This window comes from Maniola jurtina, chromosome W (assembly GCF_905333055.1).
Source record: "Maniola jurtina chromosome W, ilManJurt1.1, whole genome shotgun sequence".
Classification (NCBI taxonomy): domain Eukaryota; kingdom Metazoa; phylum Arthropoda; class Insecta; order Lepidoptera; family Nymphalidae; genus Maniola; species Maniola jurtina.
The window spans coordinates 2,001,061-2,073,149 of NC_060057.1; the positions used below are offsets into that span (position 1 = coordinate 2,001,061).

At 39.4% G+C, this 72,089-nt stretch overlaps 2 protein-coding genes and 1 long non-coding RNA gene across 3 annotated transcripts; all 3 read left to right on the forward strand.

Moving 5' to 3' along the window:
- Positions 1 to 5,686: 5,686 nt before the first annotated feature.
- On the forward strand, positions 5,687 to 22,222 carry LOC123879864. Its single transcript, XR_006799076.1, has 3 exons — positions 5,687 to 5,785; positions 8,808 to 8,811; positions 22,212 to 22,222. It is a non-coding gene; the product is annotated as an uncharacterized LOC123879864 (long non-coding RNA).
- A 3,787-nt stretch (positions 22,223 to 26,009) lies between these two features.
- Positions 26,010 to 26,915, forward strand: LOC123879801. Its single transcript, XM_045927695.1, has one exon. It carries the CDS (start codon positions 26,010 to 26,012, stop codon positions 26,913 to 26,915), a length of 906 nt encoding a protein of 301 aa, XP_045783651.1.
- A 4,516-nt stretch (positions 26,916 to 31,431) lies between these two features.
- On the forward strand, positions 31,432 to 35,995 carry LOC123879802. The gene is made up of 4 exons (XM_045927696.1): positions 31,432 to 31,885; positions 32,569 to 34,802; positions 35,532 to 35,710; positions 35,992 to 35,995. The coding sequence occupies exons 2-4, from the start codon at positions 33,171 to 33,173 to the stop codon at positions 35,993 to 35,995; spliced, it is 1,815 nt and encodes a 604-aa protein (XP_045783652.1). The 5' UTR covers positions 31,432 to 31,885; positions 32,569 to 33,170.
- The last annotated feature ends 36,094 nt before the right edge of the window (positions 35,996 to 72,089 follow it).

Here is a 72,089-nt window from a genome sequence, read left to right on the forward strand (position 1 = left end):
ACGAAGTCGCGGGTATCAGCTAGTTATTAATATGGGGACGAAGAAATGTCTAGGTAATAATATGTGAAAATTATATGTCTTGGCTGTCTTCCCAATGTAATAGGGTGCAAATACTGGGAGTATAATTAAGCTTGCTTTCACTTCTAACACTTTCGCTCTCAGAGAGGAAGCGTTTCGCATGTTAGTGCTATTTTGCTATTCGGTCTAAAATTGCTGGTTAGAAATAATTGGTAAGCGCGAAATAGCATTTTGTCCAATTAAGGAAGATTTTTATAAATTTTGTTAGTATTTTTTTTTTTCATTTATTTACTATACGTTAATACGTTTGAGAACAAAAATGAAATAACAGAAACAACAAAAAAAAAGAATAATAGAAACAATTAAAAAAAAACAGAAACACTGACTAAATACAACCAAATGAGCGTCAAGAGCAGCGGGGTAGGACCTGCCGGTGCCTTTGATCCAACAGAATGATGATGAGGGACATTTCATGAGACGAGAGTCATTTCTTGAGATGAGGAGCATTTCTTGAGATGAGGGTAATTTCATGAGATAAGGGAAATTTCTTGAGATGTGGGGCATTTCTTAAGATGAGGGACATTTCTTGAGATGAGGAGCATTTCTTGAGATGAGGGTAATTTCATGAGACAAGGGAAATTTCTTGAGATGAGGGGCATTTCTTGAGATGAGGATAATTTCATGAGATAAGAGAAATTTCTTGAGATGAGGGCATTTCTTGAGATGCCGGGCATTTCTTGAGATTACGTGCATTTCTTGAGATGAGGGACATTTCTTGAGATGAGGGATATTTCTTGAGATGAGCGACATTTCTTGAGATAAGGGACATTTCTTGAGATGAGGGACATTTCTTGAGATGGAAGACATTTCTTGAGATGAGGGACATTTCTTGAGATATGGGACATTTCTTGAGATGAGGGATATTTCTTGAGATGAGTGACATTTCTTGAGATAAGGGTCATTTCTTGAGATGAGGGACATTTCTTGAGATGAGGGACATTTCTTGAGATGAGGGACATTTCTTGAGATATGGGACATTTCTTGAGATGAGGGACATTTCTTGAGATGAGGGACATTTCTTGAGATGAGCGACATTTCTTGAGATGAGCGACATTTCTTGAGATTAGGGACATTTCTTGGGATGTGAGACATTTCTTGAAATAATGAAAATTTCATGAAATAATAAATGAAGGTCTGGCATGCTCTGGCTCTTAGTCTATTGAGTTCGATGGTTAGTACTCCAGTGAGTGCCAAACTCTATAAATCGCGCAACGAAAAATCCCCTCTTAAAAAACTAAAATTTGGAATGAATAGATAGGTACCTATTCAGTTCAGATGCTCGTATCAGTTAATATCCTTTAGTCCAAGCTCGCATGTTCTGTGAATTGAATACCTTGGCTCCAATCCCAGTAGCGCAAACACTGGCTGTAGTTAAGCCTGCCAGTTTACTTCTAACACTCAATTGCTGGCTTGAGGATGATGTGTTTTACTTTTTCTATCCGATTCCTGCAATATTTCCCCGTTTTAAAAGAAGAAAACTTAACATTAATCTCAATTTTTTAAATAATGAGATAAAGCTTGGGAATGAGTGGCTTTAACTGATTTAATAGTTCTAATAAGTGATACTGATAAGGCATTAAGTGATAATGTGAAATGGTGAAATAGCGATAGTAACAATGTAAATTAAAAATTTATAACACCCCCGACAAGTGAAGGTAACTAGAAAAGAGCTGATAACTTTCAAACGGCTCAACCGATTTTCTTGGAATATAGCTAAGAACACTCTCGATCAAGCCACCTTCAAACAAAAAAAAAACTAAATTAAAAACGGTTCATTAGTTTCGGAGCTACGATGCCACAGACAGATACACAGATACACACGTCAAACTTATAACACCCCTCTTTTTGGGTCGGGGGTTAAAAAGAATATCCGTCTGAGTTTGCCGTGGACTTCTCAGACCTGGGCGCGTTTGGAACCCTCATAACTTTAGTTTTAAGATTAGGTAAGTAATTATTTTGGAGTTTCTTTACGTGATCAAAGTAGTGATGAGGAGATCCGTAGGAGAACCAAAGTAACGACCGAGTACAGAACGTAATGTGTGGAAGTGTCTACAAGAGACATGTCCAGCAGTGGGTCTATCAGTTGATGGTGATGAAGAATTGATTATCACCATTATCTTACAAATTCAACAATAATTGACAGTCAGAAAGCGTACACTGTTATCTATTTCGGATAAATGCTTTCACTTTGACTATGAAGTTATGCCTCTACAGTCTAAAGCTCAATGTCGATATAGGCATGGTACCTGTACGTGTAACAATAAATTGAAATGCTTACCTGCCCAATTTCCTGTAGTAGTGTAGTTACATTGCGCAGTGAATTGAATGCCTTGGCTGCAATCCCAATGGTGCACAAGTACATAGCTGTTTATTGTCGCCATACTCAAATACCTATATGTGCGTTTCAAATATAAGAAGCAACGATATATTTGATGAATACTTTCTTTTGTTATGACTAGATGATACCTGCGACTTCGCCCGCATGTAGGTATATAGGTATTATAAAATCCCGCGGGAGCTCTTAACAAAGAACCTATATTATGTTCATTCAAGGTACCATTCCAAACAGCCAAATCGGTTCAGTTGTTGTTGTGTGTATAAGAATTAACTGAGACATGTGAAGATGGGCATTCTGTCGTCACACTTCGACAGTCTCTTATTAGATAGATTAGGTTAGCTTTAGGCCACCATATTGTAAAACTCTGCATCTAACATTGAAGCTTACGTAACGAACTTATTGCCGAAACTTGTTGTTGAAATTCGTTGACGAAACTTGTTGCAAAAACTTGTTGCGAAAACTTATTGACGAAACTTGTTGCCAAAAACTAGTTGCGAAAACTTATTGACGAAACTTGTTGCGAAAACTTATTGACGAAACTTGTTGCCAAAACTTGTTGCGAAAACTTATTGACGAAACTTGTTGTTGAAATTCGTTGACGAAACTTGTTGCCAAAAACTAGTTGCGAAAACTTATTGACGAAACTTGTTGCGAAAACTTATTGACGAAACTTGTTGCCAAAACTTGTTGCGAAAACTTATTGACGAAACTTGTTGTTGAAATTCGTTGACGAAACTTGTTGCAAAAACTTGTTGCGAAAACTTATTGACGAAACTTGTTGCGAAAACTAATTGACGAAACTTGTTGCCAAAAACTAGTTGCGAAAACTTATTGACGAAACTTGTTGCGAAAACTTATTGACGAAACTTGTTGCCAAAACTTGTTGCGAAAACTTATTGACGAAACTTGTTGTTGAAATTCGTTGACGAAACTTGTTGCCAAAACTTGTTGCGAAAACTTATCGACGAAACTTGTTGCCAAAACTTGTTGCCGCTACCTTTATAAACATGTTGCAAGCACTCTAGAAGTCGCAGTAGGAACACTTGTATGGTCAAACCGGCCGGCTAAGGGCTAATAGGAATAAAACTTTTTAACAACTGTGTTTCATATTTTGAACGGTCATAAGTCGTAATGCATGCGAGTAAAACTCAACCTAACGACTACTTGTTTAAAGCTAAAAAATTACAAATTCTACGACTGCATTTGCAACAGGATTGCATTGCCACTATCGAAAGAATAACTGCACATAAGGTAATGAATGGTGAGGTAATAATAATGAAACAAATAACAATATAAATAAAACAATAAAGCAATGAATTAATAACATATTTTAGTAACTATTAGTTTAATCTGAGGATTTAAATGAAGCCGACCACAATTCAAACTGATTTCATTATTTGTTCCTCCCACGGGCGAAACATAATAATTTTTAGTTTAAGTTTAGGGGTGTAAAAGAAGGACTGTTCGGGATTTCCGGACTTCTGAGTTCCGGTCGGTTGTTGCAACCCTGTTTGAAAAATGTTTACTAAATCTAATGTAATTATTAAAGACGGCATTTGACTTTGAACCTTAACGTAAACAGTTAAGTTAGCGTATTGAATATGTACGTTCCTACTTATGATCTTTTGGAATATTTTACTTAATTAGTTAACTTTTATGGCTACTAGCCCTGAGTTGACCAGTTTGACTGTACTTCTCGTATCCATGCTTCGATGTGTAAACACTTATTGACGAAACTTGTTGTACAAACTTATTGACGAAAATTGATAAACAAATTTGTTGACGGAACTTGTTGTTGAAATTTGCGAACGAAACTTGTTGCCAAAACTTGTTGACGAAATTTCTTTCTGAAATTTCATTATGACTACCTGTATCACTTTACCTGTACCATTGTAAAAAAAAATTCTGCAAATGAAATCTTGAATCTTGAACCTTGAATCAGAGCAATTAGAGCGACTACTTGGATAAATGTTTCTACGTATGTGCGTTAATTTTAAAGACTTTGAGACCACCCAACCAATGTGCCTCAAACTGGTATGATGTAGAAAAGCTTATAGAGCGATATTTTTATTTATTAGGTGTCCCGCAACCGAGAACTTACAGCCACCAGCTAAATTAGAAAAGCGTTGGTGCGCGGAATGGAGGAGAGCGCTCTTTCAATTTAGTGACCGAAACGATGGCACAGACTTTAATAATAGGTTTTAGGGTGCGTTTCTACTGACGCAGAGCTGGGCGGAGTGGAGAGGAGCGGACCGTGAATTGAGAAAGCACAGTGCTCGAAATCCCCACTCCGCATCAATGGAAACTGTGATTTGCCATTTCATGGTCCGCTTCGCTCCACTCTGCCTAGCTCCGCGTCAGTGGAAAAGCACTGAAGAGTTATGTAACGTAATTCCACGCGCAAGAGGGTTGAATTGGGGTTGGAATGGAAGTGTGAAAGTAAATTTTAGGTTATATGAAACAAAATATTTAGATAAAAACCGGTCAAGTGCGAGTCAGACTCACTCACCGAGGGTTCCATACACGGGTATTTTTTCCGACATTGTGCGCAATAAATCAAAAACTATTATGCATAAAAATAAATAAAAATCTGTTTAAGAATCTACAGGTAAAGCCCTTTCATGTAATACCCCACTTGGTATAGTTATTTTACTTTGAAAATTGAAACACATTTTAATTTTTTTTAATGATGTAACCACAAATTCACGTTTTTCTGATTTATTCCTTAACTTGTACTATAAGAACTACCTACTTGCCTAATTTCATGATTCTAGGTCAACGGAAAGTGCCCTGTAGGTTTTCTTGACAGACACGACGGTCGGACGGACAAACAGACAGACAGACAGACAACAAAGTGATCCTACAACGGTTCAGTTTTTCCTTTTGAGGTACGGTACATATAAAGGTAGGCTAAGTATTTTAAAGCTCAGTTTGAGTCAACGAGACATCGATTTTCCTACGTGCCCCGGATATCGATCGCTGACCGGCTAATTAAGCTATAAAAAACCGGCCAAGTGCGTGCCAAACACGCCTACTGAGGGTTCTGTAGTTTGGAAAGAAACATATAAGTAGTTCATCGTCATCATGATCAACTCATCACCGGCTCACTACAGAGAACGGGTTTCAGAGTGAGAAAGGTTTTGGCCAAGTGCAGACTTCACATACCTTTGAGAACATTATGAAGAACTCTCAGGCATGCAGGTTTCCTCGCTATGTTTTCCTTCACTGTTACAGCATAGTGATATATTTTAAATAGGTACTCACAACGCACATCACTCCGAAAAGTTAGAGGTGCGTGCCCGGGATCGAACCCCCGACCCCCAATTAGGAGGCAGACGTTCTAAATAGGATATCACAGCTTATATTATAGTTGTTTCAGTTTTAAATGTACTAGCTGACGCCCGCGACTTCGTCCCGCGGTTTTCCGGGATAAAAAGTAGCTTATGTGCTAATCCAGGATATTGTCTATCTCCATTTCAAATTTCAGCCAAATCCGTCCAGTGGTTTTTGTGTGAAGGGGTAACAAACATACACACACACATACTTTCGCCTTAATAATATTAGTGTGATATCAAAAATAACTTTCTTTTAGTTGGGTTGCAAAACTTCAAATTTCTAATTGCTGATTTCTAAATCTGTGGCACTAAGGACTTTGTTTTACTTTGTCTGTAAAATTACGCCTATGAACTTGTAAATGTTTAAGATTTGTCTTTTTGTAAATTTCAGAGATGAAAGGGGAAACGAGGATTTTTTCACATTTTTCATCGTAAGTGTAAAAATAAAGGGCTATTTTAAGGTGTGCAAAATGAAGCCCTTTCTTATGATATCCCACTTGATCCAGTAAGCCAACGTTAATAATTCGTTCTCTCTGTGGCCTGGGGGTCACACTGCCAACTTCCAAGCTGCTGCCCATATCCAATCCAATAATTTTTTTGACCTGATCTGGGATTTGAACGCAGGACAGCTGCATAAGCCGGCCAGTAGCACACAGTTCACGAGAGCTATCCAGCTTGGAATAAAATATATTCAAAAGTACACGCGAGTATCCACCTGTACCTACTGGCAGACGTCAAAGAGACTACAAAAACCTAAGACCATGGAATTTGAAAGTACTAATTCTTAGATATACCTACTATAGGTACTAGTAATTATTCTATGCCTAAGACAAAAACGACAAATTGATGGAAGCTGTGCAGCTTAGCAAAGAGTTTTAAATTATTATAATAATAATTGTTAAATAAAATTATAATAATATTAAAAAAGTTTTAATAAAAAGGGAAACAGCGACAAATAAGGTACAGTTATCAAATTGTATAATAATATATCCCTTAAGGGGATTAACTTATACCAACAAAGTCATATAAGTATTCGTTCGTTCGTTAGTATGAATTGCCCGCAATTTTCCTCTTGGCAATAAAATTTTTCCTTTTAGAATCAACATAATAAAAGATCATGCACTTGTTTTACTAACCGTACGTGCGTAAAACTTGAGTTGCTAGATTTTCTTACATTGTTACAAATTTTCAAAAAAACATCTAACTTTTAATCTTATAATAACTAAAATAAATTGAATATTCTCTAATTGCGAGTTTTCTAACCTTAACCCTTACGTCGTTTTACCATGAAACAAGACTTAAGGTCATAGCTCATTAGTCCCATGCAGCACCTGACCAGCACCGCCTCGCCTCGAGTGGTTATAGTATTATTTTTATGGAGTACAATGGGCATACTCTCACTACAACAACTACGGAGCGCCTCGCCCGCTAGCTAACCAGGCGTGCACGGCGAGTGGATCACACGATGACCACCCGTTGATCGCACGCTTGCCTTGCGTTGCCCACGCACGGGTTTTGAATAAATCGCGTGCTGTCTGCGAGTGGTTTACGCGCGAGGACGATACATCGATGGTGCACCGCTCCCTCTCCCTACATTCCTAGCCTTTTTTTAAAACGTTTTGGTTGTATCATTTTGTTTTTAAAATGAATAAAGAAAAGCTTAAAGAAGATAACTTATAGAATTATCGAAAGTTTGTAGACTACGCGATGTCCACTCGTTGACCACGCGACGTTCACTCTTTGACCACGCGAGCTTCATTAGTAACATCGCGGCGTCCATCCGTGGATCAGTCGTCTACAACGAGTGGACGTCGAACGACAAGGTGGTGCTGCTCGGGTGCCGGGTGGTTCTAATGAGCTATGACCTTGAAATATCTAAAATCATTATTCTTTTGAGAGGCTTCGCTTCAAAACGCTGGCAGGTCCTAAGCTAGTTGAAGTTTCAATTCGCTCATGCCTCATGTCCTTAAAGTTCCTAGACACTAGATAAGGTCTCTACGTAGTTTTATAAGCGAAAAGGGAAATTATGATCTTTGTGCTACCGTTCAGGGACCCTAAAGGGGTTTGAAACTTTAAATCTATAAAACTCCGTTGGGGTTACTCAGTGAGAAGTTTCTCTTTAAAACAGACTTAAAACTGTCTTACTATCAACTATCAACTTGAGGCGTACATGCAGAGCAGACACCCGAGGATTTGAGTACTGCCATATAGCGAATCTCACTAAACCCAAATCTGTCCAATATCGAGTAAAGGTAATCAAGGCAACATCTTTTTCGCGGTTTCCTAGTTCTAGGACCAGGCCTAGCAAAATTAGAGACTAAAAACCAGCAAATTTCGAAATGCAAGAGTCGACGAAACGTAGGCAAACTATGAACTAAGTACGAGTAGAGTGAGGGATCTTTCGGGTTGATCCTGAATCGACATCTGTCAAAATTTTTAGATATTTGATATTTATAAGCTTTTCCTTTTTTCCTTTTGAGGTGTGGAACCCTAAAATTATTGTTTGAGAAAATTCGCGAACCAGTAGTAGGATCACGCTGCGTCTCTTCTTTGTCTCAGGACAGCAGCACATTGATGTCCTACTCTGTGCCAGCAGTGGCTGTCGCGTGGCAATCGGGACTAGGTACGTTACTAAGGTTTCTCATAGATTCGAGTTTATGTCGAGATATTGTTTTTATTAAAAAAAAGTGCCTAGTTTTTTGAAACAAGTGTAGTCGATCGTATTGCTTAAGGCGATTTCCTCTGCCACGACTCTACAACCTCTTATAAATTTCACCGTGTGCAAGTGTTTTGTGGCCCGGTGTTCTGCAGTAGAAAACCGCAATCATTCTTTAGATAGAATAGCGTCTGATTGTACGAATACAGAGACACTCAATAATATTAGGAAGTAAGCGAGCAATTTAACTTAACATGGAAAGCGCTTTATCCGTCCCACTCTAACAAAAGTTAAGTTTCTTATGCCTGTCCTTTTTCCCCATTGGCGTAGAAATGCATTTTAAGCGGTAGCAGATTTCGACCACTAGCACCCACAATTCAGTTTAAAATTACGAGAACAGTCAGGTTCGAAATTATTATGCCCGTTTTGGCCCGATGCAGACGTATTTTGTACCAATTCTAGATAGGTTTGAGTACCTACATAGGTACACTATGTAAAATCATTTTAGGCTACGCTTTTCATTATTTACAAAAAAAAAACGTTATGCTGTGATGTTATATCCCTTTCATGTAATTATTCCTCTTTTACGTTTAATATAGGTTAATTTTAAGTGATCTTAAAAAAACATAGTAAATCATTATGCAAATCGGGTGCCATTGTACACTTTTTAACCCCCGACCAAAAAAGAGGGGTGTTATAAGTTTGAGGTGTGTATCTGTGTATCTGGGGTATTATAAGTGTGTATTATAAGTGTATATTAAGTGTGTCGGGTGTATTATAAATTTTTAATTTACACTTGTTGATTGTACTTATTAGAACTATCAAAGCTGTTAAGGCAACTCCATTCCCAAGCTATTTTACCATTTATAAATAAATACTAACATTCTAATAGGATTTGTGAATAAGTTTACGTTTTATGAAAACTTTTGAACTTGTTGAGAGACACCTCCAATGTCTTCTGGTTGCTTATTAGTTATTATAAAAACGTACAAAAAGGCCAATAAATGAATAACTTAGCTTAGAATTAGGTATTACAAGTTTTTCTTGTTTCTAGTTCTATCTCAATTCATCGCTAGCTAAATTTTTTGGAAATCTAGGCAAATGTGGAGCTGAATGGTTCCAGAACCAGTTTATACCAACGGCGACGTATTTTGTTCTGCCCTTAATCGACACTAACAGGCGAGTCGCGTGCTCAAACGGCAGGAAGTAAAAAAGTGACGATTAGGTTTTCTAAGCCACTTTCCGCCAATAATGGTGACGACAAGCGTTAAATGAACGGCACTCTAATTAGTAGCTGTTAAACATAAAGTTTTTGCGTTAAGTTCTATCTTTGTTCCAAGAAAAAAAATATCAAGATATACCTAGTTTATGTGTAATTATAATATTATGTAAAAAAAACCTTTTTAACCCCCGGCCCAAAAAGAGGGGTGTTATAAGTTCAGATTCCAGATTTCTGTTAATATATTCGGTTTCAAAGTTACGCGGTCTTAAAAATTTACATACAAATCTTTGAGCCCCTGTAATTTTAAAACTACATATTTTTAGAAAAATCTAAAACACCACAGACACAGATATTATTAGTTTCTAGAATATGTCTGCAAAATTTCATGGACTTTGGTTGCTTGATATTCAAATGAAATTGGAACTACGATTGTATGAAGCGAGTGACGGAGAGAGCCCTGTTAAAATATCACACAGATGAAGTCGCGGGCATCATCTAGTATGAAAGTATGAATTTAAATTATAATCTAACCTATATTATATGATTTTATCGAGATCGTAACTCAATATAATTGAAAAATAGCACCGGGCTAGTACTTACTGAAAAACTTTCTGTATCAGATTCGAAGAAATTCTCTTCGAAGAAAAAATATTTTAAAAGCATAACTTTCGTAAGATCTGTAGAAAAATTAGGGTAGACTTAAGAGGGCTCTCTCCGTCACTCGTTTCATACCATTTCATACAATTGTAGTTCCAATTTCATTTGAATACTAAGCAACCAAAGTCCGTGAAATTTTGCAGACATATTCTAGAAACTAATATCTATGTCTGTGGTTTTCCAGATTTCTGTTAAAATATTCGGTTTCAAAGTTACGCGGTCTTAAAATTTTCATACAAATCTTTGAGCCCCTGTAATTTTAAAACTACATATTTTTAGAAAAATCTAAAACACCACAGACAGTTTCTAGAATATGTCTGCAAAATTTCATGGACTTTAGTTGCTTAATATTCAAATGAAATTGGAACTACGATTGTATGAAGCGAGTGACGGAGAGAGCCCTGTTAAAATATCACACAGATGAAGTCGCGGGCATCATCTAGTATGAAAGTATGAATTTAAATTATAATCTAACCTATATTATATGATTTTATCGAGATCGTAACTCAATATAATTGAAAAATAGCACCGGGCTAGTACTTACTGAAAAACTTTCTGTATCAGATTCGAAGAAATTCTCTTCGAAGAAAAAATATTTTAAAAGCATAACTTTCGTAAGATCTGTAGAAAAATTAGGGTAGACTTAAGAGGGCTCTCTCCGTCACTCGTTTCATACCATTTCATACAATTGTAGTTCCAATTTCATTTGAATACTAAGCAACCAAAGTCCGTGAAATTTTGCAGACATATTCTAGAAACTAATATCTATGTCTGTGGTTTTCCAGATTTCTGTTAAAATATTCGGTTTCAAAGTTACGCGGTCTTAAAATTTTCATACAAATCTTTGAGCCCCTGTAATTTTAAAACTACATATTTTTAGAAAAATCTAAAACACCACAGACAGTTTCTAGAATATGTCTGCAAAATTTCATGGACTTTGGTTGCTTGATATTCAAATGAAATTGGAACTACGATTGTATGAAGCGAGTGACGGAGAGAGCCCTGTTAAAATATCACACAGATGAAGTCGCGGGCATCATCTAGTATGAAAGTATGAATTTAAATTATAATCTAACCTATATTATATGATTTTATCGAGATCGTAACTCAATATAATTGAAAAATAGCACCGGGCTAGTACTTACTGAAAAACTTTCTGTATCAGATTCGAAGAAATTCTCTTCGAAGAAAAAATATTTTAAAAGCATAACTTTCGTAAGATCTGTAGAAAAATTAGGGTAGACTTAAGAGGGCTCTCTCCGTCACTCGTTTCATACCATTTCATACAATTGTAGTTCCAATTTCATTTGAATACTAAGCAACCAAAGTCCGTGAAATTTTGCAGACATATTCTAGAAACTAATATCTATGTCTGTGGTTTTCCAGATTTCTGTTAAAATATTCGGTTTCAAAGTTACGCGGTCTTAAAATTTTCATACAAATCTTTGAGCCCCTGTAATTTTAAAACTACATATTTTTAGAAAAATCTAAAACACCACAGACAGTTTCTAGAATATGTCTGCAAAATTTCATGGACTTTAGTTGCTTAATATTCAAATGAAATTGGAACTACGATTCTATGGAGTAAGTGACGGCGAGAGCCCTGTTAATGGGGTTCCTTTTTAGGAACCCCATTAAGTTAGTTACAATTCACAGAAGTCGGCAGAAATGGTTTGAATTATTTTGTATATAGTACAAGTACAAGTATTACAAGGTGAATTCAAAGAGAGAAGTTAAAAAAAAAATCTTTGAAAGTTGTGCTTTAGGTACTACAACCATAGAGCCGGCTCGTCCGCAAACATTAAGGGCATCATTTCAGTATGCATTTACGCTGTTATGGCTATCGATATTATTTTCGATGAAATTCATTAAAACCGGAAACTGTTTATAACATCTGCGACAGTAAGTACTTACTTCATATTTAATATTATTTATGTTCCCAGTGGTAAATATTTTTCATATACACCGCGAGTGGAACGCAACTGGAAATTAAGTAATAAACGCTCTTACAGACGAACTGCAACATTGCTGTACTCTATCCGCAGAAACAGTATAGGGCTCTCTCTGTTACGTAATACCATACAAATGACAGAGACAAAAATCTCAGTGGGCGTTAACAATTTTGGGTCACCAACCAATCACAAATATGTTTTCAAAAAACATTTGAAATTCATTCCGACACCATAGTTTCGTTTTCGAAGACAGTCGCGCGTACAAAACGCGGCGCATAGGCAACAACCAATAGCGGACAACGCACGCCATGATTGGCTGAGATATTTTACGCCATTCAAAAATAAGATTTCTGCGCAGGTACATCGGTGTAGCTCATATAAAAGCGGTATTCGTCTATAAAGCGCTTAATGTAAACACGTGTGATTTCAGGCAATTTTTGTCTGATTGTTCTGCTTTTATGCACAATCGAATAAACCTTCACAGATTTTATGTGACCATTTACGTAATTTACCAACGGAATTTACGCTGCCATGCAGCGTACGGCTGGTGTAATTAATTTCGATATTTTATGGCGGTATGTTGTGTATTTCGGACATCGGGATGTACCTACTGAAAATATTTTTTTATAGCATATAGACCGACAGACAGCCGGACGAACGGACGGACTGACGGCCGGACAGAAGGACGGACGGACGGACGGACGGACAGGCGGACAGACTTATAGTCAACTCATGGAGTAGAGTACGAATAATTTTTTTATTTATTTTTTATCTTAAAAAATAAGAAATGGAACGCCGTCAAAGTTGTCAGTTTTAGACCATTTTTGTGATTATCTCAAAAACCAAATTAGTTAGGAATATGATTCTGGTACGAAGGATGTAGCAAGTTAATAACGGACACCGCCATCTATAGTGTGATTTAGTAAACATATTATTGATTTTGTTCACAAAACTCAACAAACAACTACTACTCACAAAATAAAATCATTTTAATTTCATTTCTTAAAAACATTTTCATTTATAATGTACGCGTACAAAGTCGCAGTTTTCGGATTTTTTCTTTACTTATTTATGCTTTAAGACATTGCTACCTACTAAATACCATGATTCTAGGTTAGTGGGAAGTATCCTATAGGTGTTTATTCCGTTGTCTTGAGAGACACGACAGACAGACAGACGACAAACAAATAACGAAGTGATACTATCAGGGTTTCCTTTTGCGATACTGTATAAAGAAAATTTTATTGTGTTAGTAAAGTATAATATTATGTCGTGGACCGTGGTGTCTTCTCGACAAACTAAAGTCTATCGGGGTGCGGGCCTCGAGGCCGAGCCTCCTTGCCCGGGTGTTTCCTCACAGGTTCTTGCTACCTGGATTATTAATTTCAGCCCTTTCTAATGGGCTGAGGCCGCGCCTGAATTCGACGTCGGCCTTGAGGCATCTGGATTCTCTCTTGGTAGGTTTGGCGATTGAAGTGCCATATCCGGTGGGTGGGTTATCGTATCCAGTGGCTGGGGTTTCATGTCCGATGCGTCTTCGTCTTCGTCGCCACCGACGCCTACGTTGGGAGCTTTGGGAGATACAAAGCGTACCGTACCATCGTATAACACTACGTACTTTTGATTTCCTTTATTTTGATGGCCACCTTGGCAAAGTGGTAAGCCTGTGGGCTTATTAGTGGGAGGTTCCAGGTTCCCGACAGAGTCTGGAATTTTATAATGTCTAAATTTCTGGTTTCGGTCTGATGGGAGGCTTCGGCCATGGCTAATTACCACTCTACCGGCAAAGCTGTGCCGCCAAGCGTATAGCGTTCCGGAACGATGCCGTGTAGAAACCAAAGGGTTTAATAAAAATTGCCATACCCCTTCCAGGTTAGCTCGATTGCATCTTAGATTGCATCATCACTTACCACTAGGTGAGATTGCAGTCAAGGGCTAACTTGTATCTGAGTAAAAAAAATATTTGGGTTTATGTTTCACGGTTTATTGCAATGTTCTAGCTCGGAAAAGAAATATTTTATACACCAAAAATATGTGAGAAACCATAAAAGAGCGAGGCCACAGTTTTTGGATTACTGCCTTCACTTATGCTATGCCCTAGTGCAAATTGACAGAGTTAACTTGAGATAACTCTCAAGAATGCAGGTTCCCTCACGATTTATCCTTCTTTATAGCAAGTGATACCTAGTTGCTTAAAACGCACATAACTCCGAAAAGTTAGAAGTGCGTTCCCGGGATCGAACCCGAAGGCTGACATCTCGACTACTAAACTATCACCGCTGTACGTGATAAAAACCTCATTAAAATCAGCCCAGTGGTTTGATAAAAAAAAACTCAGTTACACATCCACTAAAGGTCATAGCACACATTGAAACTCGGAACGAGGTCGTCACCGTATCAACTCGAGGCGTTCAGTATTCTTTGTATGAAACTTTTTACAGCAACGCACATTAGCCGGAATCGTACCGAAGTCGCCTCGTCTCGGGACAAGCTCACGAACCTCGGTGAGCTGAGTGGTCAAATTGCAGTTCCTGCACTTATGGGTCGTCATCACCGGGCTTGCGTCTCTCCATACCCGAGCACGTCTCTTAGTAGTCCACGCTTGCACCTCTTAGGCTGAAATCTATAAAGCGCACTTTGACTTTGCTCTGACTTAAGATTGAGTTAAAACGAGACAGATTTATGTGAGAGATATAGCTCTGTCTCCTTTTAAAGAGCGCGCTCTATAGATCTCACCCTTACACTCCCGTGGCCTGCCTGCTGTAAGCGCGGCGTCGCCTAGCCATAGCCAAGTCGACGTACCAGAGTTGCTAATGCGCATTTACATTAGGTTGACAACTGGTTGACGGCGAGGCGGAAGGCGATACGCTTGCTCCTTTCCGACTTGATATGTGTGCTGTGACTTTAAAACACAGATGTATTATATGCCGTCTCCGTTCCGTCATGGATAATAATGACGTACTTCAGGTTTTCTGAAAAAGTATTCATGAATAATTACTGAATTTTGTTATAAAATGAGACACCACGCTTAACCGAATAAAACCTAATTGCTACTTGATGGCACAAAGGTATGGCGTCTAATGAGAAAATAATTTTAAATTAAATGAGCTTTTAAGGTCCCGTAGGAAACAAGAAACCCTTAGGGTGCCTGTCCTCTGAAACATCGTTGTGAGATGTGTATAATTGACCAATCAGATTTCCGTCAAAGGAATATAACATTATCACGGCATCTACCAATAATCTGATTGGTCCGCCCAACACATCCAATTACATCATCCGACAGGCAGACAGACAGACAACGAAGTGATCCTATAAGGGTTTCTTTTTTCCTTTTGAGGCACGGATCCCTAAATAACGGAATGAAGCTGAGACCTTCTATTAATATTGGTTCAACAATATCGTCCCTCTGCTTCAACGTGACGAGAGACAAAATAATGACGTCAGATTTGATATATTCGCAGACATATCTGAGCCGGTCGACGTCACATTCATCAAAGCTTATCGGGGAACTGCCGTGGAACCACTTGACTAATAGCGCAGGCTGATTAATTGCTGCTCACGGACCATATGTTGACAATCTATTATATCAATATTGCACACTCGGTCTTATATGTGCAATGCAGAGCATAAATTAGACCTTCACTATCGTTATCAACCAATAGCTGGCTCAGGTCTCCTCTTAGAATGAGTAGAGTCTACCAGTGAGGATTGACAGACTTCCATCCAAATCTGTTAAGGCATTTAAAAGTTATAGTGTATATAATTAACTAACAGGGCTCTCTCCATACAACCGTAGTCCCAATTTCATTTGAAAATTAAGCAACCCAAGTCCATGAAATTTTGCAGACATATTCTAGAAACTAATATCTGTGCCTGTGGTGCTTTAGATTTTTCTAAAAATTTTCATTTCGCTCTTACCTGTTGTTGCAAAGATACTTGAAAAACTTGTTAGCAAACGTCTAAAATCGTTCTTAGAAAAGAACCAAATATTATCTAATAACCAATTCGGATTTCGCGCCAAGAAATCTACGGAAGACGCTGTATTAAAATTAACTTCACTGATCACTCAACACTTAGATCGAAATAAAAAGGCTGTAGGAGTATTTCTGGATTTGCAAAAAGCTTTTGACACAGTTTCCATCCCAATATTATTGGCTCGTCTAGAAAACTGTGGAATAAGAGGATTGGCACAGAAATGGTTTTCCGACTATCTCTCTAATAGAACCCAGCAATTAAGAGTTGAAGGATGCTTAAGTGATACGTATACCAGCTCATACGGAGTCCCTCAAGGTAGCACCTTAGGCCCTACACTTTTCTTAGCTTATATAAACGAACTATGCAAAATACGAATCAATAATGCTGATGTCATAATGTTTGCTGATGACACAGTTCTCTTATTCCACGGTTCCACATGGGATGAGGTTAAAGTAAATGCAGAAATAGGCCTAAGTAAAATAATTTCGTGGTTAGAACATAGTCTTCTTTCTCTTAATACCAACAAAACCAAGTATCTTTGCTTCAGCAAAACCAAAAGTGGACGACCGCCAAATGATTTTAGAATAAGAGCGCATTGTTACCCGTGCAATCAAGATGATGGATTTATGTGTAACTGTGATTCCTTAACGCCAGCGAATACAGTTAAATACCTTGGCGTTACAATAGATGATAATATGACTTGGGTTCCACACATAGCTAACACTAGTATTAGTAGTAGTTAGAAGACTTATTTACATTTTTAAAACCCTACGCGCAGTATGTAGTACGGATATGTTAATCAAGCTTTATAAATCCCTTGGCGAATGTGTCCTCAGCTACTGCATCTGTGCCTGGGGTGGAGCTGCTAAAACGCATAATCTTGAGGTTGAGCGGGCTCAACGCGCCTTGCTTAAAGTCATTAAGTTTTATCCGTTTATCTTTCCAACTACAAGATTATATGAAGATTGCGACGTACTCTCGGTAAGAAAACTCTTTATCTACCAGACTCTGCGCAGATATCACAGTGAAGCGGTTCCACTCCTACCTGCGAGTACAAGGAGAATCGACAGATGCCCTGTACCTGCAGTCAAGAGTAGTTTAGCGCGTAGACAGTACGACTTTCTTGCACCCTTCTTATATAACCTACTAAAAAAAAGAACATTGAAAGATATGACGAATAGAGACTTAAAATGTCAAAACATGGCTGAAGAAATACGACTATGAGAATGTCGAGAAATTATTCTGCAAAAAGGATTAACAAATTAAATAAATATAATTATTATATTTTATATTTCTTTTCACGCGCAAACGCACTCAAACTCGCACACACACACACACACACACACACACATTACACATTCAAACAAACACACACACACACTACACAAATCTCTTAGAATTGTAACTATCTATCTTTAAATATTAAGTATACCTTTAATTACGTGTTTTCAATTTAAACTTAATTTAATTATTATAAGTGGTTATATTATATTGTGCTGTACACTATATTATGGGAAGACACTGCCTCCTGAAACACAGTTTTCACTTCATCAGGAGGCAGGGCCTCACACCAAAGTCTGTAAATAATGTTCTGTTCAGATAATAAAGATTTATTTATTTATTATTTATTTATTTATTTAAAATATGCAGTTTTAAAATTACAGGGACTCCAAGATTTGTATGTGAATTTTTAAGACCGCATAACTTTGAAACCGAATAATTTACCGGAAATCTGGAAAACCACAGGCATAGATATTAGTTCCCGGAACGTTTCTACAAAATTACATTGAGTATGGTTGGTTAGTTTTCCAATGAGAGACGAACTACGTTTGTATGGAGCGATATGGACCTTGAAAACATTACATCCCCGTTTTTATAAAAATCTAGTTCCGTAATAAATTGTGAACTTTTTCAATTGTTGGCAACAACTCGTTCTCACGTTCGGTGTTGCTTGGTGTTGGTGGTTATGCTGTGGTCGTGACGTCAGAGCCCCCTCCATCGAGACGAAAAAAGATGGCGCTAGGGCGAGGACGTGGCGTGGAACGACAAGCTTCAGTTGCTGTTTGCGCTCCAACCGATTCACATTGCATTATACGGGTTGATTTTACTATCTGAGACTTTAATTGTTTACATCAGAAGTGTGTAGTAACTTACGCTTTGAGGAAAAATCGGTCGAAACGCAAGCGTACTTTTCCACCTAGAGGTCTTCAAGTGCCAGGACACCGTCGGCCGCGATGGAAACGTAATAAGGTATCTCGTAAAGATACTGAAACTGTGAGTACTTTGAATAATTATTAAAGATTAAGTGAATATGGTTTAAATTACTAAATCGTATTCTCAAACTTTTGTATAGTCAGGTGAGATAATTCGTTACTAAACTAAGTTGAAGGTATCAGCTAAAAGTCTGGCACGATTTAATATTGCGTACAGTCTATAAGTGGTCCTCGTGGGAATAGTGATAGGTAAACGAAATTGTCTTTTAGTTCCAAATTCAAAGGAATATGTTTTAAAATGGTTAATTTTTAGTTTGTTCGAATTTTATTTTGGAACTAAATGTTAAATTCACGTTTGTCTCAACTTTTTTTCGAACAAAATATTATTTAAATTATAGTGGGTCAATTATTATAGTAGAATCAGTAATATACGTCCTTAGAAGATAATAATTTAAAAACGTGTGACTATTGAGCTTGTTATTTACATAGAAGTTTTTATAATAAAAATATTAAACATGTGGGTAGTATACGTGACGAACAAGTTAAAATGTTATAGTGGTAGTGGTAAAAGTAATCGAAGAATGTCTTAGGTTAGTCAAACTTCACAAGTGAAATGTTAGCTCAGATATAAATCATGATAACCAATCCCGAACTCGTATACTGAAATGAAATGAAATTTATTTATTTGCTGAATATCAGTTGTTGAGTTCAAAATTATAACTAAGCAGCGACCTTCATATTCTACTTCATAAGCATGCAAATATTTAATACTCATCAGGAAGAATCCGTACAAATAATCCTGATGAGACCAAAAAGTGAATTAATTTCTATGGTAACATGTCTCTTAATTAAATGTCAATATTAATATTATAATAATAAGTTATTATATTAATTGTAAGTAAATGTTACATAATATATGGGGTTAAAAAGTGTATATTTTTGATACATGTCACGAGGCGTTTAGAGATACCGGAAGTAGTTGTCCGCGCATATCAAAATCGTCAGTAAAGGGATTTCAGTTTAAAAACATTTATTTATCAATAAAGAGCATAACAGTCCTTTTAAATAGCAGGAATTACAGCTATTTACATTTACAATGGTAGGTACTTACGCACATGATATCAAGTATCCATTTTAGTACTTCATATTATCTACATTGAATAATTGTGTGGGTAAGTAATAACATCCATACGTTTACAAAACTAGTTTTTAGGGAAGTTTTCGTAATTGTTCTTCTTTTAAAGCATAATTGGGAGTGTATATATCCTGTTATTATTTTCCTGATAGGAATACAAGTTTGAAGCGCGTACGAGTGACTTATATTTAGAATTTCGTATCTTTATAGAGGTAATTCTTTATTCTTTCTTTATTTGCATTCATGCCTTACATCATAAATAAAAAAATATCATAATATTACAACATGAAACCCCGTTGGGGCGTTGCAAAGTAAAACATATGTAAATAATCAAAGGTAATATTACAATTCTTATGAAATATGAAATATGAATAGCAAAAATTATGAATTAATTATATGGTCATTAAATAAAAATAAAATAAAAAGGTCACATATAAATAAAGACTATGGGAGTTTTCAAATTATGTCCTATTATAATTAATCAGACTTTTAAAAAAAAAGTACTTACAAATAAAAAGTGGTTAACAAAGTTATTACAATCTTTTTATATCGTATTATCGTATAATTGAGGTATATTCATTCAATAGTTCATGCACACTGTAGTAACATTTTTGGATTAGCCATTTTTTTTAGTTTTGTTTAAATATTGTTTCTTTTGTTTCATCTATTATTATTGCTATACAGGTTATTTAAATCAGTAAATATTTAAAAAAGAGCCTTTGTTGCAGTTTTAAATAAGTACTGTACAGGTTTACCTTAGTGCTACCTAAGTAAATAATTAATTAGATAGATAATAACTTTAAATTATTACAGTAAAGATTATTTACATATGAAGTTTTAGTTTTATTTTTTTATATTCTGCGTGATCATCGACATAAGCATCCCCTTTTCGATATAATATTCAATATACAATAGAATAGAATAGAATAGACTAGACTAGAATAGAATATGATATAATATAAAAGAATAGAATATAATATAATAATTCAAGTAAACTTTTACAAATGCTTTTGAATCGTCAAAATAATTTACCATGCATTACAATATGATGTTTGACTAGAGCGTTATAATATTAGGGCGTACTTTTGGCATACAAGATGAATAATTTTACGTAAGGTTTCTATTTAAAGATAAAGCTGAATTTTTTTGTTGATACAAGGGTTTTTAGCAAAATTACAAAAAGGTAATTAAAAAAAAAATGTGTTAACATTCCTTTTGATTCAATTGCGTTAAGCGAATTTATTTTTAGGTTATAGGTATGTACCTATTGGGTACTAGGGAGTAATAACTTGCTTGGACGGAATGTAACAGAGTGATCCGATTTGGTTTATCCCCGAGAAAAGTAATGTAATAGTAGTAGACTCGTATACACATTGACCTCTGAAAGCATTTTAGCTATTTTTTTGTACATCCAAACAGAGAACCGTTTTGTATACATGTACAAGTCAATTAGATTGAACTAGAACGAAGGTAAAAGGATTGTACATTATATTTTAATAAAATAGACACAGACAGACTAGTAACGATGAAAGTAATATTTCTCTTCAGAGTTAGAACTAGTGCCTGTAGTTAGTCTGTTCAATTCAAAAGTTTTGTTGCATTTGTTGGGTACCTGCTTCAAAAACAAATAATAATTACGGATTGTGGTGTGTATAATATGATAATGAAGCTTTATTTAGTTTGTAAAGTTATAGTATATCATTAATAATGCAAATTAGAATAATATTTAAAAAAATAACTATGATTTATGTTGGTAGTTAATACCTAATATTACAAATTTGGGTAAAAGCTTCACATTTGCGTTGAACAAAGAAATATTCTTGTCCGGATAGCTAAGTGGGTATTATTAACTTGAGAAATTTTCATTAAAAAGATTACAATAAGAGGGTAGACAAATGCAACATTTTTATGCTCTCAGCTGCAATTCTGTGCTATAATCAGGACGGGCCGAAAATAATAAAGAGTGACAGTAAGAGTATATTGTGCGAATAGAAATATTAAATAGCATACAGTGGCAGTAGATGAATTCCCTGCGCGAATGGACAGATGAATGAGTTAAAAAGAAAGTCTTGGTTTTGGCAGTGGCATGCATCGGTGTCGCTCATAATCCATGACTCTCTGTTTATCATTTTTAATTAGCCTAATAATTATTTGAGATAGCGTAATTTAATATTTGCATATATGGAATATGAAATACCAATTATTATTATTGTTTGATACTAGAGTAATTCATGAATTAAAATAGTTTGTGGGTTATAAGATTATATTTGGTGACCAACCCTTGTAATTAATAATGCAGTGAACTAGTGAAATCATTAATATAAGTGCAGTTAAGATATTGATTAGTTTAAAAAGTGATAGTTTTAGTATGATAATAATTATTTAAAGTTAACTTTGATAGCACCAGCTTTACAATCAAATGATCCGTTTATAATAATAAAGCATTGATAGTTAAAATAAAATGGATGAGATCAAATATGATTCTTATGAGATCAAATCACTTGTATTATGGTGAACTAGGCACCGGTGATCCATTGCGTGGATGCGCGGTAGATAAAGATAGTGTGGTGATTGCATACGTGGATGAATAGTGTCGGAGCACTGTGTGGGTGCACGATGCTATGGCATTGAGTATGTGTTCAGAATTTAGTAAAGAATTTTGATCTGATTTTAATCGTGAGTGCTAATGCATTGCTTCTTTAAAGAATATTCATGGAGTATTAAAAACCGTGTTGGCAAGGCTACCCTGTGTATTATGTTGAGTAATCTATTTAAAATTAAGTATGTATAGCAACATAATTGATACAGCGAGCCGTGATAAAATTTTGGAAGATTAATTAGTTGGAATATTGCACCATGGATATAAGATATCACACTGGGATACGAAGCTTGAACTTTGATAAAATATTCGAAAGATAATTGGGAATATTGTACCATGAATATAAAATATCACATTGGAATACGATGCTTAAACTTGAAGGCGAACTTGGTACGCTTAAGTGAGTGAAATGCTCTTTAAGTGCAAGTGGTCTTCAAGCGATCTTCTACGATGCTTGACCTTGATGGCGAACTTGGTACGCTTAAGTGAGTGAAATGCTCTTTAAGTGCAAGTGGTCTTCAAGTGGTCTTTTATAATGCTTGGAACTTGAAGGTGAACTTGGTACGCTTAAGTGAGCGAAATGCTCTTTAAGTGCAAGTGGTCTTCAAGTGGTCTTCTATGATGTTTGGAACTTGAAGGTGAACTTGGTACACTTAAGTGAGCGAAATGTTCTTTAAGTGCAAGTGGTCTTCAAGTGGTCTTCACCAACTTGGTACGCTTAAGTGAGCGAAATATTCTTTAAGTGCAAGTGGTCTTGACCAACTTGCTGCATTTAAGTGAGCGAAACGCTCTTTAAGTGCAGTTGGTTTTCAACTACGACAAATCTGGTCCCCTAAGTGTGGCAAAGTCCCTTTAGATGCGGTTGTTTGTTCTTTAAATTGAAAGCTGTTGTTGTGATGAGTGATAACGAATGGACAATATTCCTGGATCTTACGAGTACATAGTGGAGGTATCTTGTTAAGTTGCGAGCTATCGTATGATTGTTAAGTGATAAGTGACAATGAATGGGCAATATTCCTTAGGAAGTTAGGAAGGATCCTTACAAGTAGGTAATGTGAATCAGGTGTTAACGGTTGTTTATTTTGCAGTAATTTTATCCCGACTCGTGGGGTGCCCGGGGCGGGCACCATGCAGCATGGCCGTGTTGGCAACAACTCGTTCTCACGTTCGGTGTTGCTTGGTGTTGGTGGTTATGCTGTGGTCGTGACGTCAGAGCCCCCTCCATCGAGACGAAAAAAGATGGCGCTAGGGCGAGGACGTGGCGTGGAACGACAAGCTTCAGTTGCTGTTTGCGCTCCAACCGATTCACATTGCATTATACGGGTTGATTTTACTATCTGAGACTTTAATTGTTTACACAATACATGTTATCTTATCTCTTGTGTCTTTATTAAAAAGCAGGAGGGAAAATATCACGTTTTATTCAAAAACATAATAGGTACTGCAGTGCGTAAAAAGAGGAAAAATGTTAGCATGCATTTTTAAGATCGTTTACTAGGTATCAGTTCAAGGCTGGAACGTTATTTTATAAAACTTTATTCAAATATACATCTCGTGCAAGGGTAATCATAATCATAACCGTTTGTTTTGCGTGTGCATGCATATCATTTGCATTGATCTTAAAGATTAGGTAAAATCGCATATCCCGCCAAGCATGGCGTGCGAAATTTATTAAATGAATCTAATCCAGCACCTCATCTCACATACAAAATTGCATTATTTACAAATCGTCATTAAGTGATCACCTATCGTGTCAAGCATGGCATAGTCTATATTATGGTATACGCGCATAATCTGACCCGCTTTGCCAACAGTCGCTGACATGAACCATATTAGTTTTAAATCAAAGATAATATTGTAACCTTTCAGTATCACACTATCACACTGATCACACTAATATTATAAAGGCAAAAGTTTGTGTTTGTGTGTATGTGTGTGAATGTATGTTTGTTACTCCTTCACGCAAAAACCACTGGACGGATTTGGCTATAATTCGGAATGGAGATAGATAATATCCTGGATTAGCACAAAGACTACTTTTTATCCCGGAAAACCAAAGAGTTCCCCCGAGATTTCGAAAAACCTTAATCCACGCGGACGAAGTCGTGGGCGTCAGCTAGTAGTATAATATAAATATTTGATTCAAAATCGATGGGAGGGAAAACCAATATCAATATCATCAACTACCACTACTGAGAACAGGTCTAGACCCTCTCCGAAGTCAAATTCAAATTCAAAATATTTTTATTCAATTAGACCTTTACAAGTTCTTTTGATTGGTAAAAAGCATCTACCACTGGTTCGGAATGCCTCGGAGAGACTAAGAAGAACTCGTCCATAGTCCATCACGCTAGCAAAGTGCGGATTGGCAGACTTCATACACCATTAAAAAAATAGCGGAGAACTCTGGTATGCATGTTTTTTCACCCTTCTCAAAAGCGAATGACGTATAAAAGCCTAATACGCATACAGTACATAACTAACTCAAAAAGTTAGAGGTGCGTGCCCAAGATCAAATCCCTAACCTACCGGATAGGATCAGACTATCATGGCTCTGTGTTTAGTACTAGCCGATTTAGGTTTTAAAAATCCCGGGGAAACTTTTTGATTTTCCGGGAAAAGTTAGCCTAAGACACTCTCCAGGTCACCCATGCAAAAATCACGTCACTTTTGCTCCGTTTCGACGTAATTGAAGAACAAACCAACAAACAAACACACTTTCGCATAATATGGGTCTATCTATTTATGGTAGTAAGTAATTTAGTATGTTTATAAAATGACTAGCTAATGCCCACGACTTCGTTCGTATATCCCGTGGTGCCTCATTGATTTTCTGGAATAAAAAGTAGCCTATGTGTTAATCCAGGGTATAATCTATCTCCATTTTAAATTCCAGCCTAATCCGTCCATCAGTAGTTTGTGTGAAAGAGTAACAAACATGATATATACATACACACAAACTTTCGCCTTTATAATATTAGTGTGATGCATAGAGCTTTAGAGTTTGTGGTAAGCAGGAACGGCTTGATACAAAGTCTACACACTTGAAATGAAAAATACAATTCTATAATGGAAATAGTATGACACTCTTATTACATACTACATAGAGTTGAAAATTCAATAAAATGTTACGACTTTGTTCAGTTATGCAGGACATGAGCACAGCTGACGCTTGCTTTATCCATAGTTTTATTGTATCACTATAAATCCGAAAGATTGTCCGTATGTTGACTCTTCACGGCTCAATCGCTAAACGCTAATCGCCGAGTATCCTCTAGTTATTTATATAATACACGTTATGTACACAAGAGTAGAGTAAGTAGAGCCTTGATTGCTCAACGGTTGAGGAGCGGACTGAATTCCGAAAGGTCATCGGTTCAAACCCCACCGAAAGGGGAGTATTGGTTATGATTAGCATGGCTGATATTCTTTAAAAAAAAAACAATATGGTAGCCCTATTTTTCTATGATTTTATGTCACCATAGCTATATTTTACATATCGCCTATTAATTCAGGACCTAACTATGGGGACCTTCACCACATCACACATATTATTTTACACACACGTTCCATTCAGATCACATTCACTCATATATTTCATTTTAATCATAATTTATATATTTTATCGACAATCTTGTCGATATCGGCAAGCGTCGACCATGCGCCCTCACTATAGGCTGCGCAGGCGCATAGAAAATAATGTAACTCGGCGCGCGGCCACTGCAATCTGCATTGACCTAATTCAGTCGAACCTGGCATCCGACGCGAAGTGCATGTCGCCTTCCGGCCGATACCACGCGGTCGTGACAATACGGTAACCGCGCGCCATAACTGGTGACCTCGCGAACAATGGCTGCGCCGAAGGCCACATTGGACAGTAGCAGTGGATCCGAGGATACTGTGAAATCTGAAGGAGGAGAGGAGCATATAACAATACGCAAAAAACGTGCTCACCGCGTGGTTGCTTCGCCGTCGGAATACATAAAAATCCGGATACCACCTTTCTGGCCGGAAGATCCGGAACTATGGTTCGCCCAAATAGAAGGCCAGTTTGAGATTGCAGGAGTGGTGTCTGAAAACACCAAGTTCTTCTACATCACAAGCAGCCTAAGCAACCAGTATTCCAAGGAAGTCAAAGACATAATTACTTCACCGCCGGAATCCAACCGATACACCAAATTAAAAGAGGAGTTGATAAAGCGGCTGTCAGCATCCCGTGATAGGAAGATCCAACAACTCCTCAAACATGAGGAGCTGGGCAACCGGAAGCCATCCCAGTTTTTACGCCACTTGATAGGCTTAGCAGGATCTTCGGTGCCCGAGGACTTCATCAAAAGCATCTGGTGCAGCAGACTGCCCGCCAGCATCCAGACGCTGATAGCATCACAGCCAGCAGGATCTCTCGAGGACCTGGCGGACTTGGCTGACCGCGTATGTGATATCGTCTCGCCAGTACCGCAGGTTTCCACTTCCAGCGCTGCTCCAACAACTTCTGTCCACAGCGTCGAGTCCATGGCATTGGAGATAGCCGAACTGAAGGAAGCAGTCAAAAACTTGACCATGCAGCTGAATAGACGAGATAGACAGCCCCGACGAAGACAAACTGAGCGTTCCACCAGTCGTCGGCGCAACCGCTCTCAATCAAGCTACAGGAAGTACCCAGCTTGTTGGTACCATGCCAAGTTCGGGTCGAATGCGACAAAATGTGTCAAGCCCTGCAACTTCGCCTCGGAAAACCAACAGAGCGGTCGGTAATGGCGGCCGACGACTGCTCACCTACATCACCGGGCCGCCTGTTCATCACCGATTGCAATTCAAAAATCGATTTTTTAGTGGATACAGGTAGTGATGTGTGCGTTTTCCCGCGGAGTGTGTTTTGTGACCGTCGAGCTAAGACGAAGTTTCAACTCACCGCGGCAAACGGTAGTGTAATAGAAACCTACGGGTATGTACATTTAAATCTAAATTTTAATTTGCGCCGGAACTTTACTTGGAGTTTTATCGTAGCCGATGTAACTAGAGCCATTATTGGCGTAGACTTTTTGTGTTATTATAATCTTATTGTTGATGTTAAAAATAAGCGTTTAATCGATAACACAACATCATTGTCAACTATTGTTTTTGTAGATAAGAACGTTACTAATATTAATTCTGTAAAAATTCCGTCTGGCAACACACAATATCATTCCATTCTATCTAAATATCCGGAAATAACACGACCGGCCGGCGCACCTACTATCAAGGTACACAACACACAACACTACATACGCACTACACCTGGCCCCCCGGTATCATGTTCCCCTCGCAGGTTAGCCCCGGACAGATTAAAGATCGCGAAGCAGGAATTCGAGCAAATGCTGAGCAACGGGACGGCACGACCTTCCGAGAGCCCCTGGTCATCTCCCCTGCACCTTGCCGCCAAGAAAGACAACGGCTGGCGGCCATGCGGGGACTACAGGCAGCTCAACGCGCGTACCATCCCAGACAAGTACCCGATCAAACACATCCATGACTTCGCTCATAGTATATCTGGATGCAAGGTATTTTCTACTATTGACTTAGTTAAGGCTTATAATCAGATACCAGTGTTTGAAGAGGACATACCGAAAACGGCGATCACAACCCCTTTTGGGCTGTACGAATTCCCCTTCATGACTTTCGGACTCCGAAACGCAGGTCAAACCTTTCAAAGATTCGTAGACGAAATGACCAGAGGGCTTAATTTCTGCTATTGTTATCTAGACGATTTTTTAGTATTTTCTAGGGACGCCACAGAACACGAAAATCATCTAGAACTACTCTTCGAAAGAATGAAAAAATATGGTGTCTTAGTAAACACTTCTAAGTGTGTTTTTGGCGCGTCAGAAGTGCAATTTTTAGGATACCATATTTCGGCTGCAGGTACTAAGCCACTCGAGTCCAAAGTCCAAGCTATTAAGGATTTTCCGAAACCAAAGACGATTAAGTCACTTAGGCGATTTTTAGGCATGATTAATTTTTATCGGCGATTCATACCTAATGCCGCAAAAATTCAAGCCCCATTAAATGCCCTACTCTCTGGTTCAGTTAAACCCTCACATCCGGTGGACTTGACAGGTGACGCCCTAATAGCTTTTGAGGAATCCAAGGACAGTCTTTGTAATGCTGCCTTATTAGCACACCCCGACTGCGAAGCCAAACTCGCTCTTGTCACAGACGCATCTGACTTGGCATTGGGTGCCGTGCTACAGCAATATAAGGACAACGCCTGGCAGCCCCTAGCTTTTTTTTCACGGAAGCTTAGCCCTTCACAGCAAAAGTACTCGCCCTATGACCGCGAGCTACTCGCTATATATGAGGGAATAAAATATTTCCGTCATATGCTCGAGGCTAGGCACTTCATAGTCTATACCGACCATAAACCTTTGTGTTATGCATTCCACACACGGAAGAATAACTGTTCACCGCGTCAGTATAGACACCTGGATTTTATATCCCAATTCACGAGCGACATTCGTCACATATCCGGCAAGGACAACGTTGTCGCAGACACTTTGTCCCGTGTAGATGGTATACAGAATCCAGTTGATCTCGAAGTGCTAGCCAAAGCACAATCGGAAGATACCGAGCTTTTGCAATTACTGAATGACGAGTCCTCGCTTCGTTTCGCCAAAAGCAAGGAACCCGGAAGCGATGTCGAATTGTATTGCGACGTAAGCACTGGGACACCCAGACCTTTCGTTCCCATGTGCTTACGTAAGCAAGTGTTCGACAGCCTTCACGGTTTAAGTCATCCTGGCGCAAACGCTACCGCTAAACTAATTGCACAGCGATTCGTTTGGCCAGCCATCAGGAAAGACTGCCGAGAATGGTCGCGCACATGTCTGTCTTGCCAGCGCTCCAAGGTTCACCGTCATGTGTCTGCACCTTTAGGCACATTCGAATTACCTCGAACCAGGTTTTCTTTCGTACATATCGACCTCATCGGCCCACTTCCCTATTCGAACGGTTTCCGTTACTGCTTAACAGCAGTGGACCGCTTTACAAGATGGCCAGAAGTCATTCCTATAGTGGATATCACTGCCGAAACGGTGGCAAAGGCATTGTTGTCAGGCTGGATCGCTAGATATGGCAGCCCATCCTTCATTGTGACGGATAGGGGTGGCCAATTCCAATCAGAATTATTCAGCTACTTGTCCAAGATAGCTGGATTCAAGCACCGTCAAACCACGGCTTATCACCCCGCCTGCAACGGCCTTGTAGAAAGATTCCATCGGCAACTAAAAACCGCTATTACATGCCATGCCGATAGCAACTGGACAGAATCATTACCACTAGTGCTATTGGGCATTTGAAGCGCCTTCAAAGCCGACCTTCAGTGTTCCTCAGCAGAACTCGTCTACGGAGAGCCTTTAAGACTACCAGGCGAATTCTTCGAAAACAACGTGAATACTACAACTGACATTACCGACTTTACAGCCAGAATTCGTTCGTTTTGCCAACGACTGCAACCTTGCCCCGCTTCACGCCATAGTAAAAACAAAACATTTGTTTATAAGGACCTTGCTACTTCTAGCCACGTATTCATCAGAGAAGATGCGTCAAAGAGTACCTTCCAACCTGCATACTCCGGTCCCTACGAAGTGATGGAAAGAAGCGACAAAGTATTCAAGGTAAGAGTGAAAGGCAAAGAGGTGACAGTTTCGATAGACCGCCTAAAACCGGCCTATATACTGAACACCGATCTGCCTCACACTACATGCCCAGACATCAGTCCCCCAGTTGCGGATAGCTGCCCGGCCTTACCTCGAACAACGAGGTCCGGTAGACGAGTTAAACTCCCAGATTTTTATCGTCCGTAAGTACGGCCTCCCGGGGGGAGTGATATGGGGACCTTCACCACATCACACATATTATTTTACACACACGTTCCATTCAGATCACATTCACTCATATATTTCATTTTAATCATAATTTATATATTTTATCGACAATCTTGTCGATATCGGCAAGCGTCGACCATGCGCCCTCACTATAGGCTGCGCAGGCGCATAGAAAATAATGTAACTCGGCGCGCGGCCACTGCAATCTGCATTGACCTAATTCAGTCGAACCTGGCATCCGACGCGAAGTGCATGTCGCCTTCCGGCCGATACCACGCGGTCGTGACAATACGGTAACCGCGCGCCATACTAACCAAGAGTTCCTCAGTTCCCTCTGTTGGAGTTTTTGAATTTTTACATGGCAACCCTTTACGTCGTTGTCAAATGTCACTTTTATTTTAATTTTGCACATAATTATAACCTTTCTGTTTCCACGCCTTTTATAAAAGTTGATCCTTGTATTTTGAATTTTCTTTATTACACTAGTTGAACCAGTTAATTTTTTATATTTTACCCCAACATTTTGGTCCTTCAGACAACCGAATAGTTTTAATACTAGAATACAATATTTCAAGGATCGAGAGTCGAAGGACTCGCCAAAAGGGATATCGTTTTGTCAAGCAAGTTGCCGCCATCGATGTATAGTTGCCACGCAAGCTGTGACTGTTCTTCAGTGCGGACTGTTCTATAGTTTCAGCCAAGAATCTAGTGATTGTGATATAGTGTATAGGCTTATCGTTCGCTTCCCGGTATGGCCGAGGAAAAGGAGCTAATTAAGAGACGGGCCAGTTATAAAGGACGGTTAACAGCCTTCTCTAATTATCTAAATAGTTTGAACGACTCATTAAGTCAAAGTCAGCTGAATGAGCTGCAGTTACGAGTAGGTAAGATTGAAGCCCTATATCAATTCTATGATGAAATTCAAACCAAGTTGGAATGTTTGGTGGACGACATGTCAGTGCAGTTAGCAGAAAGAAATGAATTTGAAACTTTATATTTCTCTTTACTTTCAAAGTCACAACAAAAATTAGCCAAACAGTCAAAGGATAGTGACAATTTTAGTAATCATTCTTCGTCAGCAACCAACAATCACAACTTAGTTAAGTTGCCTACTATTCAACTACCAAAGTTTAGTGGTTCATATGAGAACTGGTTAGAGTTTCATGACACCTTTACAAGCCTCATTCATTGCAATGATAATATAGATAATATAAACAAATTTCACTACTTAAGATCTTGTTTAGAAGGGACTGCAGCCGTTGTCATAAAGTCTATTGACTTCTCCGCTGATAATTACTCTGTAGCCTGGAGCCTACTTTGTCAACGATTTGACAACAAGAGGTTATTAATTCAAAATCATGTTACAGCACTGTTTAATATTGATTCTATTAGTAAAGAGTTGTCTCAATCGTTAAAGCGTCTTGTTGATCAGGTAAATAAAAACCTGCGAGCCTTAGAGTCATTAGGTCAATCTGTAGATAATTGGGATGTACTATTAATACACATATTAACTCACAAGCTAGATACTAAAACTTTTAGAGAATGGGAAGAACATAAAAGTCGGTTGGATAAAGAAATGCCTATTACGTTGAGTTCATTCACGGAATTTATTAAAATACGGGCAGATTTACTTGAAACTTTAGAATTGTCTCGCAATCATCATTCATTAATGAAACATAATACTAACAATCAACAGAAAGTCAAAAGCATGGTGTGCAACACTTCGCCATCAAGGTCCAGCATAGGCACCACTTCGAGTGACTCGTCTCCATCCAGTTCGCCATCCAAGAAGTGCCCTAAGTGTTTTGGTGATCATTTCTTGAGCAACTGTTCCCAATTTTTGGATCTCAGCGTTGAGCAAAGGTTAGAATTATTGCCAAATTATAAAATATGCTACAATTGCCTTCAGCCAAATCATTTTTCAAATCGGTGTAAAAAAAGTGGGTGCTGTATATGCAAAAGAAAGCATAGCTTTCTTATTCATAGGTCAGAGAGTTCACGCGACAAGCGAGCTCCAGTGAGTACCTCTACGGCTAACTCCACCACACCGGCTTTGCCCACATCCGCTTCCTCGAACGGAGAGTCAGGCACAGGCACTAGTGTTGCCTTATCTACTTGCATTTCGACACGTAATCAAGATGTGCTCTTATCTACAGCTTTAATTAAAGTGTATGATGCACAGAATTGCGCGCATACTGCACGCGCTGTTTTAGACAGTGGGAGCACATCCTGTCTTATGACTAAGAAATTAAGTAGCAAGTTAAACTTACCTCGTACCCAAGTTAATAGATCGGTACATGGAATAAATAATGCTGCGTCTCGTGTCCATGAATGTTGTCGAGTGCCAGTAGAATCATTTAAAGATAATTTTAAAACAAAGATTAATTGTTTTGTGATGCAGTCACTCACTGACTACGTTCCAAGTAGTCATGTTAACATTTCTGAATTAAATATTCCTAGTGACATACAGTTAGCCGATCCTGCCTTCCACACTCCGTCTGAGGTTGATATGATTATAGGCGCTGACCTATTTTGGGATATTTTAGGTTCTCAAAAAATCATCCTTGGTCGTGGCAAGCCGATTTTGTGGGAGACAAGATTTGGATGGGTCGTTGCCGGCCCAGTCAGCTATGTATCAAAATGTTTATTATCCCCTAGTATTCAATGCAATTTTAGTGCAATTAATGGCTCAACTCGTGTTAACGATGACATTGAAACCAATTTAATGCGTTTCTGGCAGCTCGAAGAAGTTGGCCTTAAGTCATCGTACTCAGAGGAAGAGCAAGCATGCGAGGATCATTTTGTTAAAAATACAACTCGATTACCAGACGGTCGATTTTGTGTTAGGTTACCTTTAAAACAATCGGCCAATGTTCTGGGTGATTCCTTGCCGCGCGCTAAGCATTGTCTCCTTTCGTTGGAAAAACGACTCAAGCGGGATACGTTATTTTGTGAACGGTACCGAGACTTTATGTCCGAGTACTTGAAGTTAGGTCACATGTCCGAATGCGATAATCATTAACGCAATCTGGGTTATTTCATACCTCATCACGGTGTCGTGCGCGAAAGCTCTCTGACTACTAAATTGCGCGTGGTTTATAATGCCAGCAGTCCAACTACTAGTAATTTAGCACTTAATAATATTTTAATGGTTGGGCCTACTATTCAGGATGATTTACTATCTATCTTATTGCGCTTTCGATGTCACAAAATTATTTTAGCCGGAGATGTAGAAAAGATGTATCGAAATGTAGTCGTACATCCAGATGACAGACATTTGCAACAGATTATCTGGCGAGATAATCCTTCTGAAACAATTAAATGTTTTCAGTTGAATACCGTTACATACGGTACAGCTAGTGCTCCTTTCCTCGCAACTAGATGCTTAAAACAAATTGGCCTAGACTGTGAAAATAAACAGATTGGCGAGATAATTATTCACGATTTTTACGTGGACGATTTATTAACAGGTGCACAAACTTTGCAAGAAGCTTTAGATATTAAACATAAAGTAACCAGTGAGTTAGCTTCTGCAGGTATGCCACTCCGGAAGTGGAAATCAAATAATTCACGGTTAATGACCGATGAATCAAAACAATCCTCGGTTGATTTAAACATTGGAGCTCTGGAATGCAGTAAAACTTTAGGTCTATATTGGAATAATTTATTAGATCAATTTTATTTTCAGATTAACTGTAACATTCCAACTGAAGCTACAAAACGGTCTATACTTTCAGTAATTTCACAAATTTTTGATCCGATGGGATTACTGACCCCTTGTACAGTCACAATGAAAATTATGTTACAGAAGCTTTGGCTTCATAAATTATCATGGGATGAGAAGTTGCCCCTTGATTTATATAAGCATTGGGTAGAAACAGCAAAACGTTTACCTATTTTAAACGATCTGAGGATTAACCGTCGCGTTGTCATTGATGATCATGAGTTCATTGATTTACACATTTTTTCAGACGCTTCTCAACTCGCCTATGGTAGTTGCGTGTACGTGCGGAGTGCAAACGATCGCGGTGAAGTTCTCGTTAGTTTGCTGTTAGCCAAAAGCAGAGTGAGTCCTTTGAAGCCCACCACGATACCACGTCTCGAACTTTGCGGAGCGTTGGCTAGTGTTCGCCTGTACGAAAAAGTGACAAAATCGCTGCGAGTTCAAGTACGTAAAACCTTTTTTTGGACCGACTCAATGATTGTTCTAGGCTGGCTGAAAATGTTGCCAATTAAATTACAGCCTTTTGTTAGGAACCGAGTCGCGGAAATTCTGGAAGTTTCGGGTAAAGCTGCCTGGCGTCATGTTCCGACTGATTTAAATCCAGCGGACCTTATATCGCGTGGTTTAGACCCAGCCTTAATGCAGGCTTGTAGCTTGTGGTGGTCCGGTCCTGAGTTTCTAAAACAAGATGAAAATCAGTGGCCATCAAATCCCGAGTATAATAATTCGAAATCACTTCCTGAAACTAAAGAAGTCACGTTACATACAAACGTTGAACCTACTCAAAGTTTGATTGATTTTAGTCGTTTTTCAAATTTTTCACGTTTGAACCGAGCTATTGCATATGCTCTTAAATTCATTAATAAATGTAAAAAACAAACTTGTGATGAATTCTTAACAAGCAGTGACTTACAAAATGCATTGAATTTAATTATTAAAATTTCTCAAATAGAGTCTTTTTCAGAGTATCAATTATTAAAGAATGACAAAAAGCTGCCTAAAAATAGCACTTTAAATAAATTTAACGTCTTTCTAGATGAAAACCAATTGATGCGCGTAGGTGGTCGTTTAGACAATTCAGATTTTTCTTATGATAAGAAACACCCAATCATTCTTCAGTCCTCACATCCTGTTACTAGGTTGTTATTTAAGCACGAGCATAAACGACTTATGCACGTAGGGCCACAACTGTTATTGGCTTCTATTCGCGAAACCTACTGGCCTATTGGTGGTCGCAACTTAGCAAAGCTTTGCTATCGTAATTGCGTTCGGTGTAATCGTATGAGAGGCAAGGTAGTTCCGCCTTTAATGGGAAACCTTCCATCAAAACGGGTACAGGCAGGTGGTTACCCATTTGAAAACGTCGGCATTGACTATGCAGGGCCAATTTTATCGGCTAGTCGTCAAGGCAGAGGCTGTAGACTTGTAAAGGTGTACATTGTGATTTTTGTATGTTTTGCTACGAAAGCAATGCATATTGAATTAGTAGGTGACCTAACTAGTAATAATTTTCTTTCTGCGGCCCGGCGTTTTATGAGTCGCCGTGGAAAATCAAAGAATTGGTATACTGATAATGGCTCTTCATTTATCGGCGCATTTAATGAAATTAGTAAATTTTTAAAAAGTAACTGCAGCTCATTGTCAGAAGACATTGCCAATGAGGGTGTCAATTTTCATTTTCTGGCTCCATATGCTGCTCACCAAGGTGGCCTTTGGGAGGCGGGCGTTAAGTCTGTCAAATTTCACTTACAACGCGTATTGGGTAATTGCCATTTAACGTACGAGGAACTTAATACTGTGTTAGTTCAGATAGAAGCAATCCTCAACTCGCGCCCGCTTACACCGTTATCTACGGAACCTGACGATCTGATGCCGTTGACACCTGGCCACTTCATCATCGGCCGACCTCTTACGTCGTTGCCAGCACCAAACTATGTGAACAGCGCCACATCACAGTTAACAAGGTACCAAAGATTGGAGCAGCTTCGCCAACACTTTTGGGCTCGATGGAGCAAGGAATATATTGCCGAATTACAAAAGCGAGGAAAATGGCGCACTGGTCAAGGAGCCCTCAAAGTGAACGGCCTTGTATTATTAAAGGATGACCAGTTACCGCCTCTAAAATGGAAATTGGGGCGCATAGTTACCTTATATCCTGGTACTGATGGCATAAGCAGAGTGGCAGATATCAGAACATCTACTGGGATAGTACGTCGTGCTTTTAGTAAGATATGTCCATTACCAGATGACGAAATTTCCTGTTGAAAGCGAGCTTCCAACGCGCGGGGGGATGTTGGAGTTTTTGAATTTTTACATGGCGACCCTTTACGTCGTTGTCAAATGTCACTTTTATTTTAATTTTGCACATAATTATAACCTTTCTGTTTCCACGCCTTTTATAAAAGTTGATCCTTGTATTTTGAATTTTCTTTATTACACTAGTTGAACCAGTTAATTTTTTATATTTTCCCCAACACGCTCTACCCTGGTGGTTCCGAGGGTTCTTGCTACTTTTTACATTTTTATTCCATGATTTTGATAGCTAGGGAACATTCATCTTACCTTGTTTATTGTCGACTGGTTAACTGTCTCCTCATTAGAACAATTTTCACTTACCTGAAAAGACAAAATATTTTTTTAATAGTGGAAAAGTTTTCATGTCAACATTTTTTTTCTGTTTTGTTAATAAAACATCTATGTCCATAATTAATAAAAACAATAATATGTTAATTTAATTAGTACATAACACAGATGGTAGATTACATTATAACTAGAAATGCGACTTCATCTGTTCATTTGTTTTTAAAAATCCCAGGGGAACTCCTAGTTTTTCTGGTATAAAACGTAGCCCATTCCCGTCCCTAGTATGCAAGCTATCTCTGTACCGAATATCGTCAAAATCGGTTTATCGGATGGATTGTGAAAATCTAGCAGTCAAACAGACGGATACACTTTCGATTTACAACATTAGTATGGATGTATGAATGATTAACTGACGTATTTAGTAAGTATTGTTGGACCTGGAAGTTTGAGCTATGGTTCTCTATAAATTACCTATATCTAGACCACAAAGACTTATCAGCGAGACTGCGTAAACGGTCGCCGTCGATTGAGTCGCTGAGCGTGGCTAATGGCTCTAGAAAGCATTTTCCAGAAAATTCACCCGAGCGAAGCCGGAGCGAGTTAACTTGTTCAAAACATATTTATTATTTATTTTCCTGTTGAGGTACGAACCCTAAAAACCGGCAAATTGCGAGTTGGATTCACAGATGTAGGATGTAGCCAGTTAATAACGGACAACGCCATCTATAATGTGATTTAGTAAACATAATATTATTTATTTTGTTTGCAAAATAAAATAATTTCATTTCGTTGAATCGCTTCGTTACGCCCGAATCGCATTAATTGTTGTTATAGCGGCAATAGAAATGCACACTCTGTGAAAATTTCAACCCTCTACCAGTTATGTTTACGAGATACCTATAGCCCGCTGACAGACGAATTGACGGACGGCGGTGGCTTAGTAGATCATAGAGTCCCGTACGAACTGTACAAGCAGTGGCATTATTATAACCCTATAGGACTAATACCAGAAGAAAAAGTTCAATAATCTCGAACCAGCTGGCTGTAAAGATCGAAGATTATGATATTACTTTATTGCAGTATCATAATCCATTTAACGTTATACCGTAGAAGACTTTAAGATCTTAGATTTAAGATTTTGCATTTAACAAGATAAAAAATCATTTTTAGGGCTCTGCACCTCAAGAGGAAAAACGGAAAACTTTTAGGATCACTTTCTCTCTGTTAAAAAGTTGTCTATGTCATAAACATGGACAAAATTTCATATAAATCGGTTGATCAATGCTCTTCAGGAATCCCGTGGGAAAATTTTCCGGGATAAAAATAGCCTATGTCCGTCCCCGGGATGTAAGTACCTCGTCCCCTGTACCAAATTTCGTCAGAATCGGTTAAACTGTTGGACCGTGAACAGACAGACAGACAGACACACTTTCGCATTTATAATATTAGTATGGACTAAAGCGACCCGCTCCAGCTTCGCAGTATATTTCAACAAACACAAAATAACTATGTATAAGTACTCATAAACCATCCTCTTGAATCACTCTATCTATTGAGAAAACCGCATTAAAATCCGTTGCGCAGTTTACAAGATCTAGGCGTAGGTACAGCGACTTTGTTTTAAAAGAGGTATTGCTTTATGAAAATATTAATTGGGTAGGTACTCAGTTTTTTGCTAATCTTCTCATAAGATTCTGCTTTCCGAACTAAATTGTTAGTCTTCTGACCGTTGAGTCTTGACTGTTGCATTTAAATAATAAAATATGGTCTATGGCCTAATAATATAATTATGGTAGGTAAATCTTAATGGCAGGTAGCTAAATGAAGTAGAGTAAAATTATTTGATTTAATTTTAATAGGGATCTTTGGTAAGCTTTGAAATGTGTTTGTGCATCGCTGACGTCATTTATACGAGCAGTCAATTTACCTAGATATAAAAATACAGACTTTATGCAAGCAGCATCGAGTCGATATTATTACTGCATAGGACGGACGCCATCTAGAATGGAGTAGTCATATTAAACATTTTATTATAACTTTCGCAGATGAAAACCATTGATAGAGAGCCCTCTATCGTGAAGTAGATAAAACTACAATTTGAGAAAGACTAGTGGTGCAAAATAAACAGGACTATTTAGATTCTAGAGTCAATTGTTCTCAATTTGTAGTTTTATCTACTCGAATTAATAAGATAAATATTTTTACATTTAATCATAATAATCATTTATTTTGCTAGAATATTATTAATTACAAAACTATTTGCTCAGATTAAAATCTAACGCCATCTGTTGTAGGGTAAGAGAACACAAAAATGTGTTACTTAATAGAGGACCAGGCAAGGAAGGTTGTTGGCTACGAAGTGTATAAAGAAGTCTCTAGATGGTGCTGTAAAATATTTTAACCTATTTTTTTCAACTTAGAATTAAATAGAAAAGATCGTTATCTATTTCAATTTTCTTTTTGTGTTATTTGGTCAACACGGTTGCGTGTATTCATCAGTAATTAATTTATATTTTGTGATAGTATGGGAATTGTGTGTAATTCTAATTGCTGTAGGTATCTACTTTTTTTTTTTTTTTGGGGTGCCAGCCAGGTAACCTCCCAGTGTGCCTGAGTGCTGCTGGTCCCTTTTGGATACGTCCGAGGGGAGGAGCAGTATTTGGGCCGGTGCGCCCCGGTAACATGGCTAACAATTTTCTGTTTGGGGATATTGTTAGCTATGGCTAATGACCTGGCAGGGGGGGAAGTCTCTCCACGTGTCCTTCTGACTAGCAGAGGGCACAGTGGACGAGACGTGAGGGTGGATTTGAGGGAGACATCCTCGTGGAGGGAGAGGCGAGTTCAGTGTGCACTTACCCTGCCTCTGAGAAGGCTGTGTGGGAACTAGTCCTGTGCGGCCCTCGCCACAAATCGTAATCCCGTAGGAGCGTCATGGTCATGTCTCACGACCTCATACTGGGACCGAGGGTCTTGGCTTGACCGCCCGGACTGCGAGGAATAAACCTCTATAAAAAATTATCCAAATCTCAAGTTTGGTGCGCGGCGAGGGGATGAATGGCTGATGGATTATGCTTCTATCCTCAGAGGGGGATCAGTTTTTAGCGCACCCCCAGCCAGAGTTTTCGTGGACCCTCTGGTTGGGTTACAAATTTACACCTTCTTGGGCAATGACGGCTCTGCCCCTGTTAAGTTGTAATTCCGTCGTACTCGTGGGATTTATTATGGATAAAAACACAAACAAACCTAAGATGAACGAAGTGGAGACGAAGGAGGTGGACATATCTGGGTCTGACTCAGACTCGGCGGCGAGCTTTATGAGCGTAGGTGCGGAAAGCACAATGAGCACTGCAAGAAAAAGGCCGCTTAGCGGAGAAGAGGTGGCGGTGGCACCCAAAGAAGGCCCTGCCAAACGCGGTCGAGGCAGGCCACCTACAAGTGGCAAATATGTAGGTCTGGCACAGGCTAAGAGGAGTTTAGAGGCTGCTAAGCGTGCCGCAGAGCAGGCAGAAATAGAAGCCACCGAAAACAAGGAGGTTGCCGAACTGACGGCAGAAATCTTTTGTGGGCGGGCACGTCAACTGTCGGAAACCTCTTCTGCGGCTTCGGACGGCATGGAAGTCGAGGGCTTGACGGGAATGGAACTGAATAGCAGGGTCCATTCGGCCGTCAATACTATCAAAACAGTGGCAAAAGCCTCCAAGGGCCTTAAAGGCACGAACCAGAAAGCCCTTCAAAATGCGGCAGCAGCGATTGAGGAAGCCGCGGAGGTACTGCTGAGGCGTACCTCAACGGATGAAGTCAAACGTCTGCAGGCTGAGAATGCTAAGCTTACAAAGGAAATGGCGGAGCTTCGGTTCGAACAGGAGAAGTTACGGGCAGACCTACAAAAGATCCGTCAGGGGAAGAGGGAGAAGGAGGGTTCTTCTAAGCCCGCACAAGAGGAGTACCAATCGGAGCAGTTTCGCCTGCTCCTAAAAGAAGTATCGAGCCTGTCTGCTCGCTTCTCAGTGATTGAGGGCCGGGTTTTGCGCCCACCATTGGCCGCGGACAGAGGAGTAGCAGGGAATGCGACGTCTTCTTTTGCGGAAATGGCTGCAAAGCCGAGTAAGTCGGCTACACAAAGTCGGAAGGCGGCGCAGAAGTCCTCCAGCCAGCCTAGTCAGAAGACACCCGAGACTGCCACTTCAGGGAAGGGAAAAGGCAAGGGGAAGGCCTCTGCTGCCACGCCAGCACCTGATGCAGAGCAGCCCTCCACCTCCCATGGAGGATGCAGTGCCCCCTCTGATGCAGAACATCAGAGTCACTCAAACACACCGCCTAACGGTGGTCAATGGCAGACCGCGGGAGCCAAAAAGGAGGCCAAAAAGGCCAAAACAAAGGCCAACAAGGCGGCAAAACAGGCGGCCCAAAAAACCGCCAATCAGCAGGCACGGCTCCGCACCCCTAGGTCTGCGGCTGTCGTGTTAACGCTGCGGCCCGACGTCAAGGAGAAGGGCCTCACGTACGCTACGGTCCTTGCTAAGGCGAAGGCAGAGATCGAACTCGGTGAGCTTGGCATTGCGGGTGTCCGGTGTAAAACCACTGTGACTGGTGCCCGCATGCTGGAAGTTGCGGGTGCCAGCAGCGGTCCACAGGCCGACGCTCTCGCTGAAAAGTTGAAGGCGTCTTTGGAGCCTATGGGAGTCAAGGTGTCTAGGCCCACCAAAAACGCCGAATTACGCATTTTGGGCCTAGATGACTCAGTAAGCACTGAGAAGTTGGAGGCTACCATCGCCAGGGTAGGAGACTGTTCTCCGGCCCAAGTGAAGTCAAGTCCAATTTCGTCGGGCTTCAATGGACTGGGAACAGCAGTCGTCAGCTGTCCAGTAGCGGCAGCCAAGAAACTCGCTGAGGGTGGCCGACTCCTAGTGGGCTGGGTGTTGGCACAGGTCAAGATCTTGCAGCCCAGGACCATGAGGTGCTACCGATGTCTCGTGGAGGGGCATGTCGGGGCCCAATGTTCCTCGGAGATAGACCGCAGTAACCTTTGTTACCGCTGTGGCAAGCCAGGGCACAAGGCAGGGTCATGCGAGGCCACGCCGCATTGCATGTTGTGTGCGGCGGCAGACAAGCCGGCGAATCACCGGGTAGGCACAAAAACCTGTACCGCGCCCAAACAGAAAGGCAAAGACAAACCTGGGGTTAACCCTTCACAATCCCGGGCTCAGGAGGGAGAGAGTATGGAAACTTAATAATGGGCCCACATCTCCGCCTCCTCCAAGCGAATATCAACCACTGTGCCAGAGCTCAGGACTTGCTCCTCCAGAGCATGGCGCAGTGGTCAATCAATATCGCGGCGGTCGCTGAACCGTATTTTGTCCCTCAGAGGGATGACTGGGTGGAGGATTTGTCGGGCACAGTGGCCTTGATTTTGCGGACTACCATTGAATCTCCGTCCTTTGAAAGTGTCGTTCGGGATCGGGGCTTCGTAGTGGCGAAGATAGGTGGATTTGTGGTCGCAGGAGTATACTTTTCACCCAACAGCACTCTCGCCAACTTTGAGGACTTACTTGGGAATTTGGGCGTCGTCGTTGGTCGAAGCCGTCCTAGTCCTGTGCTTGTTCTTGGAGACTTCAATGCCAAATCTGCGGCTTGGGGCTCCTCAACGACAAATGCGCGGGGAAGAGTACTAGAGGAGTGGGCTGTTGAGCAAGGCCTGCTTCTCCTGAACCGAGGTTCTGCTCACACGTGCGTGAGACAGCGGGGCGGGTCTATAGTGGATATTTCGTTTGCTAGCCCTGCTGTAGCAAGTCGTGTGCAGGGTTGGCGTGTCATGGAGGAGGTGGAGACACTATCGGACCATAGATACATTCGATTCGATATCTCCCCTTCGGCTTTGGACGTTCATGTACGCACCGCCTCGGGAGGGGGCGGCCCGCGTTGGGCATTGAAACGCCTAAATAAAGAGGTACTCCTGGAAGCCTCTATCGTACAGGCATGGGTCTCTGCACCAGTTAGGCCAGTCAGTGTTGACGAGGAGGCAGAGTGGTTCCGAGAGGCGCTGTCACAGATTTGCGATGCGGCGATGCCGCGTATCAAGCACATTCCTGCCAGACGTCAGGTATACTGGTGGTCGCAAGATATCGCGAACTTGCGTGCCGCATGCGTTGAAGTAAGGCGCCGGTACCAAAGGCACCGCAGGAGGCGTCGCCAAACTCAGCTTGGGCCGGCTATAGAGGCGGAGCTATATGAAGCATATAAAATGGCAAAACGGGCCCTTCAGGCAGCTATTAAATCAGCCAAAATCAAGGCCCGTGAGGAGATGCTGGAGACTCTGGACACTGATCCATGGGGGCGCCCTTACCTCATGGTAAGAGGCAAACTTCGCCCTTCGGCGCCTCCGCTGACCCAGAGTCTTGATCCGCAGCTCCTGGAGGACGTGGTCTGCTCCCTGTTTCCATCTAGAGAGGAACACAACCCGCCACCGATGGCTCCGCCTTTTGCATTGCCTGACGCGGGCAACGACGATGACGTGCACGAAGTGACCCCGGAAGAATTGAGAGCAGTGTTGCGGAGACTTCAGGCCAAAAACACCGCCCCAGGACTCGATGGCATACCTGGCCGTGCCCTGGTCCTGGCCTCAAAGGCTCTTGAGCCTCGATTGTTAAGTCTCTTTAGCGCGTGCTTGGAGCGGGGCCAGTTTCCACTTAGTTGGAAGGTCGGAAAGCTGGTCTTGCTGAAGAAAAAGGGGCGCCCGGCAGATACTCCGTCTGCATATCGGCCCATTGTGCTGTTGAACGAGATGGCAAAACTCTTCGAGAGAATTGTAGCGGATCGCCTCGTCCAGCACTTGGCGAGTGTGGGGCCGGACCTGGCGGACAATCAGTTTGGTTTTCGCCGGGGGCGCTCCACAGTGGACGCAATCATGCGCGTGAGAACCTTGGCGGAGGAAGCAGTTTTCCGGGGCGAGGTGGTGTTGGCGGTTTCTCTATAATGCACAACAGCTGACAAATAGACGAAGAATACATAACAGTAAAAACAAGTGTAAAACGTCTTGGAATATTGTTAAAGATGAAGTAACAAACACTAAGAATTATGATTTTATTGACAGTATTATGAGTAAAAAAGAAATTATTAACGAACCTATGAAAATAGCACAAACATTTAACGACTACTTTATAGAATTGACAAATATTAAATCAGATAAATCCAATAACTTTATGCCTAGTAAACTTAATAGTATAGCTCAATCTATGTACATAGAGCCAATGACTTACAGTGAAGTAGAAAAGGAAATACTATCACTAAAAAATACTACAGCAGAAGGGTACGACGAAATAAGCACTAAAATAGTAAAAGCTTCAAAAAATTACATTGTCCCGGTTTTAACTCACTTGATAAATTTATCATACGAATCTGGATGTTTTCCAGATATTCTAAAACTATCCATTATCAAACCTATATACAAAAAAGGAAATCATAAAGACATAGGAAATTATAGACCTATTACCCTTATCCCTATCTTCTCAAAAATATTAGAGAAATGTATGCTAAAGCGATTGCTCTGTTTTTGTAATAAATTCAACATAATAAGACCACAACAGTACGGGTTCCAAAAAGATAAATCCACAACGCTTGCGATTTTCTCTTTAATAAGTGAAGTCCTTAAAAAAGTAGATTTAAAAAAGTTCACATCAGGCCTATTTTTTGATTTATCTAAGGCCTTTGATTTTGTGAGTCATGACATCTTACTGTCAAAGTTGGAAAATGTAGGTATAAGGGGACTGGTGCTTCAATGGATTGAATCTTACCTATCCAATCGTACACAATCAGTTATAATTAAAAGGATTGTCGACAGGGAACTTAAAGAATTCCAATCAGAATTCAAGCACAATAACTTTGGGGTTCCGCAAGGGAGCATATTAGGCCCCTTTCTTTTTCTTCTCTACATCAATGACATCACTGAAGCCACAATATATAAAACAGTATTATTCGCTGATGATATCGCAATAGTCGTATCCACCGAAAATATTTCTGGTGTCAAATTCCATGAGAATGAAATTAATTTGACAGTTAAATCAATTATAAATTGGCTTGACACTAATAATCTTCAAATAAACTTATCCAAAACCAAATATGTTCAATTTAATAAAAATCTACCCGCCTTATTAGACATACATTATGATGACATTAATTTAGAATCAGTGAACGTAATCAAGTTTTTAGGAATATACGTGGATACAAATCTAACATGGAATGAGCAGATCGGTAAGGTTGCTGAAAGGGTCAATAAGTTTTGTTTTGTCCTGCGACGGCTAAGGAACATAGTAGATATGAATACTAGGCTGGAAGTGTATCATGCGTACGTGGCCTCTAGTCTTAGATATGGTTTGATGTTCTGGGGTAATGGGAGTTACATTAATAGAGCATTCATTGCCCAAAAGAAATGCGTCCGAGCAATGTGTGGTGCCGCACCAATAGATAGCTGCAAACCACTTTTCAAAAAACTTGATTTGTTAACTCTGCCATGTTTATATTTATTTGATATTTGTGTCTTTATTAAGAAGCATAATGATCTTTTCACTAAAGCGTATAATGTTCGCTCTTATCCTACAAGGAATCCTAATAGGTTGGTTTTGAATTGTGTCCCTAGAACGGCAATGTATACAAAAAATTTCACTGGAATGTGCATTAAAGTTTTCAATAAATTGCCAAATCACATCAAATCATTACCTCTGGGACCATTTAAAAGAAAATTGTATGAATGGCTCAGCGCGAAAACATTCTACACTGTAAATGATTTTTTTGATTATAAAGAATGAATAAAATTATAATTTTAAAATATCTTAGTTACCTATTTGATATTGTATTTATTGACTTGATGTGATTATACTATTTGCTATAATATTATTTATTGGTTGACTTACTAAAATAATAATAAGGTAATAATTATAATTTGACATGTGATATATTTAATGTAATAATGTAATTTAGTTTAATGAATTCAAAGAACAGTTTTGCATGCCTGATTATATAAGGTGAAACATTTCTACTGGACAATATGTAGTACTACTTAATAAGATCTTACTGTAAAAAATGTTTCAGCAAATAAAAAACTCTTGAATCTTGAATCTTGAATCTCGACATCGCGAACGCCTTCAACACCTTACCCTGGAGCTGTATCAGGGAGGCGCTTGTTTACCATCGCGTACCAAACAACCTCCGTCTTGTGGTTGGGGCTTATCTGGCGGATAGGGCGGTCATGTACCCGGGTCGGAATGGCTGGGGTCGGCGAGAGTGCTTGTGCGGTGTTCCGCAGGGGTCTGTCTTGGGACCACTCCTGTGGAACATTGGTTACGACTGGGTGCTGCGCGGGGCACTCCTGCCCGGCGTCGGTGTCACTTGCTACGCTGACGACACGCTGGTTACGGCGTGTGGCGAGACACACCGGCAGGCGACATTGTTGGCAACCGCTGGGGTTGCACAGGTCGTAGGGAGGATCCGGCGCCTGGGTCTTGAGGTGGCGCTTAACAAGTCGGAGGCGATGTTCTTTCATGGCCCTCGACGCGCGCCACCTTCGGGATCCCACATCATCGTGGGTGGCCTTCGCATCGACGTCGAGTCAACAATGAAGTATCTGGGACTCATCCTCGACGGCCGGTGGAATTTTGGGCCACATTTCAGGCACCTTCTACCCAAATTGATGGGAGCTGCGGGAGCGCTTGCTCGGTTGCTGCCCAATCTCGGTGGTCCAGACGCCTCCTGTCGGAAGCTCTACACTGGGATCGTGCGTTCAATGGCCCTTTATGGGGCTCCTGTGTGGGCGGAAGCTCTGACGGACCGCAACGTCGCAATATTGCGGAGACCGCAAAGATCGATGGCCGTCAGGGTAATAAGGGGGTACCGCACGATCTCCTTCGAGGCGGCGAGCCTCCTTGCCGGATGTCCACCCTGGGATCTTGAGGCAAAATCTCTCGCCTCCTTGTACCAGTGGAATAAGGAGGTGCGCGGGCGGGGTGAGTTACCGATGCCCCAAGAATATGCGCGGCATCGCTCCCAGCTCCGAGGGGTCTTATTAGTGGAATGGAGGGAGCGGTTGGATAATCCCAGCGCAGGGCATGCCACGATAGCGGCGGTAAGGCCTGTCATGGAGGATTGGCTGGGGCGCCAACATGGCGTCCTAACCTTCCGGCTGACGCAGATACTTACCGGACATGGTTGTTTCGGTAGGTATCTGCATCGCATAGGTCGGGAGCAATCGCCCGATTGCCACCACTGTGAGGACCACCTTGAGGACACGGCGCAGCACACCCTGGAGGAGTGCCAAGCTTGGGCAGAACAGCGCCGTACACTCGATGCGGCAGTTGGTGTTGGTGGTCTCTCGCTCCCAAACATCGTGCAAGCGATGGTTCGGAGTGAAACAGCGTGGAGTGCCGCTGCCTCCTTTTGCGAGGAGGTGATGTCTGCAAAAGCGGCGGCGGAACGTGAGAGGGAAATTTTGATTGTGGATCCCTCTCGCAGGAGACGCAGCGGGCGCCGAAGGGCGAATGATGACCTCCGGCCTCCATGAGTTGCCGACCTGCGGTTGACGGGCGTAAGGGGCGTTCGTCAGCCGATACATAATCCAGGTCAGGAGGTAGCGCGCCGTGTTCCGGGTGCGCTTCTGAGACGGAGCTGGTAGCAGCCAGCCTAGCGAAGGGACCCGTCCGCTTGGCGGCGGGTCAAGTCCTGGCGGGAGTGCGGTGAATACTACATTAGTGATACCCGCGCAACCGCCAGTCCGTTGAGGAACAAACACAGGTTTTAGTGGGTGCAAGCCCCACATAACCCCTCCGTTTCCCCTGACGGAAGGGTATGCGTTAGGCATTTCCTGTGTATAAAAAAAAAAAAAAAAGGTATCTACTTTTGCAAGTTTTGAAAATAGACCTATTGATTTTTTGTAATATAACGCTTTTAAAATAACGCTGTAATTGTTTGTTCGTGCACTTTTTTTTTTTTTTATAAAAATAGCAAGCAAACGAACTAGTAGATCACCTGATGTTAAGTGATTATTACCGTTGCCCATAAATATTTACAGCATTAGAGGAACCGCCAATACGTTGTCTGCCTTCTCGAAAGTTGATCCGCCTCTTGAATAACCCCATGTTAAAATCTAGTGGGAACACCTCAAGTGAAGGGAGTTGGTTCCACAGTTCGCATGTGCGTGAAAAAAAGTTCTGACTCTACCGGGGTTTGTCCACCAGGTACCCAGGTAGTGAGGGTGAAATCGCTTCCATTCCATGAGCCTGTAAGCGTCCACTGCTGGACATAGGCCTTTCCATGAGCGCGCCACCAGACACGGTCCTCCGCCTTCCTCATTCACCCGCTCCCCGCCAACGTCTTCATGTAATGGTCCAGTGGGCTGCAGCTCGTCCCACACTGCGCTTACCGGTACGCGAAATCGCTTACGGTGAGGGAAAATGCTACTTCCAACCCGCTGGTCCGATGACCTATAAGAAGGTAGCGGGTGGATGAAGAAAGCGCGGGGACTGTGTCTGGTGGCGCGCTCTTGGAAAGGCCTATGTCCAGCAGTGGACTTATACAGGCTTACTATATTGTAATATTATATAATAAGTAGTTCTTACTGTTCCGTATTCCGTATTACTTACGTTATACGGAAACATATCTTCAAAAGCCAATTTTTTTTTCATAATTTTTAACATATTGGAATTGGGCGAGAGATGATGCTCCATAATTTACAGCACGAAAGGGGAGGACATTTATTGGAATGCCCTAAACTAACAAATTTTCAGAACTCTTCAAGTCTGATTATGGCTGGAGGGCCGATCGCAGATGGACTTATTGGAAACGAAAAAAATATTTTTTACAAACAAATACCGGGATAATCTGTTTTTATGTCATGTAACTGAATTGTCCTGTTGCTTTGCTTTCTTGCCATCCAACGTGAATTGTCTTTCAGCTAAAAGGTGTGGTAGGCACCACCGGATGAGATAGCAGTCAAGGGCTAATTTGTATCGGAATAAAAAACTACAAATTCTAGCAAACTGAACTTTCTTTCAAACTGCAAAACTTTTATTCAATCTCGCCTTGAAATTCAAAGTACACAGATCGTGTAGACGTCGGTGTATATTACAAACTTTTCAAGCGACCCAGTGTCGTATAACGACTCGCACCCGGTGCCGACAAAGTTTTGGCACGGGCTGGCCGTCTTATCAAGTCGCACGAGACATGCAGCATACGAGTAGTTTTCGTGAAATGAACAGCAGTAGTTGACGCGCAACATGAGCCGGCTTAAGAACCCCCGCAAAATATAGACTTTCTATCGGCATCAGCGAAATTTCTATGTATGCAAGTAAGAATATATAAAGATCCAAGATCCCAGAACCTTCCAGTCTTCACCTTCCAGTTTCCAGGATGCCAACAGACGCAGGAGAAAATCTAACAGACGCAGACGGATAGACAGACAGCTGACGGACACACTTTCGCGTTAATAATATTAGTATGGATGGTTTCAATAAAAAAAAAGGGAAGAATTGCATAATAATATGATCTTAAAAGTATCCCATTCACAAAAGTTGCACAACGCATTTCATATTGGAGCCCAACTCTTGTATTTAACAAGAGCCATTAACAGAGAACTCTCCGTCGCTCGCTCCATACAAACGTAGTTTGGTTTTCATTTAAATATTTTAACCAGTCAAACACTGACAAAACAAGTCAATTAAGTTTGTACGAGTATGTCTGTGGTTTGCCAGTTTTTCGTAAAAAAAACTAGTTTTTTAACTGCACGGGTAAAAAAATGTTTACCTATCGGATGCAGTGCGTAATCGCCCTAAGACGAGACACAGTACCTACTCGGACACCTTTTATCTTGTGGTTATTGAAGACCACATCGACCTGCCATGTACCTAGGTCCCGGAATTACTAGGGCTGTCTCGGGTCGCTCCTACTTTTGCTTCTAGGCTTCGTTGAGCCTCTGGTAGGTAATAACATACTATCTTTACCCTGTAGTGTAACATTGGAACTAAATATTTTGACGGAAATCCTGCAGTATTTAGACGGAAGTTCCTGAAACTTATTGTAGGTATCTAGAAAACATTGTGCACATGAGAATGAAGCTACGTTTGTATATGGAGCGAGTGACGGAGAGACCGCAGTTAAATGCATCGCAATAAAATGCTCAGTTCCTTAAGTAGTGCACATTGTGTGTGACAGGAATGAAATTGTGTACAAAATGTGTTTTTATTGCCAATTCCTGCTGTTATCTTTTTGCATACTTACTTACAGCCTCGCTATGAAGTTTAGGGCCAAGCCCATTAAGTATGGCTTTTTGTGACAATAAAGTTAATAACGGCATTTTTAAAGGAATTACTATGATTCTTCTACGGATCTTCTACGGAATTTCTGATTTGATCACACAGAAACACTCCTCTCTCCATCGCCCGCTGAGTGACATCTGATCTTTCTTATAAGGCCTGACGCAGTTGGATATGGTGGATATAGGTTGCTGAAAATCGAACCCCTGAACTCCCAAATAGACGGCATTACCACTAGGCTATCACCGCTTAAAGCAGGGGTCTCCAAACTACGGCCCGCGGGCCAAATCCGGCCCACCAGTGCCATCAATCCGGCCCGCGACGCTTAAAACGAGTGTCATCAATCTGGCCCGCGACAGCCAATTTCTTATTGTTGTTACTATTGCTGTGATAAGTTGAAGAAGAAACCACAATGATAATTACCTACTCGGTTTTATTTACTTGCAAGGTAAAACTTACCACAGAAATGATGACGTAGAAAACTTAACTGAAGTATCTAAGCTTAAGCATATTAATAACTAATAAATAACGTTATGTAATTGAAGTAATTGAAATACAAAAAAAAAAGCGTATATTTGCTTAGGTCGCGCACTTTGCGACTAGTCTAGCTAGAAATAAAGGTACTTAGTTAAGGGCAGAAAATTTTAATATTTTGGCCTTTGGAACTACTGACAAAATCATTACGGCCCTAAGGCTTCAAAGTTTGGAGAACCCTGGCTTAGAGTAATAGAGGCAATAAATCCGTGGACGCAATCGTATCGGAATATTTGGCACCATTTCTAGCTCTAGCTTCTGTCCTATTGTCGGACAGGAATGCACTTTCGTCCCCTATTTCATCCACGTAAACTTTGAATATATCTATCGACTAGCTAATGCCCGCTACTTCGTTCCCGTGGACATAGGTTTTTAAGAATCCCGTGGGAACTCGTTGATTTACCGGGATTAAAATTAGCTTATATGTTAATCCAGGATATTATCTATCTTTATTCCAAATTTTAGGCAAATTCATCGAGTAATTTTTGCGTAAATAATTAACAATTATCTAGCATACGATAACCTGTTCAGTTCCATGTAAGTAAAGCCGTTGCAATACAACGTCGACTCCTCGCGTTTGAAACGTACCTAATACGTATATTAGAATTCCTTACACGATCTTGCTAGTTTTAATCCAAGTATGCACGATTCATAGAATCTTGAGCTTGAACTCTTCAGGATTCGTCAGGGACATAACATCATTATGTGAGAGTTGGTAGAGTGCATAATATGTCTATGAGCTTTTGTTTAAGATGAAATACAATATAACCGACAAACAGAAAGACCCACTTTCTCTGTTATAATAAGAACTATTAGTATGGATTTCTAAAATTATAGTACCGGTTAGTTCCACAAGTTTACAGCTTAAATAAACGACGAATAACGAGAATGATAGTTGTTGCTTACTTTGTGTTTCATGTTGCCTTAACACAAATGTTCTCTATGCCAGACAGTCTCCCGTTTACAGGATAGGGGCAATAAAGACTGGTGTTTTATATGAGAGCTAAAATAGACTCTGATTTCAAGGAGATAGAATACAAAATGCCCTTTTAGTCAAACAAAGAGCCTTGAGTCGCCATTACGTCGAGACAGAATGGCGTCACGAAATCATTCACGATAAAGGATGCAAAGGGATATGCGTTAGCCTTTGTATAGCATTGAGTATTAAAATTTGATTTTCTTGTACATTTATCCTGGTTTCATTGTACATTTTGTGCCTATACATGCCCTATAGAGAAGTCTCAATAGCTCAACGGTTAAAGAGCGGACTGAAATCGGAAAGGTCCGAAGTTCTTGCCCAGCCGCTGGGCTATGGTTGCGTAGTGGCATGCCTTTGCTGGTAGGGTAACTAGCCACGGCAAAAGCCTCCCACCAGACCAGACCTGTGATAATTCTAAATTAATTCAAATTATAAATTCTGAAACTGACGGAACCTAACCCAACGGAAATCGGACCCATGACCTGCCACAGCGCGCCAGGGAGCTCCAAACAATACGATATTAGAATCTTCCGGTTTCTAACAAAGTTTCAAACACTCATCCGCAACTGTAATGCATGAATGTTCCTCACAATTCCTTCACTGAACCCGTGTAAAGGCTTTCCGTAAGTTGTTATTTGTTCTGCTGAAGTTCAGCCGTCGAAGCCTTTCACTTGGCAGTTGTCAGTTAACCGCACGGCAAATTACTGCCGACAACTTCGTTGGATCCGTCAGATGTAAGTATCATCGACAAAGATACCTAGTCGTTACCTAGCGTCAAATATAGGTAACATTTGACGCCTGTCAGTGTAAGTGAAGCCTCGACGTTTACAAAACATCGTCGCGAACTGTGACAGCGAACATAAAATTACTTAACCTCCTCGCTAACCTCATATGAAATCAAAATCAAAATCAATTTTCTAGGCTTCCGTGCCTACGGGATCCTATTAGCCTCCGCTATCCGTCCGTCCATCTTCTGTCTGTCCGTGGGCTGTATCTCATGAACCGTAAAAGGCAGAGAGTTGAAATTTTAAGTACGTATGTATTACGATTGCCGATATACATCGAATAATAAAAAAATTCAAAATGGCTGCCATGTAAAATATCTCGTAGCCCGCAGATACACCTGTAAGTTTTACTATCGTAAGTAGCTTGGATGAATAACTTACGACGGATTTATTAATGTAAACACTCTATTATGTACAGTTAACGTAATTGAAGTTGTCAAATCATTTACGTTAGCTAATTACGTGAGTAAAACTTACAGGTATAATCGCGGCCTTATGTTACGGCTGTAATTCTACCACCGCAAGGTGCGTAGGTGTAGCTATGCTCTGTTGCAGCTTCCCACTGATACCTGTTCAATTCTAATGCGAGACGACTCATCACTACTTCATAGCGTTCAGGAAATTTGGCGTCACCTACCTAATATACACAGACTCATTCAAATCCAGCAATAACTTCGAAGAAATCCTGTTAAAAAGCAACTCCCTATTAAAAGTTTATTCTCTTATACCCACTTAAAAGTTGAATATAATATGGTGAAATGCTGAAGTGTATTATATTTCTTCTATCCGTTGTGGAATATGTTTTACGTTCGAGACGCAAACTTTCCCTTTGCGGGTACCCGTTGAATCCATTTGCGCATTAAATTCAAAAAAAAACATTACTAGGGAATTTCTATGGTAAGCAAACAAACCACTGACAAATATGGTCTAAATATGTAAAAAATATGCGCCATCAAAATACTATTTATTATTATTATAACTCATCGGGTCATCACCAACCCATCATTAAATACTATTTATAATTATAACTCATCACCAACCCATAATATATTTAAATACTTACGCTGTAGTTTTAATTAAAGTCATATGTTTATATTACACAGGCCTCCAGGCAGGTTACGCAGCCATTATTAGTAAGTAGGAAACAAATAACAAACAGTGGTTTATTAGCAACACTCCAAATAAACATAGTTTGGCTCTCATTTGAATACTAACCAATCAAACTTAATGAGATTTTGCAGATACGTTTTAGGAACGAATACGTAAAACTCTCTGTAATTTTACAGATTTCTGTTAAAATATTCACTTTCAAAGTTACACGGTCTAAGATTTACATAATATGTCGCAGTGAAATGGCATAAGCCGTTAGTTAGCCAACTCCCTTAGTGATATGGCTAACTTACCTTACCTTTAGACTTTAGTACTCAGAATTCGTTCTGAACCACATTCGATCTAATCGTAAAATCCCATAGGAAGAAGGGCGCGAAAATCTGAACTTTCTTTCAAACTGCAAAACTTTTATTCAATCTCGCCTTGAAATTCAAAGTACACAGATCGTGTAGACGTCGGTGTATATTACAAACTTTTCAAGCGACCCAGTGTCGTATAACGACTCGCACCCGGTGCCGACAAAGTTTTGGCACGGGCTGGCCGTCTTATCAAGTCGCACGAGACATGCAGCATACGAGTAGTTTTCGTGAAATGAACAGCAGTAGTTGACGCGCAACATGAGCCGGCTTAAGAACCCCCGCAAAATATAGACTTTCTATCGGCATCAGCGAAATTTCTATGTATGCAAGTAAGAATATATAAAGATCCAAGATCCCAGAACCTTCCAGTCTTCACCTTCCAGTTTCCAGGATGCCAACAGACGCAGGAGAAAATCTAACAGACGCAGACGGATAGACAGACAGCTGACGGACACACTTTCGCGTTAATAATATTAGTATGGATGGTTTCAATAAAAAAAAAGGGAAGAATTGCATAATAATATGATCTTAAAAGTATCCCATTCACAAAAGTTGCACAACGCATTTCATATTGGAGCCCAACTCTTGTATTTAACAAGAGCCATTAACAGAGAACTCTCCGTCGCTCGCTCCATACAAACGTAGTTTGGTTTTCATTTAAATATTTTAACCAGTCAAACACTGACAAAACAAGTCAATTAAGTTTGTACGAGTATGTCTGTGGTTTGCCAGTTTTTCGTAAAAAAAACTAGTTTTTTAACTGCACGGGTAAAAAAATGTTTACCTATCGGATGCAGTGCGTAATCGCCCTAAGACGAGACACAGTACCTACTCCGACACCTTTTATCTTGTGGTTATTGAAGACCACATCGACCTGCCATGTACCTAGGTCCCGGAATTACTAGGGCTGTCTCGGGTCGCTCCTACTTTTGCTTCTAGGCTTCGTTGAGCCTCTGGTAGGTAATAACATACTATCTTTACCCTGTAGTGTAACATTGGAACTAAATATTTTGACGGAAATCCTGCAGTATTTAGACGGAAGTTCCTGAAACTTATTGTAGGTATCTAGAAAACATTGTGCACATGAGAATGAAGCTACGTTTGTATATGGAGCGAGTGACGGAGAGACCGCAGTTAAATGCATCGCAATAAAATGCTCAGTTCCTTAAGTAGTGCACATTGTGTGTGACAGGAATGAAATTGTGTACAAAATGTGTTTTTATTGCCAATTCCTGCTGTTATCTTTTTGCATACTTACTTACAGCCTCGCTATGAAGTTTAGGGCCAAGCCCATTAAGTATGGCTTTTTGTGACAATAAAGTTAATAACGGCATTTTTAAAGGAATTACTATGATTCTTCTACGGATCTTCTACGGAATTTCTGATTTGATCACACAGAAACACTCCTCTCTCCATCGCCCGCTGAGTGACATCTGATCTTTCTTATAAGGCCTGACGCAGTTGGATATGGTGGATATAGGTTGCTGAAAATCGAACCCCTGAACTCCCAAATAGACGGCATTACCACTAGGCTATCACCGCTTAAAGCAGGGGTCTCCAAACTACGGCCCGCGGGCCAAATCCGGCCCACCAGTGCCATCAATCCGGCCCGCGACGCTTAAAACGAGTGTCATCAATCTGGCCCGCGACAGCCAATTTCTTATTGTTGTTACTATTGCTGTGATAAGTTGAAGAAGAAACCACAATGATAATTACCTACTCGGTTTTATTTACTTGCAAGGTAAAACTTACCACAGAAATGATGACGTAGAAAACTTAACTGAAGTATCTAAGCTTAAGCATATTAATAACTAATAAATAACGTTATGTAATTGAAGTAATTGAAATACAAAAAAAAAAGCGTATATTTGCTTAGGTCGCGCACTTTGCGACTAGTCTAGCTAGAAATAAAGGTACTTAGTTAAGGGCAGAAAATTTTAATATTTTGGCCTTTGGAACTACTGACAAAATCATTACGGCCCTAAGGCTTCAAAGTTTGGAGAACCCTGGCTTAGAGTAATAGAGGCAATAAATCCGTGGACGCAATCGTATCGGAATATTTGGCACCATTTCTAGCTCTAGCTTCTGTCCTATTGTCGGACAGGAATGCACTTTCGTCCCCTATTTCATCCACGTAAACTTTGAATATATCTATCGACTAGCTAATGCCCGCTACTTCGTTCCCGTGGACATAGGTTTTTAAGAATCCCGTGGGAACTCGTTGATTTACCGGGATTAAAATTAGCTTATATGTTAATCCAGGATATTATCTATCTTTATTCCAAATTTTAGGCAAATTCATCGAGTAATTTTTGCGTAAATAATTAACAATTATCTAGCATACGATAACCTGTTCAGTTCCATGTAAGTAAAGCCGTTGCAATACAACGTCGACTCCTCGCGTTTGAAACGTACCTAATACGTATATTAGAATTCCTTACACGATCTTGCTAGTTTTAATCCAAGTATGCACGATTCATAGAATCTTGAGCTTGAACTCTTCAGGATTCGTCAGGGACATAACATCATTATGTGAGAGTTGGTAGAGTGCATAATATGTCTATGAGCTTTTGTTTAAGATGAAATACAATATAACCGACAAACAGAAAGACCCACTTTCTCTGTTATAATAAGAACTATTAGTATGGATTTCTAAAATTATAGTACCGGTTAGTTCCACAAGTTTACAGCTTAAATAAACGACGAATAACGAGAATGATAGTTGTTGCTTACTTTGTGTTTCATGTTGCCTTAACACAAATGTTCTCTATGCCAGACAGTCTCCCGTTTACAGGATAGGGGCAATAAAGACTGGTGTTTTATATGAGAGCTAAAATAGACTCTGATTTCAAGGAGATAGAATACAAAATGCCCTTTTAGTCAAACAAAGAGCCTTGAGTCGCCATTACGTCGAGACAGAATGGCGTCACGAAATCATTCACGATAAAGGATGCAAAGGGATATGCGTTAGCCTTTGTATAGCATTGAGTATTAAAATTTGATTTTCTTGTACATTTATCCTGGTTTCATTGTACATTTTGTGCCTATACATGCCCTATAGAGAAGTCTCAATAGCTCAACGGTTAAAGAGCGGACTGAAATCGGAAAGGTCCGAAGTTCTTGCCCAGCCGCTGGGCTATGGTTGCGTAGTGGCATGCCTTTGCTGGTAGGGTAACTAGCCACGGCAAAAGCCTCCCACCAGACCAGACCTGTGATAATTCTAAATTAATTCAAATTATAAATTCTGAAACTGACGGAACCTAACCCAACGGAAATCGGACCCATGACCTGCCACAGCGCGCCAGGGAGCTCCAAACAATACGATATTAGAATCTTCCGGTTTCTAACAAAGTTTCAAACACTCATCCGCAACTGTAATGCATGAATGTTCCTCACAATTCCTTCACTGAACCCGTGTAAAGGCTTTCCGTAAGTTGTTATTTGTTCTGCTGAAGTTCAGCCGTCGAAGCCTTTCACTTGGCAGTTGTCAGTTAACCGCACGGCAAATTACTGCCGACAACTTCGTTGGATCCGTCAGATGTAAGTATCATCGACAAAGATACCTAGTCGTTACCTAGCGTCAAATATAGGTAACATTTGACGCCTGTCAGTGTAAGTGAAGCCTCGACGTTTACAAAACATCGTCGCGAACTGTGACAGCGAACATAAAATTACTTAACCTCCTCGCTAACCTCATATGAAATCAAAATCAAAATCAATTTTCTAGGCTTCCGTGCCTACGGGATCCTATTAGCCTCCGCTATCCGTCCGTCCATCTTCTGTCTGTCCGTGGGCTGTATCTCATGAACCGTAAAAGGCAGAGAGTTGAAATTTTAAGTACGTATGTATTACGATTGCCGATATACATCGAATAATAAAAAAATTCAAAATGGCTGCCATGTAAAATATCTCGTAGCCCGCAGATACACCTGTAAGTTTTACTATCGTAAGTAGCTTGGATGAATAACTTACGACGGATTTATTAATGTAAACACTCTATTATGTACAGTTAACGTAATTGAAGTTGTCAAATCATTTACGTTAGCTAATTACGTGAGTAAAACTTACAGGTATAATCGCGGCCTTATGTTACGGCTGTAATTCTACCACCGCAAGGTGCGTAGGTGTAGCTATGCTCTGTTGCAGCTTCCCACTGATACCTGTTCAATTCTAATGCGAGACGACTCATCACTACTTCATAGCGTTCAGGAAATTTGGCGTCACCTACCTAATATACACAGACTCATTCAAATCCAGCAATAACTTCGAAGAAATCCTGTTAAAAAGCAACTCCCTATTAAAAGTTTATTCTCTTATACCCACTTAAAAGTTGAATATAATATGGTGAAATGCTGAAGTGTATTATATTTCTTCTATCCGTTGTGGAATATGTTTTACGTTCGAGACGCAAACTTTCCCTTTGCGGGTACCCGTTGAATCCATTTGCGCATTAAATTCAAAAAAAAACATTACTAGGGAATTTCTATGGTAAGCAAACAAACCACTGACAAATATGGTCTAAATATGTAAAAAATATGCGCCATCAAAATACTATTTATTATTATTATAACTCATCGGGTCATCACCAACCCATCATTAAATACTATTTATAATTATAACTCATCACCAACCCATAATATATTTAAATACTTACGCTGTAGTTTTAATTAAAGTCATATGTTTATATTACACAGGCCTCCAGGCAGGTTACGCAGCCATTATTAGTAAGTAGGAAACAAATAACAAACAGTGGTTTATTAGCAACACTCCAAATAAACATAGTTTGGCTCTCATTTGAATACTAACCAATCAAACTTAATGAGATTTTGCAGATACGTTTTAGGAACGAATACGTAAAACTCTCTGTAATTTTACAGATTTCTGTTAAAATATTCACTTTCAAAGTTACACGGTCTAAGATTTACATAATATGTCGCAGTGAAATGGCATAAGCCGTTAGTTAGCCAACTCCCTTAGTGATATGGCTAACTTACCTTACCTTTAGACTTTAGTACTCAGAATTCGTTCTGAACCACATTCGATCTAATCGTAAAATCCCATAGGAAGAAGGGCGCGAAAATCTGAACTTTCTTTCAAACTGCAAAACTTTTATTCAATCTCGCCTTGAAATTCAAAGTACACAGATCGTGTAGACGTCGGTGTATATTACAAACTTTTCAAGCGACCCAGTGTCGTATAACGACTCGCACCCGGTGCCGACAAAGTTTTGGCACGGGCTGGCCGTCTTATCAAGTCGCACGAGACATGCAGCATACGAGTAGTTTTCGTGAAATGAACAGCAGTAGTTGACGCGCAACATGAGCCGGCTTAAGAACCCCCGCAAAATATAGACTTTCTATCGGCATCAGCGAAATTTCTATGTATGCAAGTAAGAATATATAAAGATCCAAGATCCCAGAACCTTCCAGTCTTCACCTTCCAGTTTCCAGGATGCCAACAGACGCAGGAGAAAATCTAACAGACGCAGACGGATAGACAGACAGCTGACGGACACACTTTCGCGTTAATAATATTAGTATGGATGGTTTCAATAAAAAAAAAGGGAAGAATTGCATAATAATATGATCTTAAAAGTATCCCATTCACAAAAGTTGCACAACGCATTTCATATTGGAGCCCAACTCTTGTATTTAACAAGAGCCATTAACAGAGAACTCTCCGTCGCTCGCTCCATACAAACGTAGTTTGGTTTTCATTTAAATATTTTAACCAGTCAAACACTGACAAAACAAGTCAATTAAGTTTGTACGAGTATGTCTGTGGTTTGCCAGTTTTTCGTAAAAAAAACTAGTTTTTTAACTGCACGGGTAAAAAAATGTTTACCTATCGGATGCAGTGCGTAATCGCCCTAAGACGAGACACAGTACCTACTCCGACACCTTTTATCTTGTGGTTATTGAAGACCACATCGACCTGCCATGTACCTAGGTCCCGGAATTACTAGGGCTGTCTCGGGTCGCTCCTACTTTTGCTTCTAGGCTTCGTTGAGCCTCTGGTAGGTAATAACATACTATCTTTACCCTGTAGTGTAACATTGGAACTAAATATTTTGACGGAAATCCTGCAGTATTTAGACGGAAGTTCCTGAAACTTATTGTAGGTATCTAGAAAACATTGTGCACATGAGAATGAAGCTACGTTTGTATATGGAGCGAGTGACGGAGAGACCGCAGTTAAATGCATCGCAATAAAATGCTCAGTTCCTTAAGTAGTGCACATTGTGTGTGACAGGAATGAAATTGTGTACAAAATGTGTTTTTATTGCCAATTCCTGCTGTTATCTTTTTGCATACTTACTTACAGCCTCGCTATGAAGTTTAGGGCCAAGCCCATTAAGTATGGCTTTTTGTGACAATAAAGTTAATAACGGCATTTTTAAAGGAATTACTATGATTCTTCTACGGATCTTCTACGGAATTTCTGATTTGATCACACAGAAACACTCCTCTCTCCATCGCCCGCTGAGTGACATCTGATCTTTCTTATAAGGCCTGACGCAGTTGGATATGGTGGATATAGGTTGCTGAAAATCGAACCCCTGAACTCCCAAATAGACGGCATTACCACTAGGCTATCACCGCTTAAAGCAGGGGTCTCCAAACTACGGCCCGCGGGCCAAATCCGGCCCACCAGTGCCATCAATCCGGCCCGCGACGCTTAAAACGAGTGTCATCAATCTGGCCCGCGACAGCCAATTTCTTATTGTTGTTACTATTGCTGTGATAAGTTGAAGAAGAAACCACAATGATAATTACCTACTCGGTTTTATTTACTTGCAAGGTAAAACTTACCACAGAAATGATGACGTAGAAAACTTAACTGAAGTATCTAAGCTTAAGCATATTAATAACTAATAAATAACGTTATGTAATTGAAGTAATTGAAATACAAAAAAAAAAGCGTATATTTGCTTAGGTCGCGCACTTTGCGACTAGTCTAGCTAGAAATAAAGGTACTTAGTTAAGGGCAGAAAATTTTAATATTTTGGCCTTTGGAACTACTGACAAAATCATTACGGCCCTAAGGCTTCAAAGTTTGGAGAACCCTGGCTTAGAGTAATAGAGGCAATAAATCCGTGGACGCAATCGTATCGGAATATTTGGCACCATTTCTAGCTCTAGCTTCTGTCCTATTGTCGGACAGGAATGCACTTTCGTCCCCTATTTCATCCACGTAAACTTTGAATATATCTATCGACTAGCTAATGCCCGCTACTTCGTTCCCGTGGACATAGGTTTTTAAGAATCCCGTGGGAACTCGTTGATTTACCGGGATTAAAATTAGCTTATATGTTAATCCAGGATATTATCTATCTTTATTCCAAATTTTAGGCAAATTCATCGAGTAATTTTTGCGTAAATAATTAACAATTATCTAGCATACGATAACCTGTTCAGTTCCATGTAAGTAAAGCCGTTGCAATACAACGTCGACTCCTCGCGTTTGAAACGTACCTAATACGTATATTAGAATTCCTTACACGATCTTGCTAGTTTTAATCCAAGTATGCACGATTCATAGAATCTTGAGCTTGAACTCTTCAGGATTCGTCAGGGACATAACATCATTATGTGAGAGTTGGTAGAGTGCATAATATGTCTATGAGCTTTTGTTTAAGATGAAATACAATATAACCGACAAACAGAAAGACCCACTTTCTCTGTTATAATAAGAACTATTAGTATGGATTTCTAAAATTATAGTACCGGTTAGTTCCACAAGTTTACAGCTTAAATAAACGACGAATAACGAGAATGATAGTTGTTGCTTACTTTGTGTTTCATGTTGCCTTAACACAAATGTTCTCTATGCCAGACAGTCTCCCGTTTACAGGATAGGGGCAATAAAGACTGGTGTTTTATATGAGAGCTAAAATAGACTCTGATTTCAAGGAGATAGAATACAAAATGCCCTTTTAGTCAAACAAAGAGCCTTGAGTCGCCATTACGTCGAGACAGAATGGCGTCACGAAATCATTCACGATAAAGGATGCAAAGGGATATGCGTTAGCCTTTGTATAGCATTGAGTATTAAAATTTGATTTTCTTGTACATTTATCCTGGTTTCATTGTACATTTTGTGCCTATACATGCCCTATAGAGAAGTCTCAATAGCTCAACGGTTAAAGAGCGGACTGAAATCGGAAAGGTCCGAAGTTCTTGCCCAGCCGCTGGGCTATGGTTGCGTAGTGGCATGCCTTTGCTGGTAGGGTAACTAGCCACGGCAAAAGCCTCCCACCAGACCAGACCTGTGATAATTCTAAATTAATTCAAATTATAAATTCTGAAACTGACGGAACCTAACCCAACGGAAATCGGACCCATGACCTGCCACAGCGCGCCAGGGAGCTCCAAACAATACGATATTAGAATCTTCCGGTTTCTAACAAAGTTTCAAACACTCATCCGCAACTGTAATGCATGAATGTTCCTCACAATTCCTTCACTGAACCCGTGTAAAGGCTTTCCGTAAGTTGTTATTTGTTCTGCTGAAGTTCAGCCGTCGAAGCCTTTCACTTGGCAGTTGTCAGTTAACCGCACGGCAAATTACTGCCGACAACTTCGTTGGATCCGTCAGATGTAAGTATCATCGACAAAGATACCTAGTCGTTACCTAGCGTCAAATATAGGTAACATTTGACGCCTGTCAGTGTAAGTGAAGCCTCGACGTTTACAAAACATCGTCGCGAACTGTGACAGCGAACATAAAATTACTTAACCTCCTCGCTAACCTCATATGAAATCAAAATCAAAATCAATTTTCTAGGCTTCCGTGCCTACGGGATCCTATTAGCCTCCGCTATCCGTCCGTCCATCTTCTGTCTGTCCGTGGGCTGTATCTCATGAACCGTAAAAGGCAGAGAGTTGAAATTTTAAGTACGTATGTATTACGATTGCCGATATACATCGAATAATAAAAAAATTCAAAATGGCTGCCATGTAAAATATCTCGTAGCCCGCAGATACACCTGTAAGTTTTACTATCGTAAGTAGCTTGGATGAATAACTTACGACGGATTTATTAATGTAAACACTCTATTATGTACAGTTAACGTAATTGAAGTTGTCAAATCATTTACGTTAGCTAATTACGTGAGTAAAACTTACAGGTATAATCGCGGCCTTATGTTACGGCTGTAATTCTACCACCGCAAGGTGCGTAGGTGTAGCTATGCTCTGTTGCAGCTTCCCACTGATACCTGTTCAATTCTAATGCGAGACGACTCATCACTACTTCATAGCGTTCAGGAAATTTGGCGTCACCTACCTAATATACACAGACTCATTCAAATCCAGCAATAACTTCGAAGAAATCCTGTTAAAAAGCAACTCCCTATTAAAAGTTTATTCTCTTATACCCACTTAAAAGTTGAATATAATATGGTGAAATGCTGAAGTGTATTATATTTCTTCTATCCGTTGTGGAATATGTTTTACGTTCGAGACGCAAACTTTCCCTTTGCGGGTACCCGTTGAATCCATTTGCGCATTAAATTCAAAAAAAAACATTACTAGGGAATTTCTATGGTAAGCAAACAAACCACTGACAAATATGGTCTAAATATGTAAAAAATATGCGCCATCAAAATACTATTTATTATTATTATAACTCATCGGGTCATCACCAACCCATCATTAAATACTATTTATAATTATAACTCATCACCAACCCATAATATATTTAAATACTTACGCTGTAGTTTTAATTAAAGTCATATGTTTATATTACACAGGCCTCCAGGCAGGTTACGCAGCCATTATTAGTAAGTAGGAAACAAATAACAAACAGTGGTTTATTAGCAACACTCCAAATAAACATAGTTTGGCTCTCATTTGAATACTAACCAATCAAACTTAATGAGATTTTGCAGATACGTTTTAGGAACGAATACGTAAAACTCTCTGTAATTTTACAGATTTCTGTTAAAATATTCACTTTCAAAGTTACACGGTCTAAGATTTACATAATATGTCGCAGTGAAATGGCATAAGCCGTTAGTTAGCCAACTCCCTTAGTGATATGGCTAACTTACCTTACCTTTAGACTTTAGTACTCAGAATTCGTTCTGAACCACATTCGATCTAATCGTAAAATCCCATAGGAAGAAGGGCGCGAAAATCTAAAGCTTGGTTAGGTTAAGTTAGAACATAATTACCTATACATACCTGATAATAATTAATGGAAATTTGTTTCTCTTTATAGGCTATAAGTAGGTATAACTTACAACTAAAAATTGTGTTAGTTTTGTTCTCAAAATTTGATTTATCAAAACATATTAAAATTAAAGTAATTTTTATTTATTTATGTACTTGAAATTGAAATATCTTATCCGCGGATGTTAACTTCTAATAATCTGGATCCGCATCCGTAGATGTCAAAATTTTCGCATTCTCAACAACCCTTGTGAGTATATTGGTAATCCGGGAAGTTTTCCCGTGGTGTCTATTTATTTAAACTACTATTCTTTGAATGTCAAAAATTCATCTACTGTGTAGAAGCACCTTTCTATTAGCCACCGTTTAAGCCTTAATTGAAATAAGTTTAATGGAAGTTCTCTAAACGCCTTTGGTATTTTATTGTAAACTATGATTGATTTTACTGCGCAGTTTTTTAATAGAATGGCACTTTTACAGCCTGGCATTCTTTTTTTTGTGGGATCCCTAAGTAGAACTTTACTTTTATCTCCCGAATTTTCAAAAAAATGCGGGTTCTTTTTTACGAAAATCCCTACTTCTAAAATATAAAGGCATGGTAGTGTCAATAGCTTTCGTTCCTTAAATAACGGCCTACATGATTGGAGAGGTCCTACTCCACATACAGCTCTCACACATTTTTTCTGTGCTATAAAAAGTATTCTTAGATGTGTGGAACAACCCCATACTACTATTCCGTACCTCAATATCGAGCCAACGTAAGCATGATATGCAATAAGCGCGGATTTTTCACTCACTGTCCGTCTTAACTGTCTCAAAGCAAATGCGAACCTATTTACTCGTTTACATGTATTTTGGATGTGAGGTTTCCATAAACAATGCTGATCAAGGGTTATTCCTAAAAATTTCACCTCAGCACATTGCTGCAGGTGTCTACACATTCTCGTAATATTATAGCCTTAAAAGAAGTACAAGATTTAACTCGAAGCTATGTGGACTCGACTCTCTTATTAAAAGTCTTGCAAGACAGTTTCTAGGATATTGCATTTACCCGTCTTAATATCTACTCTGAACCTAATTCTGAGTAATAACTATTTACTTAGTTCTAATCATATTTTACAATCTCATTTATAAAATTGTATAGTCCACTATAAAATTGCTTTTCCATTTTTAGAGTTCCGTACACGAAGATGCCAATGGGAGCCTATTACTAAGCCTCCGCTGTCTGTCCATCTGTCTGTTAGCGAGCTGTATCTCATGATAGGTATTCTGTGGATAGTTGAAACTTTTACAGAATGTGTATTCATATCCCCGCTATAACAACAAATATTTATAAAAATTTCAAAACGACCGCCATGTAAATTAAAAAAAGCTAAAAGGACATAGTGTTATGTATTAAAAAGTATATAATTATCTTGTACGATGATACGGAACCCGTTATATGCGAGTCTGACTCGCACTTGGCCAGTTTTATTGACAACAATTTCCAGTAGGTAAGTCATACAAAGGCTCAGTCAGAGGTAGAGCAGATGGAAAAAGAGCAAAGCTGACGAGTTTCTGGCTGGTTTATTAGATAGCCAGAAGAATGTATGTAAGCGAAAATATTGGCCTTGTACTATTATGATGTACTTTATATCAATAATACTTTATTCAATCTGGGTGGTAAAGTAATTTTATGATCGATATTTACCTATCAATGAAAATAGCCTGACGGAATAGGTATGTATGTCTCTAAATTGAAATTAGAGTACTTGCATCTTTTTTTTGTAATATTGCTAAAAAGGGGCGGAACATGAATTTTACATTTAAAGATTCAAAATTTTAGTGTGTGCTCAAATTTAGAGCGAGGCCCGATATCGCACTTGGCCGACTTTTTTCATATTGGCAGGTATTAAAGATAATTGGAAGTAAAATCGAATTTCAGGTGGTGTTTGTCATACAAATAGTTCCCAATGTAAAAAACTGGCCAAGTTCGAGTCAGACTCGCGCACTCAGGGTTCCGTACTCGGATATTTTTTCCAACATCTTGCACGATAAATCAAAAAATAAACAAAAATCTGTTTTAGGATGTACAGATAAAGCCCTCTCATATGATACCCCACTTGGTATAGTTTTCTTATTTTGAAAATTGAAACACATTTTAATTTTTTTAATGATGTAACCACAAATTCGCGGTCTTCACATTTATTCCTGTACTTGTGCTATAAGACCTACCTAACTATCAAATTTCATGATTCTAGGTCAACGGGAAGTACCCTATAGGTTTCTTGAGAGACACGACGCGGGACAGACAGACAACAAAATGTTCCTATAAGGGTTTCGTTTTTCCTTTTGAGGTACGGAACCCTAAAAATTTATGACGTCAGAATTCCACCGAATTAAAAATCAGAATATAGGTCTATAGGTGATGTTCTTTATATCTATTGACAGCGGATTACGTAGGATTTAGAATCATACAAGAAAATGAAACCTAAAGCTAGGATCAGTTTCAAATTGAAATATTGATGAGATTCTCTTGCAGTAATATCAGGTAACCAACTGTATACAGATCGTAGATATTTTTCCTTGATCAAATTACGAGATACTTACTTCAGTTAAGGAATAACAAACTTATTTTGGTACTAGCGATCCGCCCCGGTTTCGCACGGGTGGTTTCGCAATTTATTCTGTTTTATCCTGAAATGATATTGACTATTTTTAGAAATTTTTAAGGAAAACAATTCCATCATACCTACAGTGTTTTTGTGTAACTTCAACTATTCACACAGTGCACGCCATGGAAGCTGTCAGATGAATCGATTTTGCCGACTTAATTAACTTTATCTATTACAATTTTCGTAGGTATTTCTATTTTTTTTTTTAAATAAATATAGCTTATGTTACTCAGGAATAAATGTAACTACTGGCGAATTTTTAAAATCGGTTCCAGAGATTAACCCCTACAAACAAACCTACAAATTTTTCCTCTTTGTAATATAGGTCGGTATAGATACAGATAAATCTCCTCACACTATAAAATCACGATGGTGCTGAGCTACAGTGTTGACGATTGCAATCACCTCTGATTGGCTGACGTTCGCTCACTATTGGCTACAACAGTCATAGAATGCAGTAAATTTAGCCAATCAAAACAACCGTGATTGTTATAATGATTGATGCAGCTACTCCAGATTCGTCAGCAGATAAATGTTATTGTGTTAGGATAACACGATCTGTCAATAAGGCGATAAACTTAAAGCAAAGTAAATATACCAGCAAAATAATAGAACATTTATTTTAACATTAATAAGATCTTTAATACGAAAGTATCCCTAGAGAGTATTCCTTGCCAAGTTATGAAATTAACTAAAGAACACATCATGCATCATATCTACGAGACGACGCGACGGCCTGCCCACACACGCGCTTTTCTATACAAAACAAACCTATTGCTCAGAACATTCCATCATCCTAATCCTAATTACAAGCCAGATATCGATCATGATCAACTCATCGCCAGCTCACTACACGAGTCTCCTCTCAGGATGAGCAGGATTTGACCATAGTGTACACTGGTCAAGTGCAGAATGGGGGACTTTACACACCTTCGAGAACATTTTTTTTACTCAGATACAAGTTAGATCTTGACTGCAATCTCACATGGTGGTAAGTGATAATGCCGTCTAAGATGGAAGCGGGCTAACCTGGCAGAAGTATGGAAGTTTTTTTATAGAATATAATAGATTTTTATTTAAATAAACTTTTTCAACTTTTATTAAACCCACACCCCTTTGGTTTCTACGCATCGTACAGGAATGCTAAGTCACTTGGCAGCACGGCTTTAGGATGGTAACTAACCACGGCGGAAGCCTTACACCAGACCCAGATCAGAGAAAAATTTAGAAATTAAGTATGAAATTCCAAATTGTTCCTTCCGGGAATCGAACCCGGGACCTCCCACGAATAAGACCAGAGCGCTCACCATTGCACCAGGGAGGCCGTCAAACATTATGGAGAAATCTCAGGCATGGAGGTTTCCTCACGATTTATGGATATTATTAGTATGAATCAGTATGGACTCCGTGATATGTTCCTAGTTCCTACCAGTCAATCGTAAAACTGAGATTGGATCGCACGTGACAGCAATCCGCTTTGTATCTCTGCGGGATAAAGCACGTACGAAGCTAGACGCAGTTTGATTGGTCAAAGACAATGCACTTGCACTGGACCATTTATCTGTTCCAGTCCCAGTACTTTTAATTATTAGATTGCCATGGCCCTTTGTGTCTCTGGCAGGGTTAATTAAGTTTTTACTCATACAGAACTCGTGTTCTGACTGTACACAAAGAGGACACCGAGATAGGCTTGCGACTGCTACGCTCCGCTTTAGGAAGGTCCAAAAGTCATTTGTGGGAATGGGTATAATCTTTTATAACAAAATTCTGCAATCAATTTTAGATTTGCCTTTACTCAAGTTTAAAAAAACTTTTTTTTTTTTATTTCCAGTAACTTGTTTTTACAAAAATCTGTAGGAGGTTGGAGCCTTCTTTGAGACGTCAGCTTATAATATGTTAGTATCCGGACCGGGACTTCGATAAGTTTTATACATGTACCTATATACACCAACCGCCGAGTTTCTTGCTGGTTCTTCTCAGTAGGAAAAGCATTCCGAACCAGTTGTAGATGCTCTTGACGATTCAAAAGTACTTTTCAAAGTTTAATTGGATGAAAATATTTAAAATTTGAATTTGAACTCGTATTGTCTGGATGAATTAGCACAGAACCACCTATCTATAATATGTATTTAATGGATGCCTCAGAAATAATTTTTAGAAGACCTCACTTAAAATCGGAACTATAGGAAGGGTAAGGAAGACTAGATTTCTTTGACACGTCCATAAAATATTAACGACGAATCAATACAGTAGGTAAGTACAAAAATATTTTAATAATATTATGTCTCCATGTAAGTAGGTATATAGCAATATTTTAACCCACTACGCTAGTGGTGAGGTTAGATAAAATAGTAATCCAAGAGCTGTCGAGTATTATAATTTGAGGTGCCTAAAATCAGATTTTCTAACGCGTACGTACCTGGCATACAAAAGTGGTTTAGTTCATACAGACATTTTCTAGAAACTAATATCTGTGCCTGTGGTGTTTAAAGTTTTCTAAAAATATGTACTTTTAAAATTACAGGGGCTCAAAGATTTGTAAGTGAATTTTTAAGACCGCGTAACTTTGAAACCGAATATTTTAACGGAAATCTGGAAAACCACAGGCATAATATTAGCTCCCGAAACGTTTCTACAAAATTGAGTATGATTGGTTAGTATTCCAATGAGAGACGAACTACGTTTGTATGGAGCGACTGACAGAGAGACCCCTCTTAAAGATATTTTGAAGGAACAAATATTTCGCATCCAACGTAAATCAAACTGTATCATAGCGATACAGTTTGATTCTCAAAACTCATCATCTCAAAACCTCCCACAAGTTCTCGGCTCAATAGGGAAAGGATGACGCGTCGATATATTATGATGCATGAATCATGATCGAACGATCCTCGAACTAAAGTTGTAGGATGTAAGATTTTCTGCCTCTCTAGATACACGAAACCATATTTTGCTTTCATAGGTTTGCTCTACAATACAACATTATTTAGTTTGCTATAAAAATCACACTGGCCTTGATTCTGGTACCTTTCTCTAAACTAAAGAGGATCTTTTTCTTTTTAATTACTCGGGTATTTTTTCGACATTGGAAATCTAAATCAAAAACTATTCTGCATAAAAATGAATTGATTCTGTTTTAGAATGTACAAAGCCCTTTCATATTATGGATACCTGACTCGGTATAGTTATCTTACATTGAAAATCGAAAATACTAATTATTATTTGTTCATGAACAGGTACTTTTTTTGAGATGTAACCACAAATTCAGGGTTTCCAGATTTTTTCCTTTACTTCTACTACAAGACCTACCTACCTGCCAAATTTTATGATTCTAGGTCAACGAGAAGTACTCTACCTTTTAGGTTTTCTTGACAGTCACGACAGACGGACAGACAGACAAAAAAGTGATACTATAAGGGTTCCGTTTTCTTTGAGGTACGGAACCCCAAGAAAGAAAGAAAAAAATGTGTGACAATCATCTAAGCTGCATTAGAAGCCGAGGAAAACTCCTGCCACTAGGTACCTATGTGATCAATGGAAGGCTCCATGATTAAAAGCAATGAGGAATACGAAGCAAAGAGACGGATAAAACTGGGTGCATATAATTAATATTTTGCCGAATAAACATTTTTTATTAAATGTGTTAGCGATTTTACCTTTGCCTAGAGTTGAATTAAAAAAAAAGAAAAGACAAGGAGGGGGAGATGGAAAAATGGCGGCAAGAAAAGCGGTTGATATTGATTCGAAGCAGAAAAGATTGGGATTTATTAATATGTTTTCAAGAAGTTAGTAGTTTATAATTAAAGTTAAAGTTTATGATGCATTGTATAGCGATGAAATAAAGTCAGTTCTTATGAGTTGAGGATGTTTTTATTAGTTCCGAAGTGAAGATTACTCAACGCCCACAATTTTGTGAGTATACTATTTATTATTCATTTAATGTAATTCAAGAGTTTTAATTGAGTAATTAATTGATTTTGTTTCGATTACAAATGACTATTATCAGTAAATATGATTATTTTCAAAAGTTTTTTTTAATTTATCCTCTTCAGAAAAGGCAAAGGTCGTAGACCGTACAGCCAGGTTTTATTTTTCTGGGATTTAATTTCAATATTTTCTTTTTAGTTAAAGAAAAAATTAAATATGTATCTACTTATTGAATATTTGTTTTTGAAAAAATAAAATAAATAAAATAATTAATAAGATTAAAGTGTAATGGTTATTCTAGACGCATGCATGTAGGTCTGTGTTTGTTGGGTAATTATAGCTGCTGACTACTGTCTGCTACTGAACTGTTACAAGTGTGGAGACACCATAACAACCACCATAGAGTATTCGTACATTTCAAAAAAAATGTAGAAATATGTGCGCGGGAAAATTATAAGCGAAAATCTTTTACTTCTAAAAGTTGAATGTTCTTACTCAATACTCATTCATTATTTCGTAGAAGCTTTCAATTCAAATTTAGAATTCTTTATTCTTGTAAAAAAAAAATGGTTTTACATGCGTCCGTTAAAGATTTTGAAACCATCCAACCGATATGCTCCAAACCATTTTCATTAGAAAGACAATAATGCGAAGATGGTTTTAGATTACTAAAACGATGCATTAGGCATTTTTTTTAGCGCAGTAGCACACGATGGATATTCGAATATGGGTCAATAGTGCAGATATTATAAAACATTTGTAAAAATTGTTTGGATGTCCAGCGCGGAAATGTAGCCAGTATTTTTGGCACCATTCCACGCGAGCATGATTTGTACAGTAGTAATTAGAAAAGGCTAACTTTAAGTTTTATTGTAATATTTTCAATGAACATTTGGAATTATTAGTAAAACATTGTTATTACAATGTAACTCAACTCGCATGGACCATGCCTGAAATGATTAACACTCTAACACAAGATTAACACTACAGTAAGCTTTAAAAGCGGCCAAAGAACCGCAAACGACAACGTTCGTTATCAAGTACATCAAATTCGTCTACTTCGAGTGCTAATAGAAAGACGGAATCGTCTTTGCTGAAACAATTGGTACTAACCACAAAGTACTTTGTAAATATAGGAAATAGAGACCAAACTACGGGCCTTAATTTGGAAATGCATCACTTGTGCCCTAGATTTCAAATTTGGAACTATCAACAGCTAAGGTAGTTGAATCTATACGTGCGTATATAGGTATTATAGCTATAGTGCCTACGATGGCGCATAAATATTATTATATTATACTAGGTACTTTTTCTATAATTTAAGGTTTGTATGGTTAAGTTCTGGGCCGATTTTTCAATGGCCAGGTGACGGAAGGGTTCGATGTTTGACAATTTATGCGTCCATTTTATTTGACCATTATTGTTATTGTTTGACCATTATTGTTTATACCAACAACTCAATAAAATTCACACCCGTCCTGTATAAAAGTAACACATTTGAAAACCTTACAGGGATTCTTAAACTTCAAGGTCATGAGGACACAGTCCTGTGTGCAGTTTATAGGCCACCGTGTACTAACAAAATTATCTTTGTAAAGGAATTAAGTAAGTATGTTTCACACTTCGATCACAAAAGCAATATTCTTCTTATCGGCGACACCAATTTCGACCTAAAAAACATATCATCATACACAGATTCATATCTGGACACACTGAGCGAGGCCGGTTTAATGTGCGGAATCACGACATACACTAGAATAGAACCGAGACTTAATCGAGTAACAAAATCATGTATAGACCACATTTTTGCGCGATTCCCCACATTACAACCGTACTCCGCTGCGCTGGACGTCGCACTGGCGGACCATCGCGCTATTGTGTTCGCGTGCGCAAACGACGCCGTGCCTACTCCTAGCAATGTACAGGTTGTGTCGAAAACGTA

Excerpts from the sequence above, each read along its gene's own strand:
- LOC123879802 (XM_045927696.1), top strand. The coding sequence starts at position 33,171 with ATGGTTGGGCCTACTATTCAGGATGATTTACTATCTATCTTATTGCGC. Across the intron at positions 34,803-35,531 it reads ATGAAAACCAATTGATGCGC|GAACTTAATACTGTGTTAGT; the intron begins GTAGGTGGTCGT and ends TTAACGTACGAG.
- LOC123879801 (XM_045927695.1), top strand. The coding sequence starts at position 26,010 with ATGGCTGCGCCGAAGGCCACATTGGACAGTAGCAGTGGATCCGAGGAT.